The 60,948-nt window shown below is 38.4% G+C and overlaps 1 protein-coding gene across 3 annotated transcripts; it reads left to right on the top strand.

Annotated features, from left to right (window-relative positions):
* Positions 1-15,699: 15,699 nt before the first annotated feature.
* Positions 15,700-43,888, top strand: LOC106078055 (uncharacterized). 3 transcript variants are annotated; one of them, XM_056026039.1, is made up of 5 exons: positions 15,700-16,205; positions 21,230-21,415; positions 24,323-24,658; positions 27,935-28,154; positions 37,478-43,888. In XM_056026039.1, exons 2-5 carry the CDS (start codon positions 21,260-21,262, stop codon positions 37,771-37,773), a joined length of 1,008 nt encoding a protein of 335 aa, XP_055882014.1. In that variant the 5' UTR covers positions 15,700-16,205; positions 21,230-21,259; the 3' UTR covers positions 37,774-43,888. The 3 variants fall into 3 exon arrangements, with proteins under 3 accessions (XP_055882014.1, XP_055882013.1, XP_013094254.2); XM_056026038.1 differs by having other exon boundaries at positions 21,160-21,415; XM_013238800.2 differs by lacking the exon at positions 15,700-16,205 and adding an exon at positions 16,214-18,778.
* Positions 43,889-60,948: the final 17,060 nt, after the last annotated feature.

The raw sequence follows: 60,948 nt of genomic DNA, 5'->3' as shown, positions 1-60,948 counted from the left end.
CTCTCTATCGCTTCGAGAACCCCTTTGTCTGGTTCCTGGTCCCAACATCCGCCCGAGTGAGAACCCGTATACTAGGGAAATCATTCGGGAATGATAAGGACTTCAAGGTAGATGTCTGTACCTTAGAAGACGAAAAAATCAGGGTTACCCTTCACTGGGTAGCACCAACCATAAGCAAATCAAAGATAGGAGAAATCTTTGGAGCCTTTGCAGAAGAAGGCTCCAAGATAGAGCCAATCAAGCTAGGCAACTCAGATAAGTGGGCGGCTTGGATCAAACTCCGCAAACAGACTGAACTCCCCCATTATATTCAGTTACGATATGAGGACGATCCGAGGACCTACAAGGTCCTCGTGACCATCCCGGGACGTAGACAACAGTGCTGGCATTGCGGACAGGACCAGCACTGGTCAAACCAGTGTCCAAATAGGGCGAACCCCAGACGGGACCAAAACTCCACAGAAGGTGCAAAGGAGGTAGGAGGGAAAATCTCCTATGCCATGGCCCTTAAAGGGGAGGGAGAGAAAAAGCAATCCGAGATTGATCAACAGCAAAAAAAAGATGGCTTCACAATGGTTGAAAGCAGCAAAGGAGGGGGAAAAAAACAAATAGAAGCTATGGGAGCTACTCCAAGTGGTCTCCCCCCACCTAACAGCCCTGAAAACAAATCTAAGCAAAGTAAAAAAATTAAAACATCCGGAGGGGCAAGTTCAGCACCCACCACCCCAACCAAAATAACAAGAAAGAGGGCCCTCTCTCTCTCTTCCTCATCAGAGGATCTAAACGAGGATCCCCGGGTAGAAGAGGAGAAAAGAGAGGAAGAACAGTTCAAGCTCGAGCTGAACTTTCCAGACTCCCCGTCAGTGCTAGTCATAGATGAGGGCGAGGACCCTAACACACATTCAAACACATAAACAACATAGCAACTCTTAAAGATAAAACGCATACACATACAATAGAATAACAAACACGCAAACCAATCTCACACACTCATGGCAGACATCAAAATTTTGACACTCAATATCAGAGGGCTTAACAATAAACACACATACATAGCACACCTCACAAGGAAATACAAGCCAGACTTTATCTTTCTGCAAGAGACCAACACACAGTTAGAGTACAAGGCCAAAAAAGCAGTCTCTCTTATGGGCCTCCGGGAGGGTTATTTTAGTTTAGGTAGAAAGCCACGAGGGACAGCCATTTTACAAACATCCAATAGGTTTTCAATCACACACTCATATCAAGACAATAGCGGAAGGATAGTAATAATTAGGACAAGCTCACAAAAACACACATACACGTTAGTCAACATTTATGCACCCGCTCAAAAAAAAGAGAAACACGAGTTTTTTGGAATGCTAAGTGACATTCTACACACTCAGTACGCAGGAGAAAATTTGATAGTAGGGGGTGATTTAAATTACATTGATTCCCAATTAGACAAGCAAAACACAAACACAGAGGGTCCTGCTCCTCGTGTAACAATTAAAACGCATGACTATTTGGGGGGAGTCATCAAGGCTTTCCGGTTAGTAGATGCCTATAGAGAAGTAGAGGTCACGGGCCGGGTCACCACGTTCAGGGACAAGGCACACCAAATAGAAACACGGATAGATAGAGTGTATGTGCCAAGGGCGTGCGAAACAAAAAGTGTAACACATCTCATAGAGACGTTACAATATACAGACCACAAAGGAGTCTTAGTGGAACTGCTGAACCCAAAACTAAAAAAGAAAAAACAAAAAACACCGATCTGGAAATTTAACAACGACCTCCTAAAAGACCCGCTCTATTTAAAAACAATCGCAAACCTCCTCAAAAATATAATACATGACTCAAACACACCCCATTTCAAAGTGACACAAATATGGACGCTAATTAAAAGCTCCATTAAGCAGCAAAGCCAAATACTGGCCACACTAGTTAACTCAAAAAGGAAAAAAGAAGAGGAAAGACTTAAAAGTTTACTAACACACGAAGAAGACGAAGCAGCCAAAACACATATACTAACACAACTAGAAGAACTATTTAACTATCAATACAAAGGAGCGGAATTGAGGTGCAAAAGTAAAAAAATAACCGAAGGGCCTAACAAACTTTTTTTATCAGCAGAACAAAACATTCAAATTGACAGAACTATTGACAACATTGTTGATAGTAAAGGAGAAATTATACACGACCTGGACAAAATAACAGACACATTTACGAAACACTTTACTAATTTGTATGACAAGGAACAGACGGACGACAACGCACAAAAATTATTTTTACAGAACTGCAAAGAAATACCAATTACAGAACAGATAGAGACAGACGCTCCCTTTACGCTAGACGAACTGAGGGCTGCTTTAGATACAACACAAAACAACAAATCCCCTGGCCCAGACGGTCTGACGTTTGAATTTTACAAAGCCTTTTTTCCCCAAATAGGACCCCTACTATTAAATCTATACAGCGACATGTTAGTGACAGAACAGTTACCTAGAGATTTCAACTTAGCATACATCACACTTCTACCAAAAAAACAAGAAAACAACACCTCACCTAGCGACTTTCGACCGATCTCACTTCTAAACACCGACTACAAACTCCTGACGAAAATGATTTTTTTAAGACTAAAACCCCTCATACCACACTTAATAGGACAGGACCAATACTGTAGCAACCCAGACAAAAACATCGACGAACTAAACCATTTTTTAAGAGACATTATATATTTCTGTAAAGACAAAGACTTGAAAGCAGCCCTCTTTTCTATTGACCAGGAAAAAGCCTTTGACAGAATAGACCATGATTACCTTTTCAAAATACTAGACAAGACGAAGATAGATGGAAGAATGAAGAAATACATAAAGCTAGTTTACACTGATGCCACAAGCAAACTCATAATAAACCAAACCCTTAGTGGCAGTATCCCTATTAGAAGATCTGTTAGACAAGGGTGTCCCCTTTCTCCCTTTTTATACACCCTTTGTCTAGAACCCCTTTTAGAAACCATCAGGCTAGATAGTGGAATCACGGGGATAAAAATCCCAGGCCCCACGCCCGTAGTTAAAGTTAAAGCATACGCTGATGACACCACCCTTTTTCCCTCCTCAGAAAAAGACATAGCCGCAATCATAGATAAGTTTATTCAATTTGGGAGGGCAAGCGGGTCAAAAATCAACAAATAAATCTTGTATTATGGGATTGGGAAGGTGGGAAATCCCCTTAAACATCCCCTTTAACCTTAAAATAGAGAAGGCAATTAAAATATGCGGCATCACGTGGACAAGCAACCCAACATATTACCACACACAGCAGTGGGAAAATATTTTAAACAAAACCAAAAACACACTTAAAAGATTTCATTATACAGCAACTACTATATTTGGTAGAGCAATACTAGTAAACAACCTGGTCATCCCGAAGATAGTTTATTTAGCAAACATCACAGAACCTCCACCAACTTTTATACCAAGCATAAACACAATCATTAGGAATTTTATATTTAAAAGCACTATCAGGAACATTAAACACACAACACTTATACAAAACAAAGAGGATGGGGGGATAAACTTACAGGACATCAGAACCAAAATATAAGCACTAAGATTAAAATACATAGGACAAGTAGCCAAGAACCCAAACAATTTTCCATTAACAATATACTACTACGGCTTAAGGTTAAATAAAATAATTCCAATAAAAAATGACACCCCACACCACTTTGGTACAAACACACATCCATTTTACAGATCCATATCAAGAATACTCCCCGGCAATGAACAGCTAATACACAGTCAATTAAAAGACACATATACAACACTTAAGAAACAGTTACAAGAAAGATTATTCAATAGGATCAAATGGAGTAGAGAGTTAGGTGTAATAGATTTCAGAGACACTTTTATAAATCTACACAGCAAACACATTACACCCAAAGCCAGAGAAATAACATACAGACTAATCTTCGGGATGACCCCTGTAGGAAGTAAGAAAAGAAATGTACACACATGTGTTTTATGTCACACAGATAATGGTAACAATGAAAGCCATATGTTTTTAAAATGTAAAATATTTGATAATGTTAGATGCACTATGAAAGTCCTACTAGAGGCAAACTGTAACACCAATGTTAACCTTAACCTAGCTATTGTTTTAAATAAATTGCCTAAAATCAAAAGTAAGATGATTCATAAATTTAATCTAATAATAGTGAGTGAATACAGAAGTCTTGTGTGGCACAGTAGAATTAAAGTTGTTAATAACAATGTATCTTTAAATCCTTATAATCTAGAGTTAATGTTTAGAAAAATAATTGAACATAGAATTGATAATTATACTGGTTAGATAGAAATTGTAATTATTGTATAATTTATTGCCCTTGACTAAATTGTCAGACCTCAGAGATAAAAATCTAAATACTGTAAACTGTAATCAATCTGTAAAGTTACTCTATTTGTATTATGTCAGTTAGTTTAAGAGGTTATGCGAGTGTGTGAGAGTGTGTATGTACCTGGGTTAAAGAGAGTTTGGGCTAAGAGATGCGGGATAGGAATCAAATTAAACTTTATTTATCTATGGAAAACTACAAAGAAACTGTCTTTTAAAGGGAAGTCAACACTTTTGAAGAATTATTTCTCCCTCGCGGTTACGTCCTCTTTGATCACATGATCGGAGAGCATGTCACAAGTCAACATCAAGTGTGTCTGTACAACACTCACAGAACACGGCAAGCCCGTGGAAACGTTACAAGAACTCTATGACAATGTCTATATCTTAGCGGCAGCCTCATCGTAGACATACTAGGAAACAAAGGAACAAGAAAACAAGACGCAACTGAATGGAGCCTGCGAAGAGACTAGAAACAAAAATAACCAAAACCAATAATACTAAAGAATATAGACAAGGGCAGACAATTGAAAGTCAAGAATCTTTTATGAATAATGTAATAGTTTAAGACAAATTAACTATTTTTTATTTATTTATCAATTTTTTTTTATTTTTTTAAACCCCTCGTAATGAGAGAAAAAAGAATCCTTAATCGACACCCCTATCCTGAAATAATTTACACATGACCCTAACAGAACCCTGAACAATTGTGATACAGCAGCACCTTTGCTTGGTTAACTATCCCAGAACGATTCTAACAGACCCAAGGGCCACCTTGATGATGCTAGAGTAGCCCTCTTACATCTCAAGGAGACCTTTAAAAATTGTCGTGAGAGGGATTAACCTGTTCCCTGATCAGTCTTTTTAAATATACAAGGCAGCTGTATAAAACCTATATTAGCTTGCCTTGCCTAATTACTTGCTACTACCTGGGAACATAGCATTGCTACAAAGTCAATTTCAGGAAAGATTGTTAATGTTGCTGTGCAGCTTTGTTAATAAACTCATTTATGTAGAAGATTGTTACTGTTAAAGCAAAAATACTGAGGCCACTTATCAAGGAAGTCCTTTCTCTCTGTATTACTTTATAGAAAAGATATTGTTCTGTTGTGTAAAATTAAATATTATTATATGTCTAAAATACTATTTGACGAGACAGAATGGAGGCTAAGGATGAAATCAGTCACTTTTTCCTCTTCGTACTACCACCAAGAGCAATACATTATGTCCCCTTTAACCATAAAGTGACAATGACAATGCCAAGTGCTTAAAAGGAAACATAAACTAATTGGATACAATCACACTACAGATTTCCCTTTGTTTCGTTTAATTTTTTTTGGAAAATGTCTACAAGATAAGATAACTTATATTCAGTTTGACTACAATTGAAGGCGTTGTCAACTAGTGGATATTAAATGAATTGTAATTTCTTGACCACTCATGTTTTATTTTTATTTTTTTGAAAATGACTACAAATTAGTAGATATTAAATGAAGTGTAATTTCTTGACCACTATTGTTTTATTTTAATTTTTGAAAATGACTACAAATTAGTAGAAATTAAATGAATTGTAATTTGTTGACCACTCATGTTTTGTTTTTAATTTTTTGAAAATGACTACAAATTAGTAGATATTAAATGAATTGTAATTTCTTGACCACTATTGTTTTATTTTTACTTTTTGAAAATGACTACAAATTAGTAGATATTAAATGAATTGTAATTTCTTGACCACTATTGTTTTATTTATTTTTTTTTTTGAAAATGACTACAAATTAGTAGAAATTAAATGAATTGTAATTTCTTGACCACTATTGTTTTATTTTTACTTTTTTGAAAATGACTACAAATTAGTAGATATTAAATGAATTGTAATTTCTTGACCACTATTATTTTATTTTAATTTTTGAAAATGACTACAAATTAGTAGAAATTAAATGAATTGTAATTTGTTGACAAAAAAAAAAAAAAAAAAAAAAGAGATTGGGCCATTTCAAAACAATTACATCAACTATAAGACTTCAGTTAGGCCAGGAGAGGCGCGGTAGCTGAGCGGTAAAGCGCTTGGCTTCTAAACCGGGGCCCCGGGTTCGAATCCTGGTGAAGACTGGGATTTTCAACTTCCACCCAGCTCCAATGGGTACCTGATATTACTTGGGGAAAGGTAAAGGCGGTTGGTCGTTGTGCTGGCTACATGACACCCTCGTTTACCGTAGGCCACAAAAACAGATGAACTTTACATCATCTGCCCTATAGACCACAAGGTCTGAAAGGGGAACTAGTTAGGCCAGGTTCACATCTAACTTTGCATTCACTTGCACCTATACTTTGATCTGCTGTACCGTTGGGGCACTACACAAGATCTATCAACCTTCTTTCTCCATTCTTATCTCTCATTTGTCTTTGATAGAATTTCATTTGGATGTTCTTTCTGAAAATATTGAAGCCTGCCTGGGTGGACCACTTCGGGGGCCGATTTTGAGTTTGTGTTTCCACACAAACTGTCTTTGTAATCTTGTTTTATATTGAAGAGGTATTTTTTAGCATCAAAACCCTTAAACTCAAACCCCCCTTTGGCTAAACTCATAGCATTTTGAGTGCGTAATTTGCTTTTTTTTTAATATTGAAGAGGTATTTTTTCAGCTTCAAACCCCGCTGGCAGGAGGTTTAAAACTCAAAACTCCTTTGGCTACGTTCATATATTTTATAGTGTGTAATTTGCTTGTTTTATATTGAAGAGGTACTTTTTAGCTTCAAACTCCAACTGGAGGTGGGTGGGGGTTAAACTCAAAACTCCTTTGGCTATGCTCATAAAATTTTGAGTGTGTAATTTGCTTTTTTTATATTGTGAGGGGGTTTATCGTAAATTTTGGAGGCGGTTTTAACGTTAAAATCTTCCTTAGCTGTTTTATTGGAATTTTGGGATTGTCGTTTGCATTTTTTTTTAGTTTTGTTTATAGAAGAGGAGGATTTAACTGCAAAACCCCTGGTAGGGGGTTTTAAACTCAAAACCCCTGGTAGGGGGTTTTAAACTCGAAACCCCTGGTAGGGGGTTTTAAACTCAAAACCCCTGGTAGGGGGTTTTAAACTCGAAACCCCTGGTAGAGGGATTTTTATCTCAAAAACCCCCTGATAGGGTTTTTTGACTCAAAACCCTCAGGTAGGGGAGTGTAAACTCAAGACCCCCTCGGCTGTGCTGTGGTAAGTGATGATTTAGCATTAAAATATCACCTAAAATAAACAAAAAATTAGTCACTGAATTCCGTTTCCATCCCCCCCCCCCCCTTTGCGGGGCGATTTCATTTCGGGGGGGGGTTGAACCCTAACCCCCCCTGGCTACGCCCATGTATATATATATATATATATATATATATATATATCTGTGGCATTTTACGTCTCGTGAGACGATCTTTTCCCTTTGCAACTTCTTGTGTGACTAAAGAGGCCAATCCTTGATACACAGCTGCGATCACAGGTTGGGCATATAAAATCACCAGGCGCCATTGCATTTTCACCCTTCTTTCTGCTTCTGTTGTGTATGACATCTGCAATCTGTGACCCTTCCTTTATGCTCTCTCTCCATGTGGATCTGTCCAGTGCCACCTCTTCCCAGTTGCCAGTGTCGATTTTGAAGAGCTTCATGTCGCGTTTGCATACATCCGTATAACGTAAAAGTGGGCGACCAGCGGCTCTCCTGCCTTCAATTAGATCGCCATACAGGATGTCCTGTGGAAGTCGACCTACTGGCATTCTACGAACGTGGCCAAGCCAGCCAAGGCGTCTGCTGCTGATAACAGAGCGGATGTCCTGGCATCCTGCTCTATGTAGCACTTCCTCATTTGTTATCTTATCTTGCCACCTTATTTTAAAGATCCGCCTTAGGCATCGGAGGTGGAAGACATTCAGCTTTTTTTCCTGCCATGAGTAGGTTGACCATGTTTCACTTCCGTACAGCAAGGTGCTCAACACACAGGTCCGGTAGACTAGGGCTTTAGTACTGCTAGTCAGCAATATGTTGTCCCAGACTCTTTTCTGCAACCGTGACATGGTGGCCATTGCCTTGGCTATCCTGTTGTTTATGTCTTTATCCAGTAGAGTGTTGTTGGATATGATGGAGCCAAGGTAACAAAAGTGATCAACAATTTCTAGTGGTTGGCCATTAATGCTTACTTGAGGTGCAGTGTTTGTGTTTTGGACAAGTATCTTAGTCTTGCTTTGACTGATGTTTAAGCCGAACTTCTGGCAAGCAGCAGATAGTTTGTCAACCATGGACTGTAGCTGAATATCAGAATCAGCCACAATAGCTGCATCATCAGCATACAGGAGTTCCCTGACGAGTAGCTTCCTAACCTTGGTTTTTGCCCGCAGCCTTGATACATTAAATAGTTTTCCAGAGGATCTTGTATGGAGAAACACACCTTCGTTTATGTCGCTGTACGCATAATGCAGTAGACAGGAGAAGAATATGCCAAACAGAGTAGGTGCGAGCACACATCCCTGCTTGACACCACTGCAAACCTCAAAAGGTGCTGATTGGGCTCCATTGAATTTGACAGTACATTTAGTTTCCTCGTGAAAACATTCAATTAACTTCAGTAGTTTGGGAGGGCAACCTATTTTCCTCAGGAGTTTGAAAAGGCCACTTCTGCTGACCATGTCAAAAGCTTTAGTCAGATCGACAAAAACAATGTAAAGGGGTCTGTCTCTCTCTCTGAATTTCTCCTGCAGTAGTCGTAGAGAAGATATCATGTCTATAGTGGACCTACCACTCCTGAATCCACACTGAGACTCTGGGTAGACTCTAGAAGCTATCACTTGCAGCCTGGATAGTGCCACTCTAGCAAAGATCTTGCCCACTATACTGAGGAGAGAGATACCCCTATAGTTGTTGCAATCACTCCGATCCCCTTTGTTCTTGTATATTGTGACTATAGTTGCGTCACGCATGTCCTGTGGGACATGACCTGTTTCCCAACAGCGGCAGAGGAGAATATAGAGTTCAGGGAGCAGGAGTGATTCGTTGACTTTCACTACTTCCACTGGGATACCATCACTCCCAGGAGATTTTCTATTTTTTAAGCAGTTAATGGCTTTTTTGAGGTCACTAAGGCTCGGAAGCTCATCTAGGCATTCCAGTACTGGAAGATCTGGTAGAGAAGCCAGGGCGACATCGTCTACTGTATTCTGTGTGGCATAGACTTCGAGGTAGTGTTCTGTCCATCGTTCTAGCTGCTTGGTTTGATCTGTAATTTTTTCTCCTGATTTGGATAGAAGGGGGGCAGGCTTAGACACTGCTGGACCCAGGGCCGCTTTAATGATATCAAATAGAGCTTTGCTATTTCCTGAGTGGAGACTGTCTTGGATTCTGTTGCAGGTATCCCTCCAGAAGTTGTTTGCACATTTTCTAGCCATTTGTTTTGCCTCTTTATTAGCACTTTTGAAGGCCTCCAGAGATTTTGGATTAGGCTTTGTCTTGTGAGCGAGGTGTGCAGATCGTTTTTTCTCGATGCAAGGTTCCATATGTGCTAGATTCGCCTCAAACCAGTCTACATTTTTGTGTTTTTGAGGCCCAAAGGCGGTGATTGCCGAACTGTAGATTACGTCTCTTAATTTCTCCCATCTGATCGAGATGTCTTCTTCATCACTTAACGAGGGGATTGAACTGTTCAGGAGCTCGCCAAAGAGTGCACACTTCTCTGGGTCACCTACATGGTTGACGTTAATTCGCCTAGTTCTGGGTTGAGTGGAAGTGTAAGCCTTCTTGAGAAGTAGTTTGATTTTGCTTAGCACTAGTGAATGGTCTGAGTTGCAGTCCGCACTATGGTATGAACGGGTGTGGATGACACTTTTCAGATCCATCCTTCGGGTGATGCAGAGGTCAAGCTGGTGCCACCTTTTTGAGCGTGGGTGCTGCCAAGAGACTTTATGGCGTTCCTTGCCAGAGAAGAATGTATTTGTTACACACAGTTCATGAGAGCTACAGAACTCAAGTAGCCTTTGGCCATTGTCATTTATTTTGCCAACACCATGAGGTCCCAAGCATTTTGGCCATGCATCATTTCCATCACCAACACGGGCATTAAAGTCTCCATTTATATAGAGGTGCTCGGACTTTGGAATACTTTTAATTACGTCCTCTAGAGCTTGAAAGAATCTGTCTTTGTCCTCTTCTGGTGCAGCAAGGGTTGGTGAGTAAGCACAGATTATATTAACTTTGCCTTGCGGTGATGCAAATTTCATGTGTGCTACTCTTTCATTGCCAATGGGAAACATTGCAATGCAGGGGACGAGACTGTTTCTTATTGCAAAGCCGACGCCATGTATTCTAGGGCTTTGTTCTGGTTTTCCTTGCCAGTAGAAAGTATAGTTGCTTTCTGTAAGAGATCCACTGTCTGCCAGTCTGGTTTCTTGCAGGCAGGCCACATCAATGTTTAGTCTGCTGAGTTCTCTGTCGATGATAGCTGTTTGTCGCATGTCGGTGACGAGTTCAGGGTCAGTATTGAAGCCAGGACACATTGTCCGTATGTTCCAGCTTGCTAAACGCATTAATGTTGAGGGTTTTCTTTTCATTTTATTTGCAGGTGCGGGTGAGCAGCTTGCTTTTTTATTTTGTCTTAGCACCAAGCACCCAGTGGTGCGGCAAGCTGTGGCGGGATAGCACTTTATTGTCCGAGGGCTGCTCGGCTTAAGGCAGGCAGTAGCTATCCAGTGAGGCTAAAAAGCCCCTCCTACCGTCAAGAGTGGTCCCTGGCGTTCCAGCTTACGCCAATCGGCTAGGAACTTATCACCGGTAACTACCACTCTCCGTGTTTTTTCAAAGACATTACTGTCAGAGATGGAGTGACCTCTCCATTGCTGGGGGAAAGCCTGGGCGGTAAATTTGCGAGTGCTGGGCTGCCCACACGTCAGCACCCGCCTCTCTTCCATACTGACCGGGTCCAAAGGGATGGCGAGCCATCACAATTTGGGGACAGGTGGCTGCAGGAGTTTGCCAGAGAGCAGTAGTCTTACTACTGTCCCCCCGCCTACGGGGCTCCAGGACCGGATTTTCTGTTAGGGTTTACTCCCTTAGTCTTAGACCTTACAGGGACACACACACAAGGCAGTGCGGCTATTGACCTATAGCTAGGGGTTTGGTTTGTGGGCAACAGGGCGTGTCCGCACGCCGACGGGCCATGCCTGCCTCACATCTTGGGGCCAAACCTCCTCCGAGACCCTTGCAGTTTAGCCTGAGGCTTCGCAGCCTCAGTTTCCATCTGCCACCACGAGGAGGTACTGCATAGGACTTGCTGTGGAGAGGCTATGTACTGGCAAGAGAGACTTACAAAGTTGCTCCCCTTTCACAAATGCTAGCCAGCGGTGGCAACAAGTTAAGCTACCACACTAGACGCTTCACACAGCCATTGGACAGATATATATATATATATTGTTACGTATTTCTGAATCTTCTGGCTAGAAGTATTAGTTGGCACACAAATAAAAACACTGTAAAGAACTTGACGACTAAACTTTCAGTTTCATATAACTTTAATGACTATTAACTCTAACATTACTGTAACATGTAGCGTAGAAGACTGTACAATATCTGTCAGTTTACAGTTAGCTATACTTCGTTGCACTGCATCTCTTCACTTCGTTGCAATTCCTCTCTTCTCAATTTGCATCGAGCCGTATTCCACAGAACAGACCAACGACACACTTCCCAGTGTCGCTCCAGGTCTCCCAAAGCTGAACCAAGTCGTACTCAAGTCTACCGAATCAGAGCCGCACACGTCTTACATCGACTGTTTCGACTGTAACGGCTCAAGTCCACTGTAGTTCGCTGTATAGACTTTAACGACAGAAGTCCACTCCAGTTAACTCTACCCTAGTTAACTTGCATCGAGTCGTACACATTTCTCTTCCACAGAGCCGCACACGTCTTACATAGTCTGTCTCGACTGTAACGGCTCACTCACGACTCCATTCGACTGACTTTCACATGAACTCTCTGGCTTATATAGAGTCCCTAATCGCTTGTCCAAAGTTGCACAAACACGGCTAGTATTCTCTGGAATAACAAGTGAGGAAACGTCACATCCTGTCTTTGTTTATACATGTAGATTCCAGAAAACATCGGCTGCAGTGTCATCCAGCCAGGGTCACAAGTTGTGACCTCTATCTGTCACTGGACATTTTTAGTACCTTCTGGAATAACACGTAAGGACACGTCACATCCTGTCTCTGTTTATACATGTACATTCCAGGGAACACCCACTGATGTGTTATCTCGTCGGGGTCACACGTTAACCTCTTCCTGTCACTGGTCATTTGTAACACTGCCCCCTTCTTAGATCTGTTCGTCCCGAACAGATTCCATTTCACCACTATACTGAAGAAACCGATCGATGATCAAGAAGGAAGCTTTGGTGGTTGCCCCCTTCTCAGAGATGTTCTTTCAATCTGGCAGTTGTCCATCTTCTTTCCATAGAAGAATGGGAGCCAAATCCTCATTTTTCAGCAGTTCCTCACAAATGTTTTCATCAATCTTGGTATGGAAACATCGACCTTCAGATGACTACATTGGGCACTCTTGTCGAGAAAATTCATCAGCATTCTAACGAGTTCGTGCTTCACTGGCTGAGTTTTACATTTTCAAGCATCTTTTTACAGAGCTTCTTCAGAGATAACTAGGTTCATCACACTACAGCAATATTCACATGCTCTTCTTTTAAACAACAGCAACTGACTTGGGTTTGTACGATGTTGGGTTGATCTTCTTGTACAGTTCTGTCACAGATGGTTACTCACTACAGTTCTGACATCTTAAACTACTTCTTTTCTGTCCTTCTTGCTTCTGACTTAATTAGCGTTCTTCTAAAACCTCTGATATACTTCATCAAATCTATTCTCATGAATGTTCTTAGATTATTCTTTAGTGGCTTCACACTTTCAACTGATTCGTAAGGCTTTCTTCTTTGGTTTATGGTCCCGGACAGAATCTTTCTAAAAACATGGGCTGTGGAGTTTCATTAGTGCAGGTGGGGGTCTATCAGTGGGAGAAATGGTGGGCTTGTTTTCTAACAACATGGGCTATGGAGTTTCATAAATGCAGGTGGGGGTCTATCAGTGGGAGAAGGGGTGGGTTTGTATCTTGATCTTGTTGGAGCCATCCACGTTGCACTCTGCATATGTCGCTTTCTCCGCCTCCTCAATTTGATATTTCTTTGGTTGCGTTGATGTCGTTGTCGTTGTCTTGCTTTCCTGTCGATCAATGCTGATGGCAGCGACTTAGCACATAGGAAGGCATTGTATTTCATAGCTGTAGTCATCAAGACTGTTGATCTAACAAGTTGCTTCAGCATTATTCTTCGATGGGTGCTTTGCGAATGAGCTGCAAGTCCACTTGAAGGCAAGTTGTCAAACACGTCATCACCTTCATCCGAGTCTAGAGGACTCGACTGTGGGGCAGGTTGATAACATTCAACGTGCAAAGGTCCATCAACTTCAGCATCAGATTCTATTGTGTTTCCTTGACTTTCACCAGGGCTTCTCGCGCTGATCTTGACAGCTGGACATGCTTCTGTTAAGTCCAGACCTTGCTGGTGTATTTCTTGGCATTCACAGTCTTCTTGCATAGCTACGTACGTACAGTTCTTTTCAAACGCATCAGTGCAGTAATCAAGCTTCGAGTTCCTCTCGTAGACACTGGCAGATAGAAGACAGAAGTCTTTAAGGCCCACAGCAACAGGCTTGGACGCAGACCCAACGTTGTCTTGATCTGTTTGGCTGGTTGAGGTACTCATATCAGGTTTATCTGTAGCTAAAGCTTCGGTCAAACTATAGGTCTCTTCTAGTGTTTCTTCAGCGGTCTCATTCTGCTTTTCGTTGAAATAGTAACAGCTACCGTCTCTTTTCATTTCTTGTGGGCCACATTCGTTTGGTTTGCCATCACAGTCACAGACAGCACAACCATCACCAGCATCCCTATCGTAATTGTCTGTAACGCCACATTCTTGGTTGGACAATTGTTCGCTGTTCATCAATGGTGTAGCTCTTTTATCTGTCGACTCAATCTGATACTGCTGGGTGTTCAGCAGCTCGTTCATCATGGTCCTCGTTTGATCTTTAATCGTATCTGTTTGTTCTTCTGTCTTGTTGTTCGTGGTAGCTATTTGCTCATTTTCATTCATGGCTTTGATCAACTGGTTACATGAAGAAAATCTGGTGTTGATTTCTGATTCTATCTTCTTAATGCTCTCTTTCACCGAGTTCATTTTGTATTGCAAAGTTCTCAGAAGCTCCATCGTATTAGGTTTGATATCAAATTGACAAGTGTCAGGATTCTCATCTTCCTCCAACAGGGCTTGTCTGAGACGTGCTGTTAGCATTTCCTTATTTCCGTTAAGCTGTAGACCTCTTTCTCGAAGCTCTTGTCTAAGTTCTTTCATGTCAAGTTCAATAAGAAGTTTGATGGAACACATTCTAGCCAGAAATATCCCACTTCTGACACCAATTGTTACGTATTTCTGAATCTTCTGGCTAGAAGTATTAGTTGGCACACAAATAAAAACACTGTAAAGAACTTGACGACTAAACTTTCAGTTTCATATAACTTTAATGACTATTAACTCTAACATTACTGTAACATGTAGCGTAGAAGACTGTACAATATCTGTCAGTTTACAGTTAGCTATACTTCGTTGCACTGCATCTCTTCACTTCGTTGCAATTCCTCTCTTCTCAATTTGCATCGAGCCGTATTCCACAGAACAGACCAACGACACACTTCCCAGTGTCGCTCCAGGTCTCCCAAAGCTGAACCAAGTCGTACTCAAGTCTACCGAATCAGAGCCGCACACGTCTTACATCGACTGTTTCGACTGTAACGGCTCAAGTCCACTGTAGTTCGCTGTATAGACTTTAACGACAGAAGTCCACTCCAGTTAACTCTACCCTAGTTAACTTGCATCGAGTCGTACACATTTCTCTTCCACAGAGCCGCACACGTCTTACATAGTCTGTCTCGACTGTAACGGCTCACTCACGACTCCATTCGACTGACTTTCACATGAACTCTCTGGCTTATATAGAGTCCCTAATCGCTTGTCCAAAGTTGCACAAACACGGCTAGTATTCTCTGGAATAACAAGTGAGGAAACGTCACATCCTGTCTTTGTTTATACATGTACATTCCAGGGAACACCCACTGATGTGTTATCTCGTCGGGGTCACACGTTAACCTCTTCCTGTCACTGGTCATTTGTAACAATATATATTTATATCTGGTATATATATATATAGGCACTGGATCAAGAACATGAACTTTAAAGGGGGAATAACCTCTAGTTGATTTGAATAACTGAGTGATCTATTCTAGATCTATAGATTATAGTATAGATCTAGACGACAATATAGATTCTAGAGATCTAAATCTAATGCTACTGTGAATCTACATTCTGCATCTAGATGTCTAGATCTAGTGTTCTATATCTAGATCTATATTAGATTTTACTAGACTAGATCTAGAGTTAGAGTCTAAAACTAAAATTAAAAGGACTAAGACACTATCAGTATCACTAACTTGACTAAGTCCTAAGTCGTCTAAGTCGACTAAGTCTAGATCTAGCAATCTAGATATAATATAAAAAAAATTATAATATATTTTTATATATAATTATATATATATAATATAGACATTATAGATCTAATTCTATCTAATTAACTAATTATAAATAGGTTTAATTAGGATTAGCCTAGGTCCTAGGCCTAGGCTAGGTTATATAAATCTAGAATCGAGATCTACTACTACTGACTACTGATGATCATCTAGTCTACTTCAAATTCAAGTAGTACTTCTACATAATTTATTTTATATTACTACTAATCTACTAGTTTAGTAGCTAGAATAACTAGATATTACTAGATCATTAGATTTAGATCTAATCTATATTAGTATATTATATACGTCCGATATAGAGAGTCTAATCTATTCTATATATAATCTATATTCATAATATTGAAGTAGTGTAGAGTCTATATTGTAGTACTAGTAAGGACATTGTAGTATAGATCTATATAGTGTATAATAAATTCTAGTTACTAGAGATCTAGATATCTATATTCAGGTGCGGACTGGCTATATAATATAGGCTAACGGGCTAATGCTCGGTGGGCTGGTACCAAATGGGCCGGTCTGGTCGCGATTAAAGAAAAAAATAATTTTCTAATGCAGACAACTTTTAAAAAAAGTGACAGCAGCGAAACACAGATGCCCGAACACGTTTTCTTTTTATTTATTTATTATACTTAATTTTGTTTGAAATTCAACAAGAACATCAAAAAATGTACACTATACACTGTAGTCTGTATGTTAGACCGTACTTTTTGCTATGCACGAGCTGTATGAACTTCAACACTGCTTTGATGTCTTCAAGGTTGTATTTGGCCTGATCATTTTGTTGGTCGGCATGGACATTTGATCGCACTCCCTTTTGTTTTCACGCCTTCCCTCCATCGTGTTTTGATGGTTCCATTGTCAGTTAGCAAAAAAGAGGGATGAGAGAGGTTAAGTTAGAAAACATACATATAGAACTAGAATGAGAAGGGTGACACACTTGCCAGGAGTGGGAGAACAAACTCACAATTAAACATTGCACTCTATCCAGAAGAAATGAAGAAACTAATAGTAAATAAAATAAATGAGAAATGGACAAGCTCTCATCCAAATCACAAGAAAGATAATGCCTATTATAAGCTATCCCTAAAAGATCAACGTCTAATCTTACTACCCAAGACTGGACACAACAGAATGAGACATGTACTTAAAAACCGTTCTCTTTACCGTGAGGCCCGTACAAGACACTGCCCCAAAACACATGAATTGCATAGGACGTAACTATCTTATGTTTTTAAGAAACGTCTGTAATCTATTAGTAATACCAAAAAGTTTCAAACTCATTAAGGCTGCTATTATATTGTTTATAGTTTTCAGACTACATACATGTATAAATAAAATACATTATTTAATCTTACTCAAGCATACATCCAGTTTTTGATGCGTTATCAAACTGTATACATTTTGAAGAGAGTCTTAGCCTACACCTATAATATGACACATTGGCTTGGCCTGGAGGAGGGGGGTTCAAATCATTATTTGCCTCAGACCTCATTGTCTGAAAAGCCAGTGCAGCCAACCTAAGCAAACTACAGTCACCAAATTTCCTAAGCGTTGCCAAAAAGAGGTTTTGTGGTTATCCTCCCCCTCCAATACAAAAACTAAAGCAAAACTATAGTTATCACTTTCTACCAGTCGCTGGACTCCATTAATTAAGTGCAGTGAATAGCAGATTTGGTTTATGAATTTTTTAGCGGAAGAGCAGCAAGCTAATTGCACTGATGATACATCAGAATGCATTTTTTAAAGCTTAAAATAACGGAAATAATGCTTTGCTCGGACCCAGCTGAAAGAGCTCACAGCGCTCTCCCCAGACTCCGTAGCTGTCCTTGGTTGTGTGTACAGTCTTTCCACTAATTAAAAGAAGAACCTATTCTAGGCTAAAAAAAACGCCTGAAAGGTCAGAATGTATTGAAGATTAATTACATACATATACTGCAGAGGGGGGTAGAAAAAAAATCACCCCACACCTAAAAACTCCTGGCTACTCCCATGATATGACATGCCATTCATTTGTGGGCCAATTTATATGGTAATGCCCGGGCCGATTTTGATACCCAGTCTGCCCCTGTCTATATTATACTACTTTATTTTTACTTTGTACTTTATAGAGTCTAGATCAGGCATGTAAAACTCATTAAGGTGTATGGGCCGCATAAAAAACTTACTATGGCCTGAGGGGCAGCAGCCAAAAATCAATTGCAAAACAGCTTACTTGTTTTATGTAAATTAGAAACAATACAATAGAATACAATAATTAATGGCATACCTGTCCCTTAGCTAAATTTGTAGTATAATTTGGTAGTTAAAAATTACTATGATTGCGCATTTTTTTCTTTGTCCTGATGCTTGACATCTTTCTGGGATACAAGTTTATTAATATCAGGTGAAAGTGAAGTTTGTTTGCCACTGACACTATCATCACTGACGACAAATTTTGGTCAGATAATCTCGAGCTGATTTGTAGAACTGCTCACAGAGATCAGCGCTTGCAAAAATAGTTAGAATTCTGGCTGCAAATTTCCGCAATTGAACGTATCGGTTAGGTAAATAACTAAATTTTGGTGCAGCCACTTCTTTTTATACTTCACTTTCAATGAAGAATCTAACTGCTATTCTATCAGCTCTAGTTGCACATTACCAGCAGCATTTTCAGAAGCAAATGAAAATGGAGATAAAAACAACGAAAATTCTTGCTCGTATGAAACGATGTCATGAAAACGGCCAGTACTAGCGATTCCAGGTGTAAGACATATTTACCAAATGTTGTAGCCCTATTTAATCTTTTTAGTTCCTGACACGTTGAGAAGTGAACACGATTTTCTCTTCATATTTGGTCTATCCACTGTCATAATTTTGCTTGAAAGCACTTCACATGATCACATGCAGTTGTGACAATTTAGTGTTTACTTTGAAGTTTCAAATTCAAGTCTTGCAAGTGACCAAATTTAAAATTAGCATTAGTCTCTCTTATTTTAGCAAGTAGCTTTGCATCAAAACTATTTCATAATGGTTAGTGCGCCGTCAGTTGTTAGACTAGCTAGATTTACCAAAGGTAAATTGTACTGCAATATCACCTGTTATTTCTCAAAAACATCCTCGCTTGTTGTGGCGTTATGCATAGAACAAGTAGCTCCTCATGTATCTCAAAATTCCTGTCACAGGCCCTTATGAATATACCCAACTGTGCTACACCTGTTACATCAATTGACTCATTACGTCAATGAAAATAATTCAAAATCTATTTTGTTCTTTAATTGTTCACACAAGCTGATTGACATGTCATTATATAAATTCTATCTGCCACTTTGAATACTTTCACCTTTTCTGGACAAATTACTTTAGCAGCTTTAACGATAATAAGGCTTGTCTTCAAGTCGGAAGATTAGTGAGGAGTGCAGTATTTCCCATGGCTTCGCACCCCCAGCTTTGACCTACATATTTTGCCACATCCAGGGCAAGCATAACCATTGTCCGCAGGTGGTTGATTTAGATTTTCTTTTCGCCGTCTGCGTTTGTCCTCGGCAGCGGATATTCTTTTGGTCTCAAATGTGTATCCAGTGGCCTTCGTGAGTGACCTCCAGCTGTCCCGTTCTGAGCCCGCATGCAACCAGGTGATCTCTACTATGTCAGCCAAGGAAAGTTGATGCCTAAGCTGGTCTTTGAAGCGTTTCCGTGGGGCGCTCTGTTACGTTGACCACCTTTTAGCTCACCAAAAAAGACAGACTTTGGCATACGTTCGTCTCCCATACGAGATACATGCCCTACCCAGCATAACTGCCAGACCATAAGAAGTCCCTCTATACTGTCCACACCGGCGTTCGCAAGGACATTGCTGTTTGTATTGCGGTTTTGCCACCATATGTCCTTTAACGATACACTCCTTCATAAAATCCCTTTCACTAAATGATTTGCTATGGCTTGCAATTAAGTTTGAAAAATGTAGCTGGCTTTCACTGCAGACTCAATCTCGTTGTTCAGTTTAACAAATACTATTTTTCAATTCAAGTAGCTTGTTATCTTTTATTTTCCAGCATAATAGTTTAACATTATTTTGATAATTTTTGAGGTGTCTTGTGGAGTTGTGGTCGGTGTTAAGGCTAGATAAAAAATCAGGTTAAACGTATCCACCAGTTTACGATGGCAGAGGATAAAAAGAGGATAAAAGAAAGTTCTTCACGAGCATCATCATCATGAATTATGAATTAACTGCATTTGCTGGGTATTTTGGTGATGAAACTGCAGATATCTAAGGCTCTGTCTTTGGGCGTTTGGTTTGTTGATGGCGATTGTATTCGAGAAGACTACATTGTTTTTTTTCTTGTCAGCAAATACATAATGTACAGTATAGACAAACTACTTGGCCAAGGCTACAACGGCTGCCCCATGATGGCAAGCATTTATAACTGTGTTCAGGCAAGGATTTGTAAAAAATATCCAAAAGCAACCTTTTTTCATCTCACAAACCTATTATCAATAGCCTGAATGATGTTTCAGACAATGACGTTTCAGATATAAGCGAGAGTGTTGGTTCTAAATTTACCTTGAACCAGTTTCCCAGATTTTGCAGTTTGTCCAAAATGCCACTCAATAGCACATCAGCAGTCTTATTGACATTATCAAAACCAACTTGACCATGCTGAGGAACACTTCAGGGATGGCATGCTGAGGAAGGCAAGACTGCTAGTATTGAGTTGGTACTGCCGAGAATTTGCAGTTGACAGAAAACAGAGATAAAAAATTATTATTATTTCTTGTTAAAGATTAAATAGTCTTGTTAGGGTGTGGAAAAAAATCACTCCCTCCCCGTTTAAAAGTTCTGGATCTGTTAGTGTATATAGTATATAGATCTAGATATATATTATTATTAGAATTTGTAACCTCTATTATATAGAGCTAGTCTAGAGACAATAAATGTAGATGTGTATAATAATATTATGTTTATTTTAATATATATGTAAGTATATATTTATTTAATAATAATGTGTGTCTAATCTTGTGTGTAAATGTATGTATGTATATATATATATATGTGTGTGTGTGTGTATATCAATATATATATATGTGTATATATATATATATATTTATATACACACACACATATATTATATTTATATATATTATAGATCTGGAAACTAGTAACATCTAGTCCTAGACTTCTATATATGATTACAATCTAGTGATTACAATCTTTAGGTGAATGTCAACAGATTTATGTAATTAATAATGCATAGTCATATTAATTATATGATCATGGAAAGTGCATTAAGTATAATGCTGTTCTATACTATTACATGTAGTATTATATACTGTACTACTACAAGTAGTAGTAGTAGTAGTACTTATTTTGAAATAGAATCTGGAAAAAAGGCAAAGACAAAGGTAAATATATCTATTTAGACTTAAAATTAGATTATAATACATACTGATATTGATAGATCTAGGTCTAAACCTCATCTATAAAATGTGGAGATCCTGACAAAGACAAAGGAGGTGTCCTGACAAAGAGGGTGTAAAGCAGAGATTAGAATCAAACCCATCTTATAAAATTCTGGTTCAGTTTGGTTCTATTTAAGTTCAGGTTTGATTCAGTTCAATAACGAGTAAACTTATAGTTCAATTCAATTTATTAATTACTTGAAACGTTTCATAAATAAAGATAAAATACAAATAATGTGTTACTTACTAGCTATTGGGGTGCTGTGGCTGAATGGTTAAGTGCTTGGCTTCCGAACCTGGGGTACTAGGTTCAAATTTCAGTGAAGACTTGGATTTTGAATTTTGGGATTTTTAAGTTGCCCCTGAGTCCATCCATCTCTAATGGGTACCTGCTTTAGTTGGGGACAGTAAAGGCGGTTGGTCATTGCCACATGGCACCTTGCTTGTTAACCATTGGCCACAGAAACAGATGACCTTAACATCATCTGCCCCTTAGATTGCAAGGTCTGAAAGGGGAAACTTTACTTTTTTACTTTACTACTAGCTGTTGGAATTTTAAACATTCAAATTACAAATTGCTGGAGTTAAAGAAAATGTAAAGTAAATGTAATGACTAATGATATGGTAGCATAAGTTGCATGTTTTAATTGAGAAATGTCAGCATTTATAATGTTTTTGGGTTTAGCCTACATTTGGGATCATTCATTGTCACTCCACACATTGCTTAAACATGGCAAACTCTTTGGCAGTCTTTTGAGTGAGATTACACAACATAATTATGCACTGCTGGCAATATTTGCATCAGCAATAGCCAACAACTTTTTAGAAATCATGTCGTAAGCTTATGTTAAAAACCATACTCTTTCCAAATATGGAATGCATCACAGTCAGTTCGGGCAGTACCAAGTATTTCTAAGTTTGTGTCTTATCTCATTACTAACAGCATTAGTCTGCCATGATTCAGGATAAACTTTATTAATTTTATTATTTGAAGAAACTGTCTATATATGTGCTTTGATACTAACTATTGTGTTAAAGACTTAAGTTTGTCTATCATACTACACATTCTGAATAAATAAATTCAGATCTTCTGCATTCAAAAAAAAAACAACAAATATTTATAACAAGGCAATATAAAGGTTGAAAGTTGGTGCAACTGATGAATAATATATTTTTCTTCCAAGCTGAATTGCTTCCTTTAAGTCACACATTTAGGTCAGTGTCTGAACCATTGATCTTACAGATTGACTGAATTTTCTGTATAAAGCTTATCATTTTAAATTGTCCAGGTTTTGCATTGATCACTTTTATTTGTGATGTATTTGGTTGTAGTTGGTACTGGTAACCATAATCCACATTGCTTTAACACAGCAAACTCTTTGGTAGTCTTTGGCAGTCTTTTGAATGAGATTAGACTACATAATTACACTCAGTTTTACAAAATTCAAATATATTTGTCTATTAAATTGTTATTATTGACTTAACTTAGTAAGCAATTACAGTACAGGAAGTGATGTGAAATTTATTGGAAATCTCAAATCCCTTTAGTGAGAACAGTTTGTTCATATTGATAGTATTAAAGTTTGGGTTTGGTGAGGTTTGGGTTCAGTTTGGTTTATTTCCCATCTGAAGTGCGCAAGGCATTCAATTTGTTTTTTTAAGGACAATTAATTATCAATTGTATTTGCATTCTAGTCTATATATAGAACATCAATTATCCAATTAATTAGGAATGGTGTCTGTTTGGATATTCAATTACTCGGATAACTGAATTAGGAATGGATTACTGAATTAGGAATAGTGACAATTTTACAGAGAGTATAAAGAAAATTCTTATGGGGTATTGTGCCATATGTATATATAAAATTATACAGAGGAAAGTTTTAAACGTAGTAGCAGCCCTTTATTGATATAAATAATCCCTAACCAACGTGCATCATCATGCTAGAGCACTTAGATATTGTACTGTAAAACAACAAAAACTCCAGTCCAGATATTTGACGCTCTGGTTAAATGACGTCAAGATAAACAATGTTCTAGTGTATTACTCAATTAAAAATTACATTATTACCCATGTTTAAAAATAAACAAATTAAATTAAGCACCTCAAATTTAACTCGCAATATATATAATAATTGCAAGTGCTGTCTTCTTCTTTGACTTTTCTCTTTTTAAACTACAATTTATAGTGCACTCTAGATGCCAAGAGAATACATTTCTCCAGCTTAGAATGCAGGAGAAGGCTTCAATATTGTTTAGTCCATCCATTACTTACTTCAATGGTATTTAACCTGCACTTTTTTTTCTATGAAAAAAAAGTGCGTTAGTGGCACCTGGAAAATAAATTTCTGAACTTCAGAATGCAGAAAAAAAATGACAGCACCTTCTCAAAACCTTCTGGCTGGCAGGGGATGGATAACCATGTCATTCCACTACTAACTTACAAAAGAACCTTTTCAATGTACAAAATGAATGAAAGTTGATGAAATTTTTTAAATTTTATAGCTTCATAATGTGTAAACCTAAAAAACAACTTTAAAACATCTAAATCTAGTTATCAAATATGAACTCTTGATTCTCCCTATTCGCCACTAATTATCTTTGTAAATTTCCCATTCAGCCCTTCTTTTTAGTCTTTTCTGGTTAAAAAAAAGTTATAAGATTATTATTAAGTCTTGTTAAAGATTAAATAGTCTTGTTTTAATAGAAAATACTAATTAAAAGAAAAATCTTGATAAAAAAAAGATGAAAATGTTGATTACAATATTTAAAGAAACATTTCATTTTTTGTATTTATTTTTGTCATTATCTTGTACAAAATTTTTATGTTTTTGTCATTATTTTTTCTAGGCATTCAATAAAGAAGATGACAGTTTAACCAAATGTAAAGCCCAAATACCAAAATCTTTGATGTTTAACTATTATTACCACTACCAGGAAATCAATTCTGATATCAGCCTTAGTGATATAAAATATAGTGAAGTTGAGCCAACTCAAAGACATGAAACCTTAATGTTTAGTGATGATATAAGTAAAAATTGTGAAACCTGTAAAAAAGATGCACTGTCCAATGTGCCAATTGACAGTTTATATACACGTAGCATAGAAGGAATTGAAGAAATGTTGGGTCAAGTTGAACATTCAGGCTCTAAAGTCCTAGAAAGACTAAGTGGTGTTATGACTCATGTAAGTACATTTTAATCTATTAAAATTTATGTCATACTTTTTTTATGCCCCTTTAAGTCCTAGCAGAATTTTCTTGTGTAATAGTCTCTTATTGTAAATCAGAATCATGAATGCTGTTCAAATAATAGTTAAGTGGCCCTGTAAATTTTCCAGGTATTTTGATAACAACTGAGTATTACAACTAATTAAAGTGAAACTAACAGAATCTGCTTTAATTAGAAACTTAAAATTTCACACATAAATTGTAAAAAAAATGTTTTGTGCAAGATGATACAGAATAACTCAAGGAGGCATTCTGTAGGACTGGTGTCTTCTCCATCCTGTGCGATGATGATATAATTTTGTAGACAAAAAGTGGATAGTTGGCAGACACAATTTCATTTAAGTTTATAAAATTTATAAGTAGTTTGTGTGTCAATATATTTAAATTTTTCACCTACCAAGTCAAAATAAATGTAATGTAATATCATTAGAATTATCATTGCTTGAATTACAAAAAGTACAAATATTTGCATAAATCAGTAGAGTCCTCAAAACTCAGCACCTGATAATTGAGCAGTCTGATATATATATATAGTTCGTCCATCGTGGTTCGATGATGACCACTTTGTCATCCAGGGGGCTGAGGGCTTTGCACTGGGGTTTTATGCCTCCTCATGTGGCTGGTGAGACCTATGTGAGCCCGGAATGTTCAGCTGCACACTGGGCAGGTTATTCCAGCTGGAGCTAGTGTCGTGGGCCTTGCTTTTCTTCTCTGGCATTTTTCTTCTGCCAGCATGGTTCTCTTTTCCTCAGCAACCTGCGCCCCAGTTTTCACAGCATGACGCCATGATTCTCTGTCATGTGTCTCTGTCTACCAGGTGGCTGGGTCTAATAAACTGAATGCCTTCAGAGAAGCTTTGAGGGTGTCCCTGAAGCGCTTTCTTTGACCACCTTGCGAGCGCTTTCCTACTCTTAGTTGGCCATACAAGAGTTGTTTAGGGATGCAGTGGTCTTCCATTCTGCAGACGTGTCCTGCCCATTGTAGCTGTGGATTGTATGGATGCTTTGCAGGCCCGCTCTTCGAAGGACTTCAGTATCTGGTATTTTGTCTTGCCATTTGACATTCAGTATTTTTCTAAGACATGTCATGTGAAGTGATTCACTTTCTTTGCATGTTTACTGTACACTGTCCACGTTTCTGAGGCATAGAGCAATGCAGGGAGGATGACGGCTCGATAGATCCCTAGCTTTGTATTTGTAGTGATACCACGTCTGTTCCAGACATTTTTAGACAGTCTGCCATAAGGTGCACTGGCCTTGGCTATACGCAGGTTGATTTCATTATCAATCTTTCCGTTTCTGGAGAGTGTGCTGCCAAGATATGTGAATCTGTCCACTGTGTTTATATCAAGTCCCTGATTACTGATGAATTTGTTTTTGATTTTGCTTTGAGCCGCCTCGGGTTGAAAAGGGCACCATCAAATCTGTATGTTGTATTTATCCCGTTGTTTTCTCTATCTGTAAATGCATCTGTCAGCATAGCAGAGAACATGATACTGAACAGTGTAGGTGCTAGGACACTGCCTTGTTTTACCCCGTTTGATACTTCGAAGGGCTCTGATGGTTCTCCACTTTCTTAGAGACGAGCCTTCATATCATCATGAAATAATCTCACCATGGTTATGAATTTTTGTGGACAGCCATACTTTGACATAATCTTCCAGAGTCCTTCTCTGCTAACAGTGTGGAATGCCTTTGTTAGGTCGACATATATTGAGAAGAGGTCAGCATTTTGTTCTGGATATTTTTCTTGGAGCTGCCTTGCCGCAAAGATCATGTCAATGGTACCACGCTCTTTTCTGAAGCCGCACTGGCTTTCTGGTAGTAGATCATGTTCTATGTGTTGCATGAGCCGATTTAGTAGGATGCGTGCAAGGATTTTCCAAGCAATAGAGAGAAGAGATATTCCTCTGTGGTTGTCTCAGATTTGGCGGTTTCCTTTTCACTTGTATAAATGGACAACTGTGGCATCTTTAAAGTCTTGTGGTATTGACTCTTGTTCCCACATAATTAAGAAAAGCTCATGAAGTCTTTCAATCAGGGCTAATCCACCTTTTTTGCAGACCTCTGCGGTAATGGAGTCAGCTCCTGGGGCTTTTCCGCTTGCGAGCTGTTGAATGGCAAGATTGGTTTCCTTTTGCATAGGGGGATCATCCATTTTTTCATTTATTGGTAACTTGGCAACAAAATAGTAGGTAAAAATAACAACCTGCACTTATGCCAGAAAATAAAGAAATAAAGAAATTGACGTTAAGAACTTTACCATACAAGTACCAAAAAATAAATAATAATGAGGCATTGTCTTTGAGTTCCAAGATTTAATTTGGTTTGTGTGTTTATGTGTTTTATATTCATTTTCTTTAGTCAGACTGAAATGTTTTTATAAAATTATACTTAGTAGATTATTATTGTTTTAAATCTTTCTGAAATGTAATGTAATTTATAAACAAACTATACCAAAATGAAACAATTGTAGAGAAAATCTATACAATTATTTTCTTTCACCACAAAAATACTTAAGTAATTCAAATAATCATCAGATTTTAAAGAGGATCTTCTACAGTTATAAGTATTAATAGGTAAATTTCCTCAATTAACTTACTGATTTTGTCAATATCAGCCTTATTTTTATTTGGCTGGTCCCCTGGTAAAACCTGGTCATATAAAAGATACTGGGACCTAGGTAAGGTCACACTTGCACCTGATCTAAGCTTATATGAGAAAAGAGTCCTTGTAATCACAATAAATTTCCATAAGGATCAATAAAGCAGTCTTAGTAATGTGATACTGTGGAAGTACTATTGCTCTAACCTGAAAATGTCCATTGGACTTATGGGTTTTCCATTTATTGTGTTCTCAGGTACTAATCTGACTTGTTATATATTGATTGATTGATTTTTACCTGTAATTAAAACTTTTTCTTATTATTTAATAAAGTGATTTATTCTATGTTTCTTTTTTTTTTTTGACAATCAGGGCTTTATCATAAAAAAAAAATGTTTAGTATGTGTCTTTTCTATATCAATAAACTTCTTTCTTCAAAACGACCGTCACCAAAATGGCCATCACTAAATCGGCGCGTACCAAAATCTGGTACCCTTGGTCTACTTTAGATGAGTTTTCATGACTCTACTATTTATAAAATAAAGGATTTCAGATCTCAGAATTACTTCACAGATTAAAAAAAAAATCTACAATTTTAACTTTTGTATTCATTAAATTTTATGTTTGCAGATGGTGCATTCCAAAGATCAGATGTTGAAACGCCTTGATAAAGTCATGGACAGGGTTTCAGAGTCTGTGCTTGAGTCCAAAGACAGAGTTATTAAAGGACTTGATTCTGTAATGGATAAGATGTCAGAGTCTAAGAGCATGATGATGGAAGAAATAGATTATGTCCTTGATAATTTGGCTCATTCAAAGGTTATTACAGATATAAAGGCCTTGCCTGGAGGTAAAACTAATTATTAGTTCTGTCCTATCAAATGCAGACGTGTCTGAGACATGACATTAAACTGCGCTCCTCTTTGCTTAGCACTTTTGGAGCTCAAAAGTGTCCTACTTCTTTTCTATCATTGTGTCTGCCTCCTCTTTTCCTCAGTCTGTCTTCATTACCCATCACACTGTCTCTTCTCGTAAAAATCTCCCTACTTCTTAGACCAGTCTGTTTGCAGTGGACTGCAACGGGTAATGGGGGGAGATCCTGGTATTTGAGTAGGTGCCTATCCGAGGATAAGTTACTACATCACAGTACTTTGGATCTAAGTTCCTCTAGACTTGAGGCCCAGATGGCCCTCTCTGAGTCAACCAGCTGGTCACTCTTTCCCAAACAACTGGAGGAAAGCCACAGTTATAACAATACCTAAGCCAGGAAGAGATGGGTCTGACCCAGCTAACTGTTATGCCCAATAGCATTAACAAGCTGCATCTACAAAACCATGGAAAGGATGATAAATAATAGGCTGGTATGGTTTCTTGAGAGAAATAAATTAATCTCTAGCTACCATTGTGGATTCCAGCAGGGGTGGACAACAACTGACCACCTGTTCAGGCTGGAATCTTTCATCAGGAATGCATTATTAGACGAGAACATCTAGTAGCTGTATTTTTCGAGATCGAAAAGGCCTATTCTGTGGGACCTGGGGCTAAGGGGACACCTGCCCTGCTTAGTGAGGGAATTACTAAAGGATTGGAAATTTCAGGTTCTAGTGGGCAACTCCACTCTAGGGAACTGAAGAAAAGCTACGTAGATTGCGGCATCATTTACACTGAACGATCCAAGTTGGTTGGAAAGGTCGCATGTGCCTGCTCTTTTAGGAACAAAACTATTTTCTGTAGACATCCCAATGGATGTTCCATTTTCACTGCCAAGTTACATGTAATCTCACTTGCACTTATGACTAAAAGTATCAGACCGGATAAATTTCCTCATATGCTCTGACTCCAAATCTGCATTGCCAGCTTTTGGGCGGATGTAGACTGACATTCCATTGGTGCATAAAAGCCTAAAGCTTTTAGAGCAAATAACATCTGACCATAGGATGTCACTTTCATCTGGGTCCGCTCCCATGTGGGCATAGAGGGAAATGAAAAGACAGAGAAGCAAAGAGAGCCCTAAATGAAGCGGTGTCAGGAACACAAATTCCCTGCTCAGTCCTGAGACAGAGTATAACCTTTACCACCTACAGAGAGTGGCATGATCTGTGGGAGGTGGAGACCAATAACAAGCTAAGACGAATAGTGATGGATGTTAGGTGCTGTGATGTGTGTCAGGTGCTGTGATGGATGTCAGGTGCTGTGATGGATGTCAGGTGCTGTGATAGGTGTCAGATGCCGGTCCACATCTAAGGGTCAAGCATGGCATGGAAGCACAACCATGTCTAGACTAAGAATTGGCCACACCTGCATCACACACTTCTTTGTGCGAAAGGGAGAGGAATCTTATTTTTAATAACTCAGGTTTGTAACTTTTAGCACTTGACCTATAAAGTGGAAGTAACCCTTGAGGGATTATGGGCACCACATTGCCTAAATTGTGCTGATGTGCAAAAAACAACAACAGAATATGAAATGCAGTAGTTTATTTATTTCGGACATTACATGAATTCGGACATTCGCTGTTTTTGTGGTCATTAAATAATTATTTTAATATTTATTATAAAACTAGCGCGCTGTATAATGTGCTTGTCCATTTCCCAATGATTCTGACCCAATTTCCTTCAACTTAGCTGTCTTTTTATGTAAGAAAAACGAATTTCAAATTTGTTAGTCACGTTGTTGTTTTTTCCTGTTACCCGGATGACTTTACGTCTTCCTAGAGTTAAGACTATATTTTTTGATTGGCTAAGTCTATACTAATGAGCCCGGCAATATTTATTCTGTTTTTGGAGCTGATTTATTTGATTTATAAGCCAAGTTGTCTGATTCCATACAAATAAAAAATTACTAGGGTGTCCGAATTAAATTACGATTTTCTTACCAAAATTTATTTCGGACAGCCAGTTTTGGACATCAATAAAAAATGATCTTATATTATATTTGTTCGTTTGTTGTTGTTTTTTTAATAGAGAATAAATGGGTAAATGTTTGGAGTGAGCTTGGTACATTGAATGAAGTTAAATGCTTAGATCTAGACCTACTAGATTTATCTAGATTTATATAAAGAGAATATAGAGGATTCAGTTAGGCAAGAATGGCTATCCTAACATGTACTATACTACAAAGATCATCTGACATCTGTATTTATTAAATTAATAAACAAAAAACACAAACATTCAACACACATCTAATCATGCTAACATAAGTCTAAAAGTCGTATAGAAGTCACTATCCCAGTGACCTAATTTTGGTAGAATAAGTGTTTTCATATTTTTACTTTTTGTGTTCTTATTTATGCATAATTCTAAAACATCTTAATGATTTAATATGAGGGGTTATGCCTGGGGATCTTAAAATTTAGTTAATGTTAGTAAAGAATTAAAATCTGAGTTTATTGAGGCCTAAATATAGAGACTGTCCGAAATAAATAATGGTGTCAGGAATCAAATAATGTGAGTCAAATGTGTCCGAATTAAATGAAAACACACGGCCTCTTTGACCTTAAATATAATAACAAATATGGGTTAGGGGTACAAATATAAGTAGTCATCCTTATTCTCCTTTAACTAAAGAAGATTTTGATACGTCATTTTCTTTTCTATGTCAAACCATTGTAAAATAATGCGCTGTTAAAGTCAAACTTTCAAATTTGGGCCTATAGGTGTCCGAATAGCATAAACTACTCTCTATATATATTTAATTTTTTTTTTCATTTCACTGGGTTATGTTATGCCAAATCTTGATTCTGTAGACTAGGTAAGAAAAAGAAAGTCACAATAAAGTAAAAATAAACTTGATTAAATGTACCTATTTAAATATAAGTTTATATGCAGACATGATCCAAAGGAACACTTGGCGTTACATTTGGCACCAACTCAGTTGCAGAAGTTGCCAGATGAAATTTCATAGTTGAATCTCCCAACGCCTAAGGGGCTTCAGTCCTGATGTTTCCTTGGTTGTCTTCTGAAGCCTTATTACCGCAAGGCAGCAGGGATTTGAAGTCTGAGTACCCCTCTCCTAGATTAATTGCCTTACTAGGTTGATGAGCTCCATCAGCCCAAAGACACGTGGTCTTAGAGGGAAATGAATCGGCAGACAGAGAAGCAAAGACCCCTAAATGGAGCGGTTGAGACGCATGGGCCACCCATGACCCCTTTATCTAAGGCCCAGGAATGCACTACGGAGAGGAAACTCTTGTGCTGCTGTAAAGCGGCTAAAACAACCCGGGAGACTACAGTTAAGGATTATAAGTCCAACTTGATTGGCGTAATGTATGGACAACACAGGTTATCTCTGACGGTAGGAGAAGTCTTCTCACCTCAATCAACCTGGGCAGTCCCCAGGCGGGTGCTGATCCGCCACAGCCTGCCTGCTCTAATGGGTGCTTAGAGCTTAGTTTAGCACCGAAAAACAAAAGAAGAAAAAGAAAATTTGACTGGCCACATGGAACGTCAGGACAATGTGTCTCACAGATGACCTACGGAAGGTTATGATGCAAGGAAGATGGCAGTCATAAACAACAAGCTGAAAAGACGACGCATTGACATTGCAGCTCTCCGAAGATGGCAAGCTCCGCAAGGCTAATTACACTTCCTTTTGGAAAGGAAAAGCACAGGATCAGACGCGAATGCATGTCAAGAACAGCCCCTCCAGTTGGTGGCTCCGAACGGCTACTAAGCATATTTATGATGACTACTTCTGGAAAAGTCATTCTAATTAGTGCTTATGCCCCCACACTATGTTCGCTTCAGGAGGACAAAGACAAGTTCCATGAAGACTTTAAGGAAGCCATTGAGATCATTCATCAAAAAGAGCACATGGTTTTTCTAGGTGACCACACTACCTGGCTAGACTGCCTTGGACTTTTTGGAATCGGCAGGATGAATGAGAATGGACAAAGACTGCTTGAATTCTGCGCATACGATAAGCTTCAGGACAAAACCGCAGCACTGTGTCTCATGGAGGCATCCTAGGTCTGGGCAATTGCACCAGCTGGACATGATACTGACACGGAAAAGGGACACATACTGCTGACATGTAGCTTTCAAAGTGCGGACTTTGATACTGATCACACTTAAGTGTCCTGCCAGATATGACTGCTACCTGCTAAGATCCACACATCTTAAGGAAAAAGAAAACCACGCCTGAATACTGCAAGCACAAAAAAATCCTGATCTTTGCATCGAATTTACAAACAAATTAGAGGAAGCTTTTAAAAACTTCTCAGTGACTGAGGTAGAAAAAAAGTTGGACCTTCAGACATGATGCTATGTACCAAACATCATCACTGGTCTTTGGGAACAAAACAAAGAAAAATGAGGACGGGTTTGAAGCAAGTCTGCCAGAAATTGGAACTGCCACCAGAAACAAGTAGCCATGCTAAGCTTCAAGATGGAGCCCCCCCCCCAAGCAACTTACAAGCGCTCAGATCTATAAGAAACAATGCCCAAAGAATAGCGAGACAGTGCTAAAAAATACAGCAGGACCTATGTTAAAACTTCCAATCTTGTTCTGACTGTGGTAACATGCGATGGCATGAAAAAAGTATTTGGACTTCACACCAGCAAGTGTGCCCCGCTCAAATAAAAGATGGTTCTATCATCAGTGATGGTGCATTGCAAAAGGAGCGATTGGTAGAGCACTATGCAGAACTCTACCAGCTTGAAAATGCCATCTCGACTATTGCTTTGTCTAACTTTCCATCACTTTCAGTTTTGAAGGAATTAGACGAAACGCCCTCTGTAAAGGAACTGAGTACAGCCATTGACATACTTGCATCCGGGAAAGCACCTGGATGAGATGGTATTCCCGCAGAAGCCATTCAGGCTGGAAAGCACGCCCTAATCAAACCACTCCGTGAACTGCTAAGCTTGTTCTGGGAGCAAGGAATGGCCCCCCAGGAATTGAAGGATTCAAACATAGTAACTATTTACAAAAATAAAGGTGACCACTCCAATTGTAACAGTTATAGAGGCAATTTCTTTTCTTAGCATAGTTGGAAAGGCTTATGCTAGAGTAATACTGAATCTGCTGCAGATCTTGGCAGAACGAGTTTACCCAGAATCTCAGTGTGACTTTAGGGGTGGTAGATCCATAATAGATATGATTTTCTCCCTACGGCAGTCCTTCTGTATAGCTTTTATTGACTTGACCAAGGCGTTTGACCTTATCAGCAGAACTGGTCTGTTTGGCGTATTAGAGTGAGAATCGGCTGTCCAAATAAACTACTGAAACTAGTATCAGTGTTACGAGCTGATGAGACTCTTAATTATGTACAACAAACTCATATAGATCTATATATAGTAGATTATGAATACTTTAATGTTGAGAAACCATTAATAATATATAAAATATAACTTAGTTTACATTATTATATCTTGGATTCCTCTCTCCCTAACCCTTTCAATACGCATTCGCACCATTTCACATTCACGCTATGCTGCGCACGTAACACCCCCCTTGTTCGACAAGTTCGATGTATATCGAACTTCTATCAGCCCTTTTTCCAAACATAATAGTTAGCACTTTGAAATTCTAACTTCTCAATAACATTTACTACGAAACACAAGAACCCTAACAAAGTTCATATTAATTATACCAACATCTACATTCCAGCGCAATCCAATAGTTAACAAACCAAGTCTATCTTGCTCTATACATATCCTAACCCCAACAACATGACCCTGCATATAACTAACTCACCACACTCATAATACCATAGATTTAAACCCAATGTCTATTTACTTCTTAGTATCATCAGGATTATATATAATGATTCTAGTCTTGACATTTGTTTTAGGTATTTCTATCACACCAATTTGATAATTTTCTTACAAAAGTAATTATATAATTATAATCACACAAAATCAAAATAAAATAAAATACATTGTACAAAATCTACGTATCTACTTTCTACTACTTATACTTTTTTACATTTCCTATGTAGCCTTTACAAAACTTCTATCATCTAGTTGCCTTAACATATATGTATAAGCAACAATGATACATAATTCATTACAAATGTATTTAGTCAGTGTAGATTAGAACAATTAGTATCCATTATTACCCCTTTCTTATTATCTCTATATAATTCTAACATTATTTACATGCCATCCATTCCGTTTTCCCCCTTTGCAATATTGTCCCATTGTGATCCCACTACAGAATGGTCTAGCTGTACTGTTTTCCAGCCTGCTATGATGTCCCATTGTGATCCCACTACAGCATGGTCTAGCTGTACTGTTTTCCAGCCTGCTAATATCCCTCTCGTTTCTCATATACACCTCTCCACTATTGTACCTTAATTCCTTAACTCTGCTTAGCTGTTGACACTGTCTTCTAGTATGTCCCTTTCTCCCACAATTAAAGCATAAGATGTATGGATTTGTACGTCTGAATGTGGGTTTAAATTGCTTTCCCTGTACCACTGATTGCCTTTATTTAGAATATCACACCTTTATATTTTGCCAGTTTATTCCCACACTCTTTCTTTTATCACTCACTTTTTCTTGGTCTGTTTTCAACTTTTTCTCCGACATCTCTTTTTCAAACGCCAATCTCTCTCTCTCTCTTTCAATGGCAATTAATTCATTTTTCTTTTCCCTTTCAATGGCTATCTTTTCGTTTTCTTTTTTCCCTTCATAGCTAACTTTTCTCTTTCACTTTTGTCCTCCATGTCTAATCTCTCCTTTTCTATGGCTAATCTTTCACTCTCCATCAAACTTTCTTGCACGTATTTTCTTAGTTCTGATCCTTCAAGCTCCAACAACCTCCCCTCTTGCTTCAACGCTGCTACCTCAGCCTTGTCCGCCATTATCTAGTTCTAATAGTCGAATCGAATCCTGTCTCTAGATCTAGAATTTAATATCTCTAATGTACGTAGGTTTTACCTTCACGCTGGGTGCCACTTGTTACGAGCTGATGAGACTCCTAATTATGTACAACAAACTCACATATATATAGTAGATGATGAATACTTTAATGTTGAGAAACCATTAATAATATATCAATAATAACTTAGTTTACAATATTCCATCTTGGATTCCTCTCTCCCTAACCCTTTCAATACGCATTCGCACCATTCCACATTCACGACATGCGTAACTATCAGCTTTTCACGAAAATATGCAGGGCACTATACAGTTTGACAGTTTTGCCTCCAGGCCATTCTCCATCAAGATCGGAGTAAAACAACACTATTCGGTATCTTCATTTCAGTTGTACTCACCAGCGCTTTTAAATCCCTGGATGATGGATTATATATCCACAGTTGATCCAATGGAAAGCTATTTAACCTGGCACTCCTTAACGACAAAACGAAGAGATGGCGTAACTTGATTAGGGAACTGCTGTTTGCCGATGTTGCTTGACTCCTATCTCATTCCCAAGAAGGATTACACAGGCTTGTGAATGCTCTGGCAGTTTAGCTTTGCAATAAGCCTCTCCAAGACTGAAATCCTGGCTCAAGATATTGCAACAATACCAGCGATACTTACTGAAAATCACACACTTACGATGGTGCAGGAATTCACCTACTTGAACAACAATCGCCAGCAACCTAGATTTAGACACTGAGCTGACAAAATGAACAGGAAAGGCTTCTGCAGCAATGGCAAAACTCCCCAAGTGCGTCTGGGAAAATACCAAATTGACTATGTAGTCTACAATGCCTGTGTTCTGAGCACACTTTTTTATGGCAGTGAGAGCTGGGCAACTTACATGCATCAAGAGCATTAGATTAATTAGCTTTCACCTATGCTGCCTGCGACGCATAATGTGCATGTCTCCAACCAGGACATTTTGAAACGGGCCAATATGCACATCATCTATGCTTTTCTGACACAGAAAAGACTACGCTGCCTCGGACACTCGCATGTCAGATGGAAGAATTCCTTAAGACATCCTACACGCTGAGCTTGCTAAGGTAGTCAGACCTAAAGGCTGCCTAAGACTAACCTACAAAGAAGCGAGACAAGAGAACCACAGGCATCAACCAAAGTATGTGGGAGGAGATAGTCCAAGACCGGACGGCATGGAGACAGACTGTACGTGCTGGTGCGAATTTCGCTGAGAGCAAAAGAAACGAAGCTGCATCAGTCAAGAGAAAGAAAAAGAAAGCTGCCCAGTCTGCCAGCGCTAGGACAGATGCATATACATGCATGAACTGTGAAAATCTCTGCCGCTCCGGAATTGGCTGGATCAGTCACTCCAGATTCTGCCCCGTCTCATGGCGAATCCAAAGCCATCAGGGCGCATCCATTGTCTTCGGAGACAGAAGGAGCCATATACACTATGTATACACGCAGAGACAAATCTAAAGGAGTATGCACATTTAAGTCAACATATAGATGATAGAACCCTTACAAAATACTGCTCCAATCCCGCCACTCCATGTGCCCATAAGCCTCAGAGCAAAAAGTTTGCAAAGTATTGGGGCCAACATCCCATAAACCCTGCTTTGCTCCATTTTTCACCGTATTGTACCTATTTAAAATTTGGTATCCGGTCACTTTATCCCCAATTAATTTTGTTCCCAGCCATTATGCTGTTAAAACTTTGACTTTAATTATAAATACGGGGATCCACAGGTTACTATTTTGTTTAAGTGTGAACATATGTATATACTTTACAATTACATGAATGCTATTAGGATTTATCGTAGCTACAGTCAAATGACTAAGTCCAAGCGACCGGCCAGTGTTAGTCACTGTTTTCCCCTTATTGGATCGCTTAACAATATTAAAGTTTACTTCCATGGTGATGGCTTTCCTCTTCTTTGACACACTGCCCTCATCAGAAGAGATTGCCTACGCTTGGTAGACATAATGAAAAGTAAAGGTTAACAAAATCAGAACACACATAAAAGAGAGAAAGATGAAGCAACAAGCCAAAATGGCGTACAATGCAACTTCCTCAGTCCACACCCGCATCACTGCGTATTCTTCCGCCATTCACAACTAATTACCACACATGAAGTTTACGTTTAGGGCTCAAAATCACTTGTAAAAACAACATTTTATATAGTACATCAACATGGGAGATGTGTGGTAAGCACAAAACACTGTAACTTGGGACTGACGTAATCCGAGCTTATTATTCTTGTTGATGCGGTTTATCTGTGATTTGTTTTCCCAACAACCTCTTCGTTGTAATAAAATTATGTTTTCCTTTTTTTTTCAGAAATAAAAGAATCATTCCTTTTGAGTGTGAGAAATAAAAGCTACATAGCTGCTGGGGTGCTGGTAGCAACAACAACAGCTGTATTAATTGCAGGGGCTCTATATTATGCCTGGTGCCATCAGGATACTTGGAATTACAGCATTGTTCCTATTGAAGAGTTACCTCATTCAAAAAGCAATGTTATTACTCATGTTGGAATTCAATTTGCAGATGGTAGTGCTGTTAGTAAAGGCATCACTTCTTGTTTTGTCAGTAAAAATTCAAATATAGTAAATATGAACAATAAACATATTTAATCATATGTTTTACTGTTTTATTTACTGGCGCTGAATTTAAAATATGTTTTCATCACTATTACACAATCCATGATAAGCAAGTTTGCTGTGATATTTCTATATTTTTTTTTTACTTCAGTTTTAGTTAATTTCTTAGAAAAGAAAAATGATTAATTTACATCTTAAAAGTTAGAAATATAGCCTTACTACTTTGCTCTAATAAAGTCTAATATCAAACTTGCTCTTCATATCAAATTGTAGTGGTATATCCCTATATATATATATATATTTACATATATGTTATTTCCTCTTATTACTTGTTTACAGTCTATATATATTTGAAAGTGTGTATTAATTGGACTATCAATGCAGTTTGAATGAAAAGAAGTTAAAAGTTCCTCTTTAAGACATATAGGGCATTTGCCACCAGTGCCATAGGCCTATTATGAAGCGCCATCAGGATACTTTGTATTTTATTTCCTTGTAAAACTTAAATAGTTCTTACCTGTTTATTTTATTTCCTTGTTAAATTTAATTAGTTCTCTGGTTTGTTTATATTTTTCTCTAGTGCTCACTACACCACTTTACATATCTTTACTGTAATATGTTCTGCCTATTTTGCTGAAAATATGATGTTACTTATTACTCTTTGACATTATCTGTGACATTTCACGTCTTGAGAATACATGTCATCCCTTTGCAACTTCAAGTGTGACCAAAGGGGCCAATCCTTGATACACAGCTGTGGTCGCAGGTTGGGCATATGTAATGACCAGGCCCTCTTGCATTTTCACCCTTCTTTCTGCTTCTGTATGTTGTGTATGACCCTTTATGCTCTCTCTCCATGTGGATCTATCCAGTGCCACTTTTTCCCAGCTGCTAGTGTCGATTTTGAAGAGCTTCATGTCGCGTTAGCATGCATCCGTATACCGTAAAAGTGGGCGACCAGGGGCTCTCCTGCCTTCTATTAGATCACCAGACAGAATGTCTTGTGGAAGTCGACCTACTGGCATTCTACGAACGTGGCCAAGCCAGCCAAGGCGTCTGCTGCTGATAACAGAGCGGATGTCATGGCACCCTGCTCTTCGTAGCACTTCCTCATTGGTTATTTTATCTTGCCACCTTATTTTAAAGATCCGGCTTAGGCACCGGAGATGGAAGACATTCAGCTTTTTTCCTGCCATGAGTAGGTTGACCATGTTTCACTTCCGTATAACAAAGTGCTCATCACACAGGTCCGGTAGACTAAGGCTTTAGTATTGTTAGTCAGCAATATGTTGTCCCACACTCTTTTCTGCAACCGTGACATGGTGCCCATTGCTTTGGATATCCTGTTGTTAATGTCTTTATCCAGTACAGCATTGTTGGATATGATGGAGCCAAGATAACAAAAGTGATCATCAATTTCTATTTAATGTTTACTTGAGGTGCAGTATTTGTGAACTATTTTCTTAGTCTTGCTTTGACTAATATTTAAAGCCGAACTTCTGGCAAGCAGCAGATAGTTTTTCAACCAGGGACTGAAGCTGAATACCAGAATAAGCCACATCAGCTGCATCATCTGCATACAGGAGTTCCCTGATAAGTATCTTCCTAACCTTGGTTTTTGCCTGCAGCCTTGATACATTAAATTGTTTTCCAGAGAATCTTGTATGGAGAAATACACCTTAGTTGATGTCGTTGTACGCTTAATGCAGTAGACAGAAGAAGAATATGCCAGAGTACTTGCGAGCACATATCCCTGCTTGACTCAAAAGGTGCTGATTGGGCTCCATTGAATTTGACAGTACATTTCGTTTCCTCGTGGAAGCATCCAAATGATCTTCAGTAGTTTGGGAGGGCAACCTATTTTCCTTAGGAGTTTGAAAAGGCCACTTCTGCTGACCGTGTTAAAAGCTTTAGTCAGATCAACAAAAAAGATGTAGAGGGGTCTTTCTCTCTCTCTCTCTCTGAATTTCTCCTGCAGTAGTCGTAGAGAGGATATGGTGGATCTACCACTCCTGAATCCACACTGAGACTCTGGGTAGACTCTAGAAGCTATTGCTCGCAGCCTGGATAGTGCCACTCTAGCAAAGATTTTGCCAACTATGCTGAGAAGAGAGATACCCCTATAATTGTTGCAGTCACTCCGAGCCCCTTTGTTCTTATATGTCGTGACTGTGAGATATGACCTGCTTCCCAGCAGCGGCAGAGGAGATTATAGAGTTCAGGTAGCAGGCGTGATTCGTTGACCATAACTACTTCCGCTGGGATGCCATCACTCCCTGGAAATTTTCTATTTTTCATGCACTTTATAGCTTTTTTGAGATCACCAAGGCTCGGAAGCTCATCTAGGCATTCCAATACTGGAAGATCTTATAAAGAAGCCAGGGTGACATCGTCTACTGTATTCATTGTGGCATAGACATCGAGGTAGTGTTCTGTTCATCGTTCTAGCTGCTTGTTTGATCTGTAATTTTTTCTCCAGATTTTCATAAAGGGGGGGGGGGCAGGCAGACACTGTTGGACCCAGGGCCGCTTTAATGCCATCAAACAGAGCTTTACGGTTTCCTAAGTAGAGACTTTCTTGAATTCTGTTGCAGGTACCCTCCAAAAGTTGTTAGCACATTGTCTAGCCATTTGTTTTGCCTCTTTATTAGCAGTTTTGATGGCTTGCAAAGATTTAGGACTAGGCTTTGTTTTGTGAGCGAGGTGTGCAGATCGCTTTTTCTCGATGCAAGGTTCCATTCTCTTCAAACCAGTCTACAACTTTGTGCTTTTGAGTCCCAAAGGCAGTAATTGCTGAACTATAGATTACATCTCTTAATTTCTCCCATCTGATAGAGATGTCTTCTTCATCACTTATTGGGGGGATTGAACTGTTCAAGAGCTCGCCAAAGAGTGCAGACTTCTCTGGGTCACTTACATGTTTGACGTTAATTCGCCTAGTTCTAGGTTGAATGGAAGTATAAGCCTTTTTGAGAAGTAGTTTGATCTTGCTTAGCACTAGTGAATGGTCTGAGTTGCAGTCCGCACTATGGTATGAGCGGGTGTGGATGACACTTTTCAGTTCCATCCTTCGAGTGATACAGAGGTCAAGCTGGTGCCACCTTTTTTAGCGTGATTGCTGCCAAGAGACTTTGTGGCGTTCCTTGCCAGGGAAGTATGTATTTGTCACACATAGTTCATGAGAGCTACAGAACTCGAGTAGCCTTTGGCCATTGTCGTTGATTTTGCCAACACCATGAGGTCCCAAGCATTTTGGCCACGCATCATTTTCAGCACCAACTCGGGCATAAAAGTCTCCATTTATATAGAGGTGCTCGGACTTTAGAAATGTTAATTACGTCCTCCAGAGCTTGAAAGAATCTGTCTTTGTCCTCTTCTGGTGCAGTAAGGGTTGGTGAGTAATCACAGATTATATTAACTTTGCCTTGCGGTGATGCAAATTTCATGTGTGCTACTCTTTCATTGCCTATGGGGAACATCGCAATGCATGGGAAGAGACTGTTTCTTATTGTGAAGCCGACGCCATGTATTCTGGGGCTTTGTTCTGGTTTTCCTTGCCAGTAGAATGTATAGTTGCTTTCTGTAAGAGATCCACTGTCTGCCAGTCTGGTTTCTTGCAGGCAGGCCACATCAATGTTTAGTCTGCTGAGTTCTTTGTCGATGATAGCTGTTTGACGCATGTCGTTGACGAGTTCAGGGTCAGTATGGAAGCCAGGACACATTGTCCATATGTTCCAGCTTGCAAAATGCATTAATGTTGAGGGTTTTCTTTTGATTGTATTGGCAGGTGCGGGTGAGTAGCTTGCTTTTTGATTGTGTCTTAGCACCAAGCACCCAGTGGTGCGGCAAGCTGTGGCGGGATAGCACTTTATTGTCCGAGAGCTGCTCGGTCAGGCAGTAGCTATCCAGTGAGGCTGAAAAGCCTCTCCTACCATCAAGATTGGTCCCTGGCGTTCCAACTTACGCTAATTAGCTAGGAACTTATCATCGGTAACTACCACTCTCCTTTTTTTTTTTTTTTTCAGAGGCATTACTGTCAGAGATGGAGTGGCCTCTCCATTGCTGGGGGAAAGCCTGGGCGGTAAATTTGCGAGTGCTGGGCAAAGGCACTTGTTTCGTAATAAAACTTTAAAAAATTAATTTTTTGGGGGCTAGAATGTGAAACTAGATTCCATTGAGTAAACCATGAACTTTACTCTATTTCCGCCATGTTTCATATTGTTTATAAAAAAGTTCTTTGAATTGTTTACAAGTGTTGAAATGTATTACTGCAATCCAGTTTCAACTTTTCTTCTGTATGATGCATCATTTCAGTGCTCTCTTAAAGTTGACAATCTCTGAATTTATGACTTGTGTTGAGTCCCTGTCTCTTCTATTCCTTAATTAGTACTACCATAATATTTGGAACAAAATGTCTGTAAAGTTATTGCATTTTTAAAAAACTATTTTCAATGTTTAGGTTTTTCAAAAAAAGCGGAGTAGATACAAGAAATATACCTGAAATGCAAATAATAAAAAAAAAAAATTGTTTGCTTTTTGTAACATTTAAACTAGTTCTTGATATTAGATAGTTAATGCATCTGCGTCAATTATTATTTTTGTTTATATTTGTAATATTATATTTTAGAATTTATGAAAATTATATTGTTTGAAAAAAAAATGCAATATATTTTTTCTATTTATAGACCATTTTAGTTTCATTTATGATAGTACTTTTAATATCTTATTTTCCTATAATTCTGTTCATAGATATTCAAATTTTCATTTTTGTTTTGACTAAATTTTCATTTTAAATGAAAAATATTGTTTGAATAGACATAGACAAATTCTGTTTTTAGCCTTAATTTTGTTTTTACACCTGTATAAGTTTTTATTTTTTAATATGAAAATATAATAAAAATTCTCTTATGTATATTCTGTATTGATGTAATTAAAAATATAAAGAACAAAGAATATTACTTTTTCTTTTTAAATTATCAGGATTGCTAATAATAATTACCTTATTCATATGTCAAAAACCTATAAGACCAGTGGTTGGATGCAATTAATATTTATTGTTGTTGCTAAAAACATATTTTCTTAGTTCAGGTTATAACATAAGTTGTGCTCTATCCATTTTAAACCATCCAAAGTAAAATTGTGTAATATACGTCATAAAAAAAATTGTTTTAAACGTGTTTTAAAAAACAGCAAACATTTGAAAACGTTTGCAAGTTTCTTTTAACATCCTACTTATAAATATGATTTAATTTAATTAAAAATTACATTTTAAGTAAACTCCTTTAAATATGCATATTTTTTAAATAGCAGTTTAATTGCCTTAGGTAAAAAAAATATATAAATATTTTTGAAAAGCCATTAGTCTTATAGTTAGCCAACTAACTATACAATTGTACCTCAAATATTTCTCAGTAATGCTCAATAATATGTGTAACATATGCTTTAATGTTACTTAAGTAATTGATTACTGCTATTGAAAATATAAACACAAAGATTGTGTCTAAATCCATAGTTTCCTTGCTATCAGCGAATTCTTTTCTCACAAACCAAATCAAAAGTGTGAAAGAAGCAGTGTTTATAGTCCAAAAAAAAAACAACAAAAAAGCTAATGAGTGAGTGCCTTTTTCTTTTACAAAATGCATTGAGTGTCTTGTCAGACATGCATTTTGATCTAATATGCAATATTATTAGGAGATGATGATGTTTGAAAAAACAAATTTGGAACAAACCTTTACGATATTTATCTGCTTGAGACCCCATTTCCATTTTATATTTAAATTTGTATATGATACAGATTGGTTGTGATAGTTGTGTGTAAAATAATCGCATAAAAAATTGACTGTCTTATTTTGAATCAAAATGCTGGCTGAAGTTATTATTTCGGATTTTTAGACGTCTTTGAGTTTGTGTCTATTACCATTTGTTCAAAACTTCCAAACTATGCTTGAAGAACTAGTCCCAGTCATGTGAAAATCAATCATTTGTTACTAAAAGAATGTTAATGTACTATCTTTTAATGTCATCCTATGTATTTTAAATTGTAAACAAACTTTTAAGTATTTATTGTACTTTTCTTTTATATATGTTAAGACAGACTGTTAGTACCAGTGTGATATATTGTTACAAAATAAAATTTGTTATAAAACTATTTCACCCTAAAAGCACATTTGTTATTATTTTATATTTTGTATACTTACATTTTAAGAATATTTAAAAATAAAATAGAATTTCCACTTTAAACACTGAGAGGAGTTATATGTATGGGACTAGATGCATTTTGAGGGGTGCATGATGCCCCGTTATACGTAGAGGGGCGCTAAAGAAAAAAAAAACACATGATTTTCTATAAATTTTTTCTTTTGAAAATTATTTTAACTAACCATCACTTCCCACTCGGGTTAAATCTGATGTATTCACCGTGTTGAATACAATGCACTTTGTTTATGACAATATGTCAATTGCAGACATAACTACATGCAAAAATGGAAATGCGTATTTTGAGGGGCAAATGCGAATTTTCCTTAATATCAAGAATTATACCCAGGAAAGACTAAAATTAAATCATTCAAGCCCATAACATACATGAAAGGCAGCTATCCTAAAGCTAACACAGCATAAAGTTATATAAGACATTTTGTAAGTAAGTCAAAATATTTACACTTTGTCTTTGTCTTAGACTTTTGTAGACTATGTTAGAATGATAAGGTTCTTGTCACTTCGCAAGGATCTTATGATCATAATGCCTATTGTGTACTTTACATTCCATAATAGCGGCAACAGAACATTTAGCTGGATCAGTGACATCTAGTTTTATAAAGTAATTTTGTTTATAGGCAATTTCTTTGCAAGGTATCCAGCCACTGGAAATATTTTATATCACTCAGATTTTCTTCTTCCAATCTTTCAATTGTGATCATACCTAAAAATTATTGCTATGTTTTGAAACGTAAAATAAAGGTTAATCAATTTTTAATAACTTTTAGTTGTTGTTTTTTTTAATATCAAGATGACGGACAGACCGACTGACAGACAAAACGCAAAAACAATGCGGCTTTGATCCTCTTTAAATAACACATAATATGTAGCAACATCATAAACCACTTAGACAAACATAATGTCCTCACACCATACCAACATGGCTTTAGGAAATATAGATCATGTGAAACACAACTAATAGGACTAATTGATGATTTTTCAAAAGGTTTAGATAATAGTGAACAAATAGATGCTATCTTACTAGATTTTTCTAAGGCTTTTGACAAAGTTCACCACCATAGTTTGCTTAAAAAATTAAAATATTTCGGCATTAATGGTCCACTGCATCAGTGGATTAAAGACTTTCTGATAGGGAGAGAACAAACTGTAATAATAAATGGCTCTAAATCAACACCGATAACAGTAAACTCAGGTGTACCTCAAGGTACAGTCTTGGGTCCACTACTATTTTTAATTTACATAAATGATTTACCAAATTGCATTAGTTCAGGAACAAAAGTCAGATTATTTGCAGACGATTGCATAATATATAGAACAATAAAAACAACACAAGACACAGATATTTTACAAAGAGAATTAGATGAATTACAGAAATGGGAATCAAATTGGAGCATGTCTTTCCACCCAGAAAAATGTCAGTTGTTAAGAGTAACAAAAAAACTAAAACAAATTAATTCCACTTATCTTATTCATGGCGAACCAGTATCACAGACTAAAAACGCAAAATACCTAGGTGTTATAATAAATGAAAAACTATCATGGAATCCACATATTGATGAAACTACAAAAAAATCAAACAAAGCATTAGGATTTATTAAAAGAAATTTCTATAAATCAAATAAGAACATAAAACTAAAATGTTACTTAACCTTGGTTAGGCCAATAATAGAATATGCATCCTCCGTTTGGGACCCCTCAACTCAAGAAAACATTAAGAAACTGGAACAGACACAAAATAGAGCAGTGAGATTCATAACAAACGAATATTCACATTTGACTAGAGTAACACCTTTAGTAAAATCACTAAATTTAGAAAGCCTTCAGGACAGAAGGCTCAAAAGTAAAGTAGCAATCATACATAAAACACTGAACCATAATCTTCAAATACAAAAACAAAATTTAATAAAATACTCTGAAAGACACAAAGATAAAGGCACATTCCTCGTCCCATATGCTAGAACAAATTTGTACAAATACTCCTTCTTCCCTAGTGCTATTAGAGCATGGAATGGGTTGCCTGAGCTAGCCAGGAAAACCAGTGACTTGGCAGAATTTAAGTCATTGGTTAATATGCATGACTAAATGCATGACGCGTAGGACGTAATCATCTTCTTTTTTGAAGTAACGTCTGTATTATATAAGATAAGATAAGATAATTCTATTAGAACTCAGTGCACCAATGTCTATGAACCCTCGTTAAATATCTCGTGTAAATAAAGACATTTTTTTATGGTACCAGTACTAGCCTATTGTGAGGTAATGGAATTTTTTTTCTTTGACGTCATATGAATGGACTCTTTAAATGTAATGCTAAAAAAACGCACTCGGTGCACCAATGTCTATTAACCCTCGAAAAATTGCTCGGATTAATGAAAACATATTTTAGTCTAACTAAGCCGTGTGACGTAGTGTTGTTTTTTTCCTTGACGTCATATGGAATGAATTCTTTAAAAGAAATGCTAAAAGAACGCACTCGGTGCACCAAAGTCTATGAACACTCGATAAATGGCTCGTAATGATGAAGGCGATTTTTAGTCTAGCTAGGCCGTGTGACGTAGTGTTTTTTTTTCCTTTGACGTCATATGGAATGAATTCTTTAAATGAAATGCTTAAAGAACGCACTCGGTGCACCAAAGTCTATGAACACTCGATAAATGGCTCGTAATGATGAAGGCGATTTTTAGTCTAGCTAGGCCGTGTGACGTAGTGTTTTTTTTTCCTTTGACGTCATATGGAATGAATTCTTTAAATGAAATGCTTAAAGAACGCACTCGGTGCACCAAAGTCTATGAACACTCGATAAATGGCTCGTAATGATGAAGGCGATTTTTATTCTAGCTAGGCCGTGTGACGTAGTGTTTTTTTTTCCTTTGACGTCATATGGAATGAATTCTTTAAATGAAATGCTTAAAGAACGCACTCGGTGCACCAAAGTCTATGAACACTCGATAAATAGCTCGTAATGATGAAGGCGATTTTTAGTCTAGCTAGGCCGTGTGACGTAGTGGTTTTTTTTCCCTCTGACGTTATATGGAATTAATTCTTCAAATGAAATGAAAAAAGAACTCGGTATAGTAATGTTTATTAAGCCTCGTTATGTGACTCGCGTTTAAAAAAGGAATGATATCTTGATTTAGATCTAATCTAGATTTTTTAAACTAGATCTAGATTTTTATTACAGTGTATCTAGATCTGGATTTATATTCTAATTAAAATTATTTTAGAGTCTAGATCTAGAATTTTTAGATCTAGTTTAGACTAAAATAGATTAGATTAAGATATAGAATTTCAATTTCTAAACTTAAATTGTAAAAAAAGTGTAGATTTTCATTTCCAAACGTTTCGATCAATATTGCAATGTTTTAATATACTAAAACTAATCTACTATTTTTTATTTAATTTAAATTTAAATTTACGGCAAATGAATCTTTGACCTTCAAAATTAAATCACCTCTTGAATATTATTTGCGATTATGCAGATCCGACAGGGATCCGACTTCGACGGGGGCCGCCTCTGAGTTTGTGTAACACAAACTCTCTTTGTAATCTTTTTTTTTTTTTGGAGCGGGATTTGCTACACTTTGTGGTGACGTTTTGGCAGGCCGGATAGAACCACTTCATAAATCTTCGGACTCGAAGACAAGCGTTATTATTATTATTTTATCATTATTTTCAATGAATAAACTTCATGTCTGCTGAACCAAGCATAACTTGGTGTATTCTAAGTACCACTGTACTGACCTATGTACACATATAAGTAATTTGAACTTGACGTAACGACCTAAGCACATCAATCAATACACATCAAAAGAATGCGCATGCTAGAACCCACAATCACAGTTTAAGAAAATAGATGTGATTCGTAAACATCACAACCTGTTGGCAGTTTAGACCAGTAGCTCATTGCCACGTCATACAGAACTGTGACGTGGCAACGAGCTATTGGTCTAGATCTCCCAAAGGTTGTGAAGTTGCAGTTGCAGGTAGGGGCGTAGCTAGAAATTTTCCATTGTTTGGGTGGCCCGGGGGCTTGACCTCTTTGTGGGCCTCTGCATTTTGAGTAATATTTAATTTTTATTTTAAAAACATTCATTTGTGGGCCCCCTTCAAGTGGGGGCCCGGGGGGATTTTTAAATTCTCCCCCTTCCTCCCACCATCCTAGCTACGCCACTGGTTGCTGGTCAGTGTTCAGGCCTTCTATAAGGATCTGTCTCACTTGACACCGGAAGAACGAATAAATAAACGCACACACACACACTCGCACGAACGCACATGTTCTGCTGACCTTGCAAGTCGTATCTCTTTTTTTCTGGCGCCCATTCCGAGCTCGATGTTATCTTTGTTGCCACACCTTGGAAGCTTCATCATAGCTTGCGTCATGTTGTCCAGTTGACCTGCGAGTCAAAGACACACACGAAAACCATTAAACTGATTAATTGAAACGAAACTTTTGGAAAGTTAACTTTTCAGTTTTGGCTAAGTGTTGAGAAAGTAGAAAAAAAATTTATAAAAACATTTTTAAAAAAACTTAAACAAAAAAAAAACTTAAACAAAGTGTAATTGTATCAATTAGTTTAAATAGTCATGTAATTAAATTTGTAAAAGATCTAATGTGCGATTAAAAATAGTTTTACCTATTGTTTTTATTTAGCCTATTTCATGTTTTTAGCTTTTTCAATACGCTATGATTCTATCAGTGTCCCTTAACTGGACCAGTTGGTAAAACGGGAGTTGGAGAGAGGAAGACAGAAAGTGATATTTGTAGTGAATTTGTCTGTAATAGGTTTTTAAAAGCATTTATAAAAAAAGAGAAGGGGAACGACCTGAATTCGAACTCATAACTCAACCAACCTCAAGCCGACATTCTAACCACTCTGCTGGTGAGGTGTGTATGAAAATAGAAGATTCTATACTCATATATTGTTACTTTAAAGCAACGACCTCTAAGGGAAATAATAACTTATACCACACTTCAGTCAAGTACAATTTCTTTCCCTTGTTCGAGACACCCAACAAAATAATTTATTTACTATTTGTTTTTTTTTTTTTTTGTATTGATTCTTGTGTTGTCAGGTAAAAGAAATAATTGTGCAAAATTTCAGCTTGATCCGAGATTGGGTGTCGAGAAATAACGTGTACAAACCCTTTTACCGGACAGACGGACTAAACGAGTTGATATAAGCTTCGTAAATATCTACCCGAACCACCCGTAAGGAAGTTGAATAATCTAGATCTGTTTAGTATCGAACAGTGGCGTAGCTAAGGATTTGGTGGCCCGAGGGGCTTCATTTCTTTAGGGGGCCCTGCATTAGACATCATGCCACGAGAAAATGACGTAATCTTTAATGAAGAAACACATTTCGGACATTCATTTGGAGGCCCCTGTCAAGTGTGTCCCGTGGGTATTTTCAAATTACGACCCCCCCCCCTTTCCACACCCTAGCTACGCCACTGGTATCGAACATTAGAAATGTATCAGCTCTTCTATTTAATTTTCCTTATTTTTAATGTTTTCATTGCGCGGTTGAACTCTTCATACCAAACATGCAATGACTAAAATCAGGTATTTCCTAAAAAAATTCGAATGTCTTATGTCTTACCAGTCTGTGGTATTCCCGCCATTTTTTGAAAAGTCTTTAAGGCCTGAGTGAACGACTTCTCCGACCTCAAGGCGCCAGTTTTAGGATCTTGTGGCTCCAGATAGCCGAACTGAACCAAATAGTCCTGAAGACATTGACCAAAATATAAACATATATTGATGATATACCAATCTTCATTTTAGACGAAATAGAGAATGTAATGGAGAGATAAAATACGAATACAAAGAACGTTAGAATGTATTACCTAACTAAATATCTTCAAGAGTTTTTTGGGGCCGCCTCTCTGTGTGTGGCCACCGGGTATCTTGCCTTCCTTGCCCTCCCCCTTACTACGCCACTGATCCCTCGTTCTCTCTTCCCCTATTTCTCACGGACTACCGCTATATCTTCCTATCTCTCTATATTTGCCTCTCTATATCTTATTCCTCTCTCCCTCTTTGTTTTATTTTATATTTACTAATGATAAAATTTGAGATTAGAGTGTGGTGCGACATAATATACTATCTATAACTTTTAAAACTTTGGCAATGATTGATTTGATTTGATCTGGCTTTCTTGGATTGAAACTCACATCCTTAAGGTTAAAGTCACTAGAATGTCTAAAAAGTCTGAAACTGATTAGAGAGGGACAACGAGGCAAGAGTCTATTACTCTGTCTAAGATCTATCTGCTTACTAAGCTAGTCAAGTTAGATTTATCACCTGAAATTCAGGATGATAATATAAACTTCATATAGATCTGGTCAGTTATTTGTTATGATGCTTTGATCAACTTGGAATTGTTATATGTATATAATGTGTGTGTTTGTATGTCCATATCCGACTTTATGAATGAGATTTTGGTGCATTTCATACATGTAGTAAGGCTGTAAGTATTATCAGTGAAATGTTTAAATTCTTTAAAAGCTGTTGGAAGTTGACATGTTTTGTTTATATGAATATAGTGTTGGGCTGACCACAGAAATAAATCCTATCTTATTTTTTTAAATTATATTTTGTGTGCTCTAACCATTGGTATTTTTTCCTGGCAACACTTCTGATCTAGTATGTGATAAATTGTTTTAAAAAAATGCTTGTCATGTTTCAGTTATTAACAGTAGAACAATGACAACCAGTTCTGATGACATACCAGATTGACCCAATAAGCATACTTATACTATATCCACTCTCTGGGCACACATTGAGAATATTGGCATCCATTCTATATTTGGTGTAAGTACTACTATTCAATTAGTATTTTAGTTATAGATGTTTTATGAAATATGTGATTTTCTTGGTCAAGCAATGGTATACTGAGCCAAATATTTGTGATAGAAATGAACATTTTTCTTTAGAATTTAATAACTCTCTTTAATTAAGCTAATTCACCATTCATGGTTGCCTAATATATCTTGGCTGTTGTGCTGGCCAAATGATCGTCCCGAGACATGACGTTAAACTGCGCTCCTCTTTCCTTAGCACTTTTGGAGCTCAAAAGTGCCCTACTTCTTTTCTATCATTGTGTCTGCCTCCTCTTTTCCTAAGTCTGCCTTCATTGATACTCACACTGTCTCCTTAACTTTAAATTCTCACTACGTCCTAGACCAGTCCTTTTGCCGTGGACTGCGACGGGTAAGGGGGGATAAAGAGATCCTGGTGTTTGAGTGGTGGCTATCTGAGGATAAACCACAACAACACAATACTTTGGCTCCAAGTTCCCCTAGACCTGAGACCCAGATGGCCCGCTCTGGGTCAACCGGCTGGTCATGCCGAGCTACCAGCATAGGTCGTCGACCTATGCTGGAGGGCGGTGGCTGGAGGGTCAATCAGGGAGCTGCTGTATCGGACACATGTTCGATGTAGCAGCTGACTGAGTATAGCACCTGTGTAGCCCTGGCGGGCTCATTCTGGACATCCGAATGGCCCGTCCCCTTGTTGGACTAGATGGCGGGTGGGGAGCACAGGTGCCGAATTAACAAAAATATATATGGACAAAAAAACACACACAAAACTACTTGCCCCAGACCTATGTCTGGGCAAGAAACGTCGAATTGATGATAAAAAAGAGGAGGTCCCAAAAAGCTGTGCCACCTGGCCATCATTTCTGGTGGTTAGGTGCACAGAGGAGGGAAAAAGCCTGACAAAGTTGAGCCCTTTTATTATCTATAAGGGACTCAAGTCAGTAGTGGGAGAGCCCAAGAGTGTGTCTAAGCTACACAAATCAATGGAACTCCTTGTAGAAGTAGACAGCAAGACACACTCTGATGGGCTTTTAAGATGCCGAAGACTCTGTGATCTCCAAGTGGAAGTCATGCCACACAAGAGTCTGAACACCAGCAAAGGTGTAATCAGCTCTAGGGACCTACTGGAATGTTCCAAGAAGGAAATAGTGGAGGAGTCACCCATGCCCGGCGCATTACCAGGCGCAGGGAGGGTGAGGAGGTTAAAACCGCCACTATTATTCTCACATTCGGAACTAGGACACCGCCAGAGTATGTGAAGGCAGGATACCTACGAGTTCCAGTGAGGCCTACATACCTAACCCCATGAGGTGCTTCAAGTGCCAGGGTTATGGACACGGTGCGGCAGTCTGCAAGAGGAACACTGTGTGTGCCAGATGTGCTGGAGAGGGTCATGAGGACAAGGAAGGGCTGCACAGCCCAGTTCAAATGCCCAAACTGTCAAGCTGGCCACTCAGCCTACTCCAAGGACTGCCCTGTGTGGAAACAGGAGGTTGCCGTGCAGGAGTACAAGGCAAGAAACGGATGTACCTTTAGCCAGGCGAAATCGGCTGTACTGGCCCTACCCAAGGGCCAATTCGGCTTGACAAAGACCTACGCCCAGGCTGTTGCTAAGATAGGAAGATCCATAGCCACACAGACGGACACATTGACCCCACCACCCCCTCCTCCTCCTCCAACTCAGAAGAAAACACCGCCAAAGAACACACCTCTGAAGAAACAAGAAAGCCCTATTGTCATGCTAAAGAACAGGTTCTCTGTGCTCGCTGATGAGAGCATGGAGACTGAGCAGCATGTCAAAACCAATACTCCGGGAGAGCCCGGAGACATCATGTCTGACACAGGTTCTCCTCAGAGAACCCAGCCAGACACCCAGACCTCTACCGAGTTAGAGGTTGAACAACTCCCTAAGGGGAGAAATCATAGCGGAGAAGATGCCCGAGGTGAGAGAGGAGGAAATAACCTCCGCTCTAACCAGAGGGATCTCCCCTCTCCAGAGAGAAAGACTTCCCCCAAAAGGGGGTTGTCCTCCTCTCTATCCAAACCCAATAATAAAAATACCAAGGTCACTGGAATAAAGGGAAACCCCTCCGGGGGCCTCCCAAGGCCAAATAGCTCCAAGTAGGTCATCTAGAATAAGCCATGGATTCCAGAATTGTACAGTGGAATTGTAGAGGCCTCAAGGCCAATTACGAGGAAATGCAGCTACTGATGGACTCTGAGACTCCTGTAGCTGTCTGCTTACAGGAAACATTTCTGAAAGATTGCATCAGCTTCCGAAGCTACCGTGCTTACAGCAAGAATGTTGAGGATGCAGAGAGAGCATCAGGTGGAGTCTTTATCCTTGTGAAGGATAGCATCCCCTATGAGAGGGTAGAACTATAGACCACACTACAGGCCGTAGCAGTTAGGATAACACAAGGTTATCACTTGCTGCAGCCTGTATCTACCACCAGGCGCTCCATTAAACCGAACAGACATGGAGGACCTATTGAAACAACTCCCCCGGCCTTATTTAATCCTTGGGGATTTCAATGCCCATAACACCATGTGGGGATCCAACAATACCGACACAAGAGGTCGTATGCTGGAGGATATCTTCCTCCAACATGATTTATGCATACTTAATGATGCATCACCGACCTACTTGCACCCAGGAACTGGATCACTCACATGCATTGACCTCACCGTATGTGTCCCCGGACTTCTGGACGACTTTAAATGGTCAGTTAGCAATGATCTACGGGGAAGTGATCACTTCCCTATCATCATTACTAACAATCTCCCTTCATTAGGACGACCTCAGCGGTGGAAACCGAATAAGGCCGATTGGGAACAATTCCAAAAAAGATGCTCCGAGGATATCACAGAAAATATCCTCGATGAACAGAACCCAGCTGATACCTTTGCTAGCAAGCTACTAAGTATAGCCAGGAAAGTTGTACCCCTAACCTCTGCAAACCCAAAACGGCATAGCAAACCATGGTTTGATACAGCTTGCAAAAGTGCTATTGGCGATAGGAAAAAACGACTGGCTGCATTTATAAAGAATCCTTCCCAGGAAAACCTAAAGCTATTCAGGATAGCTAGAGCAAAGGCTAGACAAACCATACGGTCAGCCAAAAGGAATTCCTGGAGAAGTTTTGTTGGCAGTCTGGATGCCAAAACTTCTGCTAGAGCGGTTTGGAAGGCAGTAAGGCGAATCAAAGGGAAAGAATCAAATGCAATAGGGCATTTGAAAAACCAGGGACGAACTGTCACGTCCCCCAGAGAAATAGCTGACTGCCTTGCATCCTCAATAGCAGAAAAATCATCCACTGCACACTACACGCCAGAGTTCCAAAAAGTCAAAACCAGGGAGGAAAGACACCCCATTGATTTCAGGTCAGAGAACAATGAAGACTACAACAAACCGTTCTCGCTTGAGGAACTGAGGGAATCGCTGGACAAGTCACATGACACAGCGCCTGGAGAAGACGAAATGCATTACCAGTTCTTCAAGCACCTTCCCGAACCTTCATTGGCAGTCCTGCTAGGGGTCTATAACTGTGTGTGGCAAACAGGCGCTTTCCCAAACAGCTGTAGGAAAGCCACAGTTATACCGATACCTAAACAGGGAAGAGACGGCTCTGACCCAGCTAACTATCGACCAATAGCACTAACAAGCTGCATCTGCAAAACCATAAAAAGAATGATTAACAGTAGGCTGGTCTGGTACCTGGAAAGGAATAAAGTGATCTCAAACTACCAGTGCGGATTCCGGCAGGGGCGGACAACAACTGACCACCTGGTAAGGCTGGAAGCTTATATTAGAAATGCATTACTCAGAAGAGAACATCTAGTAGCTGTATTCTTCGATATAGAAAAGGCCTATGACACAACCTGGAAACATGGCATTCTACGTGACCTGGCGCTTATGGGGCTTAAGGGACACCTCCCCCGTTGTGTGGAGGAATTCCTGAAAGATCGAAAATTTCAGGTTCGAGTGGGCAACTCCGCTTCTGACACTCATGACCAGGAAATGGGTGTACCCCAGGGCAGCATTATGTCAGTCACCCTGTTCAACATTAAAATAAATAGCATCATAAATGCGCTGTCCCCTGGCATAGAGTGCTCTTTGTATGTTGATGATTTTGTCATTCTCACTTATGGGAAAAACATGAACACCTTAGAAAGAAAATTACAGTTATGTTTAAACAAAATTCAGGGTTGGGCAAACTATAATGGTTTCAAATTCTCAGACTCCAAAACAGTTAGTATGCATTTTTGTAATCTAAGGGGACTCCGCCCAGACCCTGAACTATTTATACACAAAAAGAAGATCCCTGTCGTGAAAACTACAAAATTTTTAGGCCTCACCTTAGATTCCAAATTTAATTTTCTCCCCCACATTAAGGAACTTAAGAAGAAATGCCAAAAGTCATTAAACATACTAAGAGTACTCAGCCATACGGACTGGAGAGCTGACAGAGATACCTTGCTGCTGCTCTATCGGAGTCTAATTCGATCCAAGCTAGACTACGGATCCATAATATATGGAGCAGCAAGGAAGTCGTACCTAAAAATACTGGAACCAATACAAAATGCTGCCCTGCGTCTCTGTCTCGGCGCGTTTCGTACATCACCTATCCCAAGTCTCCATGTGGAGGCTGGATAACTCCCCATGGATATAAGAATGAAAAAGCTTGCAATGCAGTATATAGTCAAGCTAAAATCCAACCCCACGAACCCTGCTTTTGACTCCATATTTAACCCCACAGAGGTAGAATTATACAATCGAAGGCCTAACGTCATACAGCCGTTGGGCCTTCGAATGAGAGAACCCATCCAAAATTTAACCCCACCCATTGACCAAATCTCTAAAATAGAAACCCCTCAGAACCCTCCTTGGCTAATGAATTAAATTTATCCCTCCTCAATTTCAAAAAAGAAAATACAGACCCAAGCATACTACAAGTCCACTTTAGGGAACTGCAGGAGAGCTACGGAAATTGTGGCACCATCTACACAGACGGATCCAAAATGGAGGGAAAGGTCGCGTGTGCCTGCTCCTTTCGGAACAAAACAATCTCCCGTAGACTCCCCGATGGCTGCTCCATCTTTACGGCCGAATTGCACGCAATATTGCTTGCACTTATGGCCGAAAAAGCATCAGAAAGGAGGAAATTTATAATCTGCTCCGACTCCAAATCTGCATTGCAAGCTTTGGGGCGGATGAAGACTGACATCCCATTGGTACATAAGAGCCTGAAGCTGTTGGACCAAATAACAGCCGACCGTAGGGATGTCACCTTCATCTGGGTCCCCTCCCATGTTGGCATTGAGGGAAACGAAGCCGCAGACAGAGAAGCAAAGAGAGCCCTAAATCATGCGGTGTCAGGAACCCAAATTCCCTACTCGGACCTGAGACAAAGTATTGCCTCTGCCACCTATCGAGAGTGGCAGAACCGATGGGAGGCTGAGACTCACAGTAAACTCAGGCAGATTGTGGCGGATGTCAGGTGGCGGCCCACATCTAAGGGTCTGACAAGGCGTGGTAGCACGACCATGTCCAGACTTAGGATTGGCCACACCTACATCACGCACTCTTTTGTACTGAAGAGAGAGGAGCCCCCACTTTGTGAGTACTGTGACTCTCGCCTCACCGTGGAACATATCCTCGTTGATTGCCCTAGATACCAGGATGTCAGGGCGAAATATTTTGGAGTCACTAATTTAAATACACTATTTGATAATGTCGACCCTGGGAAGGTACTGGGCTTTATCCGGGAAGTGGGGCTATCTACGAAGATCTGAATTATGAATTTGTGAACATGCACTATTTACATTAGATTTTTACCAAATATTTAAATTTTTACTACCTTTACTATTTTAAGTGTGAATAGACCTTGATTTTAATGATATGACTGTATAGAATCTGGCCTTTGTTGTTTAGAGAGAGAGGGATCCTTAGGGGACTGCAGGCACGACATGGCCTAAATTGTGCCGATGTGCCTCAAATCAAAAATCAAAATCAAATCAAATCAATCTGGCCAAATGATACCATTCTTTGAGATAAACTACTGAATCAGGCTATAGTATATCAATTGCAGTCAAACTGAATTTCCATTTTATTGGATTAATAAAATTATCTTATCTTATAATTTGTATGTTTGATAAAACAATGTATTCAATTTATTATAACTTTTTTTTTTAAATGGTTAATATTTTGTAGAGAAGATAGCCTATTTGCCAAATTTTATAATTATAGATATGTTTGGAATAGCAAGAAAAAGGCATGCATTACTGAAAAGTTAATGATTGGTTGCACCTCTTCATGGTAAGGCACTGCAAGTAAAATTTCCCCCATGCACTTTTTTCCAAAGTTGAAGTGGCCTACTTATATTTGAAAACTAACTTTTCCATGAAAATTTAAATTATAATATATGTGCTAGTGCTTTAAGATTAGTGCAACGTAAATCAAATTAACTTGATATCTGCCTTCACCTATAGTAATAATTCATAAATAAGGCTCAGGGCCATGCCAGTGTATACACATTAACTCAGTAGCTCATTTTAGGTACAGATTATTTTTAGAATTGCAAAATTATATAATTATACTTCATGATATATACATACATTTAGCATGATCATTGCTTCAAATCCCAAATATTTTTAAAAATTCATTTTGCATCCCTATTTTTTTTTAACTAGATAACTTGCTGTGACAATAAAAGATGATATTCTTGGACTCCTGCATAGCACCACAAGGGAAATCCCATCATGTTGCAAAATACGTTTTGGACCAATTTTAATGTTATATTATACTGTAAACTCTGTACATATTAATGTATATCCTGTTATTCGGCCAAAAGGTTTGGATTTAGTATTTCTTTAAAACTATTGTTTTGAGCCCCATTAAAACAAGAGGGAGGTGCAGTGGCTGAGTGATAAAGTGCTTGGCTTCTGAACCAAGAGGTCATGGGTTTGAAGATTGTGATTTTCAATTTTGGATTCTTTAAGGCACCTCTGAGACCACCCAGCTCTAATGGGAAAACATTAGGCGGGGAAAAGTAAAGGTGTTTGGTCATTGTGCTGGCCACATGACACTCTTGCTAACAATGGGCCACAGAAACAGATGGCCTTTATATAATCTGTCCCATAGGGTTACCTTATTTCCAATTGTCTTCAGACCTCGGTCACGGAGTTCCTGCTTCAGTTCCTTCATAAGGAGTTTGTCTAGCGTTTTCGTGGTAGCCATTATAAATCCCACTTCTGATACCAATTGCTATAAATTTCCAGGAAAACACTCAACAGGTTAATGATAATATAGATAAGGATTTAATAATAAATAAAGAACACACACAAACCACAGAATGTCAATTTGTTCTAGATCTAGTTTGATTCAACGAAATAAGCCGGCATCTACTATAATGTCTCCATTTCCTCCTGCCCCTTGTTCCACGCTGGTGTGGAACAGTGCCTAGTGCGCACCATGTATCTCAATGCGGAAATAGAGTTACAACAGTATTATAGTGTTACAAATGAACAGTGACAAGTAGAGGTCAACGTGTGACCCCAGCGAGATGACACAGCACCGAGTGTTCTCTTGAATCTACGCGTATAAACAAAGACAGGATGTGACGTGCCCTCGTGTGTTGTTCCAGAGAACGAACTGATCTACGAAGGGGGCAGTGTTACAAATGAACAGTGACAGTTAGAGGTCACTACGTGTAACCTCGGCGGGATGACGCTGCAGCAGGTGTTCTCTGGAATCGACATGTATAAACAACGAAGGATGTGATGTTTGCTCCCGTGTTGTTCCAGTGGATACTAGCAGTGTTTTTGCAACAATGGACAAGCGATTAGGGACTCTATATAAGCCAGAGAGTTAATGTGAAGTCAGTTGTGAGTGAGTCGTCGGTACTGTTGTCTAATGTGCGAGACAGTAGAAGAGAGATGTACACGACTCGATGCAAGTTAACTAGGGTAGAGTTAACTGGAGTGGACTACTGTCGTTATTAAAGTCTATACAGCGAACTACAGTGGACTTGAGCCGTTACAGTCGATACAGTCGATGTAAGACGTGTGCGGCTCTGATTCGGTAGACTTTGAGTACGACTTGGTTCAGCTTTGGGAGACCTGGAGCGACACTGGGAAGTGTGTCGTTGGTCTGTTCTGTGGAATACGACTCAATGCAAGTTGAGAAGAGATGAAATGCAACGAAGTGAAGAGATGAATTGCAACGAAGTATAGCTAACTGTAAACTGACAGATATTGTAGTCTTCTACGCTACATGTTACAGTAACAAATTGTTAGAGTTAATAGTCAATAAAGTTATATGAAGCTGAGAGTTTAGTCGTCAAGTTCTTTGCAGTGTTTTTTATTTGTGTGCCTTCTAGTACATTTAGCCAGAAGATTCAGAAATACGTAACAATATTAACTATTAATTTTATACCCCAAGATATGTCCACTAGTCTCACATGTTCTTTATATAGTAACTCCTATTCATTCAGTACTCAAAATACACTATAATACAGATTTATATAAATTAACTTGTTTTAAAACATTGTAAATGTATATTGTTTAAATAAGAATAAAGTTTTTCTGTTGACTATTATTGTTAAAGATTTGTTGATCACTCTGCTTAATTATTCATATGCAGATAATTATTTTTAAAACATTTCTGATTAATGGCAGTACAAGTTAGTGAATGGTACATGTCATATAATAATTTTAAGTTACATTTTGAAAAGAATATTTTGAGAATTGATGGTAAATACATTAAGTCTGATTAAGTGATGGACTGTGATTTGTGTGAATTGAGAGCTGATCATGTATCGAATTTTTCTGTTTGACCCTTAGTGTACTTTTTACTTACTTAGACTTAGGTCCTCCCGCGCCGTTCGGCGCATTGGGCGGCAAGCTGTCTCCATAATGATCTGTCACTGGCAATGTCTGAAGCCTCTTCCCATCTGGTGTCCACTGTTCTGAGGTCCTCCATGAAGGTGTGTCGCCAGGTAATACGAGGACGTCCCTGTTTGCGCTTTCCTCGTTTTGGCTTCCATGTTATCGCAACTCTTGGTGTGCGTAATTCATTTTGACGTAGAACATGTCCCGCAAACCTCATGCGACGCTCAGTCACAACCTCACTAAGTGTTCGACTCCCAGTTCGGCAAAGGATTTCCTTGTTTGAGATCCGGTCTGTGTAACTGACTCCCAAAATCCGTGTACTTTTTACTTCAACTAAATGTCAATGAACAATTAATATTTAATGAATTAATCATTTAAAAAACAACACAAAATTTAAAATAAATTTTGATAAGGAAATTGCATCTACCTTTGTTTAATAATTTTGTTTTATTATTTTTCATCAGATCAGAATTTCCAACTTTGCATAAACTAAATTTATTTCTAGTAATGTCAGAACACAAAACCATAGTTATAAACTAAGTTAAAGTAAATCTAAGCAACGCTGTTATCTCTATAAACACTAGAATACTCATATTGACTACACAAAATTTAATAATATTTTATCAAATTGGAGTTTCAAGAAATATTACATGTACTTAAGCCAATGTGACAACATCAAACCATAATTAATGAAATAAAAGGAAAGTAAAGTAAATTTCAAACAAACATTTGTACATGAAATAGGATTTTGAAAATTACTTTCCATCAGATAAGAAATCCAGTTTTATGTTCTTTAATTTAAAATCTTGTATTTTATACTAATGTTGACAACAGAAAAGAATAGTGAATGAGATAAAAGTAAATTATATATCATCAAAGCTATTTCACAGTTGTTTCTTTTTATCTTGTTTAGTGGAGTACCTTAAGAGGCTATTCATTTTATTGACCATTTCCTCTTAGCTGAAAAGCCAGTGTTGTCTCTTTGAAACCTAAGCTTATTTTCTTGGTAACTGCGGAAGTCCAGACATTTGGATTTTCATTTAAACACGTATACTTTCTGAACTGGCCGTCCTGTAGGCAAAATCTTTTTGCTTAGCATGTCATATGTACTTGACACCACTTTTTTATGTAACTCAAACAAAATGACAAGTCCCTTGTGAGTTTGATGGCTTATAAGCATCTTATTTCTTTGCCTTATTTTAAATGGTCCTTCTCTCTGTTCTACTGAGTGCTTACATTCATTCAAATATCATATTGTAACATGTCATTGTGTAGAAAATC

This window comes from Biomphalaria glabrata, chromosome 4, assembly GCF_947242115.1.
Source record: "Biomphalaria glabrata chromosome 4, xgBioGlab47.1, whole genome shotgun sequence".
Classification (NCBI taxonomy): Eukaryota; Metazoa; Mollusca; class Gastropoda; family Planorbidae; genus Biomphalaria; species Biomphalaria glabrata.
This window is presented reverse-complemented; position numbering and strand designations above follow the sequence as displayed.

Coding starts and splice junctions, on each gene's coding strand:
- LOC106078055 (XM_056026039.1), top strand. CDS start 21,260: ATGCATAGTCATATTAATTATATGATCATGGAAAGTGCATTAAGTATA. Junction 21,416..24,322: donor GAAAAAAGGCAAAGACAAAG/GTAAATATATCT, acceptor TATTTTTTCTAG/GCATTCAATAAAGAAGATGA. Junction 28,155..37,477: donor TATAAAGGCCTTGCCTGGAG/GTAAAACTAATT, acceptor TTTTTTTTTCAG/AAATAAAAGAATCATTCCTT.